Source organism: Xenopus laevis, chromosome 6S (genome assembly GCF_017654675.1).
Source record: "Xenopus laevis strain J_2021 chromosome 6S, Xenopus_laevis_v10.1, whole genome shotgun sequence".
Lineage (NCBI taxonomy): Eukaryota > Metazoa > Chordata > Amphibia > Anura > Pipidae > Xenopus > Xenopus laevis.
This window is the reverse complement of record NC_054382.1, coordinates 45,772,530-45,841,993: the sequence shown is the minus strand read 5'-3', so window position 1 is coordinate 45,841,993 and position 69,464 is coordinate 45,772,530. Positions and strand designations below refer to the sequence as shown.

General features: G+C 38.5%; 1 protein-coding gene across 1 annotated transcript; it reads left to right on the top strand.

Moving 5' to 3' along the window:
- Positions 1-15,563: 15,563 nt before the first annotated feature.
- On the top strand, positions 15,564-45,736 carry ttc30a.S (tetratricopeptide repeat domain 30a S homeolog; the record flags this gene model as incomplete). The annotated part of the gene is given in 19 exon segments (NM_001091689.1): positions 15,564-15,734; positions 16,869-16,934; positions 19,566-19,775; positions 21,520-21,576; positions 23,262-23,397; positions 24,065-24,169; positions 25,439-25,567; positions 26,130-26,179; positions 26,710-26,862; positions 27,292-27,357; positions 28,873-28,926; positions 29,118-29,183; positions 29,706-29,782; positions 32,192-32,402; positions 39,466-39,537; positions 41,382-41,485; positions 41,960-42,038; positions 42,786-42,915; positions 45,468-45,736. Coding segments are annotated over 19 exon segments (1,956 nt in total). The 3' UTR covers positions 45,605-45,736.
- Between the last annotated feature and the right edge of the window lie 23,728 nt (positions 45,737-69,464).

Here is a 69,464-nt window from a genome sequence, read left to right as displayed (position 1 = left end):
GTGACTCTATGCCCCATTTAATACAGCTCAAGACCTTATTTGCCCTTGATGCTGCTGACTGGCATTGCTTGCTACAGCCAAGTTTATCATCTACAAGGACTCCAAGGTCCTTTTCCATAATGGATTTGCCTAGTGCAGTCCCATTTAGGGTATAAGTGGCTTGGATATTCTTACATCCCAGGTGCATGACTTTACATTTATCAACATTGAATCTCATTTGCCACTTAGCTGCCCAGATTGCCAGTTTGTCAAGATCGTGTTGCAAGGATGCCACATCCTGGATGGAATTAATTGGGCTGGATAATTTTGTGTCATCTGCAAACAATGATACATTACTTACAACACCCTCCCCTAAGTAATTAATGAACAAGTTAAATAAAAGTGGACCCAATACCGAGCCCTGAGGGACCCCACTAAGAACCTTACTCCAAGTAGAGAATGTACCATTAACAACCACCCTCTGTGCCCGATCCTGTAGCCAGTTTCCTATCCATGTGCAAACGACTTCATTAAGTTCAACAGACCTTAGTTTAGAAAGCAGTCGTTTGTGGGGCACAGTATCAACCGCTTTGGCAAAATCCAAATAGATCACATCTACTGCCCCCCCCCACTGTCCAGCATCTTACTTACTTCATCATAAAAAGCAATCAAATTAGTCTGACATGACCTATCCTTCATAAAGCCATGCTGATTGCTGCTCATAATGCCATTGACTAGGACAAAATTTTTAATGTAATCCCTTAACAAGCCTTCAAATAATTTGCCCACCACAGATGTCAAATTTACTGGCCTATAATTGCCAGGCTGAGATCGTAATCCCTTTTTAAATATTGGAATAACATCAGCTTTTCTCCAATCCATAGGCACCCTTCCAGATGAAAGTGAATCTGAGAAAATCAGAAATAGGGGCTGGTCTAAAACTGAATTAAGCTCTCTTAGAACCCGGGGGTGTATGCCATCAGGCCCTGGAGCTTTGTTTACATTCATTTTTATTAAAGCTTTATGAATCATATCCTGAGTCCGCCACTGACTAGATTGAGCCGAGCCATTAGTGCAGCTATAAAGTGAGCCTGGGAACTCAGACTCCTCTATTGTATACACTGAAGAAAAGAACTGATTTAGCACATTTGCCTTTTTTGTATCTGTTACAACCATACTGGTACTGTTACTTAATGGAGCAACACTCTCAACCTGCATCTTTTTACTATTAATATATTTAAAAAACTTTTTAGGGTTACATAATTCGTGAAATGAAGTCCTCCTGTGTGCAATCTAAGTATCATATGATCTGTCGGTATAGACACACCTTTTCTGACATGGTACCACAGCAATGGTACCACAACAAACCTGCCAAGAGAGGGCCGCCAACCAAAACTCACACACCGGGTAAGGAGGGCATTAAACAAAGAGGCAGCACAGAGACCAAAGGTTACCCTGAAGGAGTTGCAGAGTTCCACAGCAGAGACTGGAGTATCTGTCCATAGGACCACAATAAGCCATACACTCCATAGAGCTGGGCTTTATGGAAGAGTGGGCAGAAAAAAAGCCATTACTTCAAGTTAAAAATAAGAAGGCACATTTTAAGTTTGCCAAAAGGCATGTGGGCAACTCCCCAAATGTATGGAGTAAGGTGCTCTGGACAGATGAGACTAAAATTTAACTTTTTGGCCACCAAGGAAAATGCTATGTCTGGCACCAACCCAACACATCCCATCACCCCAAGAACACCATCGTCACAGTGAAACATGGGGGTGGCAGCATCATGCTGTGGGGATGTTTTTCAGCAGCAGGAACTGGGAAACTGGTCCGAGCCGAGGGAAAGATGGATGGTGCTAAATATAGGGATATTCTTGAGCAAAACCTGTGTCGCTCTGCCTGTGATTTGAGACTGGGACGGAGGTTCACCTTCCAGCAGGACAATGACCCGAAGCATACTGCCAAAGCAACACTCGAGTGGTTTAAGTGGAAACATTTAAATGTTTTGGAATGGACTAGTCAAAGTTCAGACCTCAATCCAATTGAGACTCTGTGGTCAGACTTGAAAATTGCTGTTCACAAGCGAAAACCATCCAACGTCAAGGAGCTGGAGCAGTTTTGCCTTGAGGAATGGGCAAAAATCCCAGTGGCAAGCTCATAGAGACTTATCCAAAGCGACTTGAAGCTGTAATTGCCGCAAAAGGTGGCTCTACAAAGTACTGACTTTAGGGACAAATTCTCTCTGAGACAAATTTAAGAGGGGTTTTTTTTTTTTGTTGCCTTCCTTTGGATCAACTAGCAGATAGGCAGGTTAAAAGGTTGAACTTGTCTACTCCAAAATCTATCAGGATCCCTCCACTTTTACTGTGCCACATGCAGATAATTTGTTTTCGGCTGTAAACTTGCCCACCTTGACTCCTGACCAGCGCCTCTTAATGGACAATAATATTACTGTGGAAGAAACTTTACTGGCAATTAAATTACTCCCTAATTCTAAAACTCTGGGACCTGATGGCTTTTCAATTATGTATTATAAAAAATTTGCCCCAATATTGGCTCCGCATCTTACTAATTTATTTAATAAATTAATGCACGGAGGTAAACTGCACTCTGATTCAATATTGGCACAGATTGCTTTGATCCCCAAACCTAATAAAGATCCATTAGATTGTGGTAACTATCGTCCCATTTCCATATTAAACAACGATGTAAAAATTTTTGGGAAAATACTAGCTACTCGCCTGAACTCCTTCTTAGCTACCTTAGTCCATCCTGATCAAGTGGGATTTGTCCCTAATAGAGATGGTGGGGATAACATTCGACGTTTATTACAATTGCTATACACCCTTAACTCCTCCCACACTCCAGCAGTACTATTAGCTCTGGATATTCAAAAGGCCTTTGATTCCGTCTCCTGGGAATATTTATATTATATTTTGCGCAAATGGAACTTTGGGGATAAGTTTCTTTCATCAATTCAGGCACTATATAACACTCCACAAGCCTTTCTTAAATGGGGTCCTTTTGCCTCTGATAAGATTACCCTCCACAGAGGGACGAGACAGGGATGTCCCCTCTCCCCACTTTTATTTATTCTGGCAATTGAACCTCTAGCAATATTGATTAGGCAGGACTCAAAGATTACTGGTACGACAGTAGCCCACCACACTCACAAACAAATGCTTTTTGCTGATGACTTATTGTTGACCCTAACGAAACCGCTGACATCTCTCCTGCATTTGTTTAATATCCTCCATCACTTTGGGTGGGTATCTGGACTGGTGATTAATTCGACTAAGTCTGAAGCCCTTCCTTTGAATATTTCTCCATCCCAAGAAAAATTACTTAAGCTTAACTTTGATCTGCAGTGGAAAGTCAAACAGTTAAGTTACTTAGGGGTGCAAATTACTTCAACTCTCGAAGGTTTATATCAAGCTAATTATCCTCCACTTTGGATAGATATTACTAAGTCTCTTGTGGCCTGGTCTAAATTACATATCTCATGGTTCGGAAGGATAAATGCAATTAAGATGGTTCTTTTACCTAAACTACTATATTTTTTCCGCGTTCTGCCTATTGAAATTGCAAAATCACAATTATACAAAATACAACAAAAATTTGCGAATTTTATTTGGGCCGGAAAAAAATCACGTTTGGCCCGAAATACCTCTTTTTTACCCAGGAATAGGGGTGGCCTGAGTGTCCCTAACATTTTTTTCTATTACCAAGCGGCGCAAATTGCGCCGTTAATTCATTTTTATAGACCTACCCTCCCGTTATGGGCTCAAATAGAAGTAGCGCAACTCAAGCCGATTACTCCTGCAGTGTTACCTTGGATTTCCAAATGTAAGCGGCCCATCGCTTCCACCCCAATTTTAAAAATGGCGCTGACTGTATGGGACCAGGTAATATTAAGAACTCCATTAAAATCGCCTCATTGTCCGGCTATGCCTGTTCTTGGCAACCCTGTTTTTCGACCAGGTCTACAAGGTACTGATTTTCATTGGTGGTACTCTCACAACATGTTGTATGTCACTCAGTTTTTTGGCTTGCAAGGCCTCAGGAAATGGTCCACTATAGTCGACCAGTATAATCCTCCACGAGCGGAAAGCTTTCGCTACATTCAGATCCAACATTTTCTGACTGAAGTGACTAAAGGATGTGCTGATATCCTATCCTCTTCCGCTTGGGAACAAATGTGTGTTAAGTTCCCTTGTAATGGGGGTATAATATCTATGTTATATAAGGACATTTTAAATTCAGCAATTACTTCCCCTCCACAATATACTACTCAGTGGGAACGGGATCTGGGTAATATAATAGACGATGCTTCCTGGCAACAAACGTGGGTGAATACAGCCAAATCCTCCATAAATACATTGGCGCAGGAAACTCTATACAAGGTGATCTCTAGATGGTACTTGGTTACTACCAAATTACATAAATATTACCCCGCTGTCAGTCCCCTCTGTTTCCGAAATTGTGGAATGGACGGCACTATGTTACATGTTTGGTGGCAGTGCAGACAGGCGTTCAGATTTTGGTCCAGGATATTCACACTAATAGATTCAATAATGGGAGTTAGGCTACGAAAAGATCCTAAGATGGTCTTACTCAATACCAATATTCCACTTTCGGACAAATATCATCGCAAATTGATACAGTTTGTTTTTGTAGCAGCGAAACAGACTATTGCTGCCTCATGGAAAAAAACTTCTATTCCTATGGTTATGTTTCGCTTAAAAATTAATTGGATAATGGTAAATGAAAGATTATTGAGTATATCTACTGATACCTACTCCACCTTTACTAAGATCTGGACTCCCTGGATGCACTATGCCAGTATACACTAAACTTTGGCTAGTGCAGGTTTTTTCATCTTCCACTTTCTCTGTACCACTCTGTACCTGGCTTAGCAAGTGATTCATTCTAAATTGAAACCTATATGATGGAACTTAAGGCAGTTTCAAACCTGAACTAAGAGCTAACTGTTGACAATTTAATGAATACGGACACGGTTGCTTCGGTATATTGTTTAGTTCTCTTTTTATTTTGTTTTTCTATTCAACATATACTCTTTACTTATACTACATGCTGTTTCCTGATGTGTCGCTATGTGGAGTGTCCGGAGCCGTTGCTCTTCCTTCACTCTCAGGACATTTGTATGTTATGCCTATAATCCCCTCTGCGTAGGAGGATACACATTTTCTATATCTACGAATGCATAAAAAAGTTTTGTTATGAGAAAAGTATATGCTGTTTTCGCAACCAATAAAAAGATTTGAAAGAAGAAGAAGGTTGAACTTGATGGACGTGTGTCTTTTTTCAATCTAACTTACTATGTTACTATGTATGCTTAATTTCACACGTATTTTTGCTCAACCACTCATTTGTAAAAACACAACATAAAAATGCCTGTGTGACCTTGCTTTTAAGCTTCATTAGCAAAACTGTCAAATACATAAAACATTGCACTAAAATTCCCAGAAATGTGTTCAGACTTTCATAACCTTACAGACAATACCAGCCCAAGGCAACCACAGCCCTTTAGCAGGGAAGATCTGTGCCTCCAATGATGCCCCAGTAGCTCCCCATCTTCTTTTCTGCTGATTCGCTGCACAAGTTCTGTGCTGCTTTCACTGACCGAGCTTAGGGACCGACTTAAAATATACAGTAATTATACATGTAATTAATAGAGATAATTACTACATGGCAGCACAGAAACCAGTAAAATCAGCATCAGAATTTAATAATCAGCCCTGTAGCTTCAGCTTATGTTACAGGCCGAACTCATTTTCTGCTAGATAATTTGCGACGACCCCTAAACTTTGCTTCTCAACAGCTGCTCAAAGCCCACTGAGCATGTGAGTGTTGCAGACATTTTCCAAGATGGTGACCATATGATAAGATTGAATCTCTATATCATTGCTGCTATTAAGAAGCTGAAACTTTAGGCTGGTACAATAAGTTCATTATATAAAATATGGCATTTGTAGCCACATACATTTTTAGGGGTTTGTTCTCCTTTAAAGATCTCATTTGGCAGACATTAAGCTATAGTCATAATCTCTAGAACAGGGATCCCCAACCTTTTTAACCCGTGAGCAGCATTCAGAAGTAAAAGGAGTTGGGGAGCAACACATGCATGAAAAATGTTCTTGGGGTGCCAAATAAGTGCTGTGATTGGCCATTTGTTAGCCCCTATGTGGATTGTCAACCTACATTGAGGTTCTGTTTGGCAGTACATCTGGTTTTTATACAACCAAAACTTGCCTGCAAGCCAGGAATTCAAAAATAAGCTCCTGCTTTGAGGCCACTGAGAGCAACATTCAAGGGGTTGGAGAGCAACATGTTGCTCACGAGCTACTGGTTGGGGATCACTGCTCTAGAATAACAAATAATTCTTCTCCATAAATCTCCTCCTAACTGACCAGCACACTATACAAATAGGAGAGCAAATAGGCATTCTTTCTAAATCTCACCCTAACTACAGCAGGGAGGAACCAACACAAACTATGGGTAGGCAGGAGACCCTTTAACAGGAAACTGCCCAGTGACCCCCCCTATCGTTGCGGCCTAGGCAGTTCTCTCTTCTGCCGATTCCTAGTTCCGGTCCTGTACTGGTCTTGTGATTGGAATCATTGTCTCGGTGAAAGATTCACATTTTTTTTTGTAAGCAAACAGCATGATGCTGCCACTCATATTTGACTGTTTAGGTCAACCATATAAAGAATTCTGCACTGGCATAAAGCGAACAAAAATTATTCATTGTAGGGTTGCTTAAGGCTTTGAATGCTTTTAATAAATGAACATTTCCAGTCTAGATCATGATCATTACAAATGCCACCTATCTATCAATCATCTATCTGTCTATACTGTACCGTCCTCAGACTTGATTAAATACTATTGTATAAACCGTCAGTAAAGTTATAATTTTTTATCATACATCATATATGTATGATGTTACCTCCATCAGTGTAAAGGTGTCCATACACGGGCCGATAAAAGCTGCCGACAGGCCGTATCTGCAGCTTATTGGCCCCCGACGGGCTTCACCGATCGAGATCTGGCCGAAAGTCGGCCAGATCTCGATCGGATGGGACAAAAATCCCGTCGGATTGCGGCCGCATCTATTCGTTGATGCGGTTCCGCAATCTGACCACCAATTGCTATTCGTTAGGATCCGATCGTTGGGCCCTAGGGCCCACGATCGGATCAGCCTGATATTGCCCACCTCAAGGTGGGCATATCGGGGAGAGAGACGCTCGTTTGACGACATCGCCAAACGAGCGGATCTCTCACCTTAAGACGAGAATGGATGAGAAATTAAACACAAATAAAAGGCAACAAACTGTGCAGGAGGGATACAGTATATAAGGTTTAATATACCTATATGTTTGGGGTAATGTTCCATTATATGCCGATCCAATAATGTATAGCTCTGTTATATACATGGTGCTCAACTATTTGTATTCTGCAGGCAAAGTATGTATATGCTGGTAAATGTTTACTGTTATATTCTGGGCATCAATGTGACTTTGCTGAAATAAGTTTTAGGTCAGTATGAACAGGGCTGCTATCAGTGCAGTATGGGCAGGTTTGATTTCATGGGTTACTTTGAAGAGGTGTCCAGAGGACAGAGTTGTGACAGCTCAGGCAGAGTTTGAGTAGCGCTAGGTGAGCTTATGGGGCCCCATGATTTATTACAGTCACTGTGAGTATTAACATTACTGAGGTACTCCCACTGCATAATGTGTTTGAGGAGTCTCTACCCCACTGCCTTTTACTCTATCTATTTACATGGGGTGCCAGTTGTGTCAGCCCGGGTGAAGGCACTCAAATTTGTGTCAAGTTGCATACTCGTATTTCAGCACTGAAATCTGCTCTGTGTGTGTTTATACCCGCAGATGCAACTGAGCGCCGATTCAAGTATAAGGGCTGATTCTCACTTATCCACAGGCCAAAAATCAGCCCAGTGTGCCCAAACATTGTTTTGCGCCGTATTTTAAACTTTGAAGAAGCGGAAGTCTAATTCACTGGAGAATATGTTAGGACCAACACCCAACTGTTAAATATTTCCCCAGTCCACACACTTCTTCAGCAAACAATAAATTAATAAAAACACCAGCCCTAAATGCTAAAGTTAAAGGGGTTGTTCACATTCAAAAAACTTTTCTCAGTTTAGTTGTTTTCAGATTGTTCTCCATATACAAAGACTTTTTTCAGTGGCTTTTATTTGATACCATTTCCCGAAATGTAAGGTTAAAGCTTAATGTTCCTGTCTCTAGTGTTTCATTCTGGCAGCTCAGTGATCCAGGAGTATTCTGCACAATTTGCTACATTTAGTTGATACAATTAGTTGATACATTTCTCAACAGCATCTGTGGAATATTAGCAACTATTGTATCAATTCTAACAGCTGCCTGTTCAGGCTCAGGGATTCTGCTCAGCAGGGACAAACCTAACAAATGTACCAATTAATGTAAATGTATGAATTTTAAAACAGGTGACCCCCTCCCAGAGCTGCTTTAAAAGGTGAAAAATGTGAAAGAGGTGAAAAATGAAACTTTACACCTAAATATTAGAAAAACGGTGATAGAAAATACAAAATAACTGGAAAAAGCCTTTATTTCTGGTGAAACCAACTAAACTGAAAAACATGTTTGAAGGTGAACAACACTTAAATGTTTTTTTTCAGGACCGCCTGTCACCTGTTCTCATCTTAATATATGGAATGGATTGTGCCTGATGACGGTGTGAGTTTTACTTATATGTAATATGGTTAGCCGTGATTGGTAAAAAGGAGTGTATTTCCCATGACATCACTGGATGGCAGTGCCAGTCAAAATGCTATATCTGCCGTAAGTCTAACAAATATGCATTCTATGATATATCCAGTTGAACACATCTCAGTAGACTAGAAACAGGGTGGTTTTCACTGCAGAATGGATGGGGTTATTGGGTGTGAGAAGCAGATATGTTGTTTGAATTGTTTGATTTTCTATTTAGGAACAGGGCTCATTTATGAAATAAATAAACACATACTGCACAGTGCATTTTTATTTTTTAACATAAGGTGCCAGAGTTGGGCTGGAACTGGGTATTATCAGGGGGCCTAGCAGCTCCCAAGGGGAGTAGTCTGGACCAAGGAGGAAGCACAGGAGCAGAAGTCCAAGTCGTGGTAGCCAAAGGGTTAAACACGAGTCGTAGACAAGTCACAGGCAAGAGTTCACAAAGCAGGCAGCGAAGGGTCAAAAATCCAAAACAGGCAGGAGTCAGGAAACAGGAATATTCAGTAGAATTAACACCCAGGTTCATATAGCAGAATAAACCTATAATTGGGCGATGATGCAAGTCAGAGGTGCCCTTTATTCAAACTTTCGGCATCCACGTGGCAGTATGGGCACGGCCATTTTGGAATCCGCGCCACCGGGAAAAGACGTGCCGCTGTGCACTCCCGGCGGCAGCGGTACTGACAGGTATGAACAATAAGCAGGTGTAAAACTAACCTGGAGTGACCCCAGTAAACATTGAAAATCTAGCTTAAAGCAGAGTTGATAACTTAACCTAATTTTAATATTGTGAGACACAATATGTTGCTTTAATAAAATTTAAACAGACAGCTTCTATCAGTCTAATATAATTAAGTGCTGTTTGGGCATCTGATACTCAAGATATTATATTAGGAAAGAGCGCATTTGTCACCATTTGTAACAAGCAGTTTTCAACCCAAAAACTTTTGTACTTACATTTTCAAGTCAAAAATCGTACAGTGACAGGCTATTTCTATTCATGTGAAAGACAACTGTAAAAAGGGCCCTGCCAAAAAGAGCAGACATTTCATGTGCATAGGCCTAACAGGTTATTGGGTAACAGAAGAATAACATAGTGTGGAGGAACAGTTTTGCATGCCATGCTTGGCCCCCCTTAGTTTAGTGAACAGAAGTGCCCATGAGGCCCTTCTAGAAACTGTTTGAAGGTTATGTGTAACATCTGCTGAGTCGGTTCTTATCAGTATCCTGTATTGTTTTTGTATTCTTTTGCCTAGGAGTATTGTCCCTGAGCTCATCTACAGCTACTCTACTACTCTTCTATTTTCCCATACGAGTTAATTGGACACTGAAACGTTCTGCTCATAGCTCCCTTGTATTCCCTTACATCCCTTCCCATGATCAGAGGGTATATAATGTCTGGTCAATCCTTTGTTCTGTCTCTTTTGAGTACATGATCCACGTAGCTTGTGTATGTTTATTATATAAATAATAAACTTGGTTAAGTGATCTCTGGTCTTTGGATACCAAAATACCAGTCTAGGGGAGGTGGTTGAATTCATGAATGTAAAATCTGATTGACTTCTATGGTACATTCAGGAACCAATGGTCTTGGACACATTTCAAAACGTTCTTATATAACTACTGAAACCAATTTGCTTTACCGTGTCCCATTCTGCACATATGTAAGGACTTGCTCTCAGGATCCCCAGCAGCCCAATTTCATTTGCAAGTTTCAAGAATGACTCAATATGATGATCTCCATAACTCCTGGCTTTGTCTCATGAAAATTCCATGGTACATAACTGTATAAAAACAAATTAAAAAACAGTTAGAACTATTCATTAGTAAAATCGTTTTTAGTAAACACTATACCAACTGAAGATATAAAATCCATTTTTTTTTTTTTTTGCTGTGACATGATCTACATGCAACATATCAATATCTAGAAAGCACAGTAGCATGAGTTTGCACCTTTCAAACTACAATTCAGAAAGTTACTGATAGGTTAATTTTCTTCTGATGGATCTAACTTAGCCCTAGTGTGTTGTTAGTTTATGATAGGTGGGTCAAGCTGGTGGGGCGCCCTGGGCAACCCAGCAGGCCAACTCTCTGCCCTGCCTTCTGCTCTGTCGACTTTCTCGCCATGCATTCACACATGACTGAATGCACACACTCACCAGCAAGTGGTGGTAATAAGTTAGCCAAAAATGTAATGTATAAAGGCTGGAGTGACCGGATGTCTAACATAAAAGCCAGAACACTGCTTCCTGCTTTTCAACTGTCTTGGTTACCAGGCAGTAAACAATGAATGGCTTGAGGAGAGCCACATGGGTCATAACTGTTTGCTTTTGAATCTGAGACATATATCTCACCTGATAGTATTTAGAGGGCCCAGGGTCTCTTGTAGTGGAAACAGCAGTGATTTCAAAGCAAAGACATCACTGTACTGCCTGCATGAAAGAAGCACATAATTTTCAGTGAAAAGTGTCAGGATCTGCTGGGATTTGAACCAGGGACCTTTGGGTTTCTGGTTTGATGCCTTGACCACTGGGCCAGGTGAGCAGTCTGCAGGGGTGCTCACTATATATTACCTGGCCTTTGCAGTCCCAGCCCAGCAGCAGCCTGATTGGTTTGCAGTCAGCCAATCAGGGCTGACTCTGTCCTATTTAAGGCCAGTCCGCCAAACACTTCTTGCCTGGGCATTGTTTCCCAGACTAGCAGTGTGGCATTGCCCCTAGCTAAGGGTTTCAGCTCTAGCCTCCATGCCTTGGCTAGTCCTGTTCTGCCCTACCTTGAACCTTTCCTCCTTATCTTTCCTTGTTCTGTTCCTACCTTGTCTTTCCCTCCCAGTTCTGCTCCAGTCCTACCTTTTACCTTGCCTTAACCTATTTCTGCCTTGACCTTGATCTGACCTTGCATTGCCTGTTCCTACTTCCTGTTCTGACCTTGGCCTGCTTTCCTTGCTATTCTGTATCTTGATCTGCTTCTCACTCCAAACCTTTCCCTGCATTGACCTTGTTGTGCCTGTTCTTGATTCTTGCTTCCTGTCCCTGCCTAGTACCTTGTAACCCCTCATCTCGCTCTGCATCTTGCCCTGTCTTTTTCTACCTCTCCTGATGTCCAGTTTCCTTCCGCTCCAGTCTCCTTCTGTATCCTGTCCTTCCACTATCCTTTCCTCCCGCTATCCTGTCCTCCCGATCTACACCCACCCATCCTGTCTCAGCCGTTCAGTCTGCCCCCGATCTACGCCCTCATCATCATGTCCTATCCAGTCTGTTCCAGTCCTGACCTTCTCCCTCTTTGTCCTGTTCCCCCATCACCCGTTCCAGTCTGAATCATCGCCCTCTTCAGCCTGTTCCTGCCTTCCCTTTACGTGTTCCCTTTGGCACATACAGCCCCTGTCTAAAGGACTCATCCTTCCCTCATCAGCCTCCACAGCACCCCTACCTAATCCTTGACACAAATGAGCCATTTAACTGTTTATATTTAATCTAACTTTCTTAAACAATGTCCAGCTCAGAATTTTATTTCAAAAAGGGGAATTAAATACCTTGATTTTTAAGAACTAAAGTTTAAATTAATGGGGGGTGCCAAAGTGTCATGCACCCTCCATTGTAATTACAATTGCTTACCGCGGCACAACAGATGCGTCCCCAAGAATATAAGCAAGACCAGATAGCTTTATATATTTTATAAACAAAAACTCATGTGTTATTTAATGAAGACACATTAAAAATTTAGCAAACTTCATCTACACTCTAAAACTGCCAAACTTGTATCAATATCTTGTATGAAATATTTCTGTAACGAATCCTTACCCTGGTGGTCTAGTGGTGGTGCAGCGGGGACGCCCGCCGCACCGTCCTGCTCCTTCACTGCCGGCTTGTTTTTATAGGCACATGCACGCTGGCGTGATTACGTCATTGCGCAATTCAAATAGGATTTAAAGGGACATTTTCTTCATGTCATTGCCCGTGATAGGATTTGTTCCTGGTGCTGTTAGCTGTTGCTATTCTGTTTGAATCTGATTCTGATTATCTGTTTTGACCCCTGCCTGGCTGTTTGAATACTCTGATCTCTGGAACCTGACCCTTGCCTGAAACCGACCTTGATTCTGCTTAACCCTTCTGTTCGACGTTCTGGTTTGACCTCTGCCTGTTATTTGACTCCGATTCTGCCTCATCCCATCTGATTGATTACCCAGTTTTGACCCTTGCCTGCCTGACGATTCTAGCTATGGTGCCAAATTGCTCTAGCTTTTATTGCAACTTTGCTGGAACCAGAGAAAGCAAGTAGGCAACTGGAAGAACAGCTAAAGGGCTGCATCTCATATCACTTATTCACTTATTTACTGCCCACACAAGGGGTCCTCTTCAGAAATTTATGGCTATCTACTTTCCAGATTCTTTCGACTTCACCCCCCCCCCACCAGGAATGAGAAGACCAGTAAGAATCTCCAGCCTTAACTCTTTCCTTTCTCTTTCTGCCATTACCTCTGAAAATGTGATGTTTATTTTACTAAATGTGCTGAGGCTGTTTACATAAAAATAACTGTTCAGTGGGTTCAGTATTTCTGAATCTGCCTCTGTGCCAACCTGATATTTATTTTGGGGTATCTATAAATGAAATTGCCGCTGTGCCATCCATCTATGAATTATGGGGGTATCTGACATGTAATTGCCACTGTGCCATTCTGCTATGTATTCTGGGGGATATTACATATAAAAATAACTGTTCAATGGGTACAGTATTTCTGAATCTGCCTCTGTACCAACCTGCTATGAATTCTGTGGGGTATCTTACATGAAAGTGCCAGTGTGCTTCTGGGGCTATTATACATGGAATTGCCTCTGTGCCATACTACTATGAATTCTGGGGGCATCTGACTTGCCACTGTGCCATCCTGCTATGTATTCTGTAATTGCCTTTTGTCTTCTATTAATTCTTCCATTCTAAATCTTATCTATCCTGCTTTCTGCTTCTATTTGCTCTCTGCTTCTTCATTATCTTGTATTATTCCAATCCTTCACTTTATGCATCCTTTGTCTTATGCCCTCCCATTCTAGCCCTCTGCTCATTTTTCATTTCTCTCAATTTACATTATCTCCTTTTATTCTATTCCCTCGTATCCACTTACCCCCTACTCACCTGCTCTAATTGTTGCTTAGTTCTACCTTTTATTTTTTGCTCTTCCTTTATTCTAATACTCCATGAATACTTTGCCTCATTATTGCCTTTCCTGCTTTCAGCCTTCCACCACTTTAATTTTATATTATTAATTTTTTGCTGATTTCTTCTAGCCTTGCCGCTGTGCTATTGTCCTATTCCATTTCTTCTTCAGCTTTCCTATTATATGCTTGTCTATGTTTTTGTTCTTGTACCTTTTCTTGGTTTTAGCTGTTCTATTTTTCTCCTTTCCCTTCTGCCCCTCCCTTTTTTCTCTGGCAGCGATCCCCTTTAATTTTGTCAAATAGAACTGCACATGGATAGGATAAGTTGGGCCCTAGTTATCTAGATAGCAGGCCTAGTATTAACATGGGGTCCCAGCAAGCAACAGTCTAATTTCATAATGATCATTCTTCAGCCCTTGTTTAATTTGTTTTTCCTTTATCTAATTTACTTTTCCAGATATTCCATATATGTTATTCTTACTTCAAAAAGAAAAGATATATTTAATATCATATAAATGGAGGTGGCACCGAAAGTTCCTTGCCGGGGGGCCCTGAAAGTTCCTCTACAGTGGAGCCCTGAAAGTTCCTCTACAGGGGGGCCCCACAAACTCTAGTTACGCCGCTGCTGTGCGCCCCTTTACTGCCAACCTGTCCCAGAATATTAAAGGGATACTGTCATGGAAAAACATGTTTTTTCCAAAACTCATCAGTTAATAGTGCTGCTCCAGCAGAATTCTGCACTGAAATCCATTTCTCAAAAGAGCAAACAGATTTTTTTATATTCAATTTTGAAATCTGACATGGGGCTAGACATTTTGTCAGTTTCCCAGCTGCCCCAGTCATGTGACTTGTGCCTGCACTTTAGGATGGAATAACTTTCTGGCAGGCTATTTCTCCTACTGAAGGAGACTCAGTGGGACTTTGCTTTTACTATTTAGTGCTGTTCTTAGATCTTCCAGGGAGCGGTTATCTTGTTACCTTCCCATTACATTAAACTGCTGGGGGGGAAGGGAGGGGGTGATATCACTCCAACTCACAGTACAACAGTAAAGAGTGACTGAAGTTTATCAGAGCACAAGTCACATGACTGGAGGCAGCTGGGAAATTGACGATATGTCTAGCCCCATATAATCTGTTTGCTCTTTTGAAAAATGGATTTTAGTGCAGAATTCGGCTGGAGCAGCACTATTAACAGATGCGTTTTGAAAAAAACATGTTTTCCCATGACAGTATCCCTTTAACTTCCCCACAGCTGAGAGAGTAGCCTCCCCTTCCAGCCGCACATCCCACCAGTTATATGCAGCCAGGCAAGTACGGGAGGACCCGGTGAGGGGGAATGTAAAGATGTGAGAAAAAGAATGTTGATGTTGTTACAGATCCAAACCCCAATGCAACTCCTTTTTTATTCCTTACTGGGGCTACAGGTTAGACAGTAGGGGAGAACAGTAAATATCTTAATACGTTTTGCGTTTGCTTGTTTCTTATCTCTGTAGTTTTAGACTCGAAACTGCGATTATAATGTAACAAACACCCGTAACCATTGAATGTGCTCCATTCCACTCCACTCCCAGAATTAGTGTAATGAAAGTGGGTTGGGTCTCAAAGAAAAGGCGAGGCACGCACTGACAACTTCCGGTTTGTTGCCATGGGATAGCGGAGAGCGGCCTTGGCAACACAGAATTGCATTAGGTGAGACTGCGGGTTAGCTGGCACCAGGGGAGGAAGGAGCCAAGTGGATGAAGCTGTCACTGTTGGGGACATGGCTGTAAGGCAGATTAAAGATGGAGAATATACCGCGACTATCTACAGACTGGTAAGGAGGCGCTTCTTGTAGAGCTATACTGTTGCGTCTGTGGGTGCCTGTTCTTGTGCAGAGGGTCAGCCTTGTCTGGCGCAAAAACCATGCCAACTGGAAATAGTGGAGGGCAATGCCGGCCAGGTCAATCCCCGCGGCCGTGCGCAAACCAGGACGCGCGGGCGCAAACGAGCGCGTAGTCAGGGGCTGCGTTAACACGCTCTGTCGTCAGAGCGGCATCCGCTTAATCTCTCTCAATGGCGGACGTCTGGAAAGTTATTTGCTCCCGTGGGAAAATATTTTGAAACTTTCAAAACGTATTTAAAATGCTTATTAGTCATTGTGCCACTGGGCCCCCTATATGTCTTGCTTCCCCTAAGCAGTGTCAGATTCCACTTTTTCTCCTAGATATTTAGGGTACAGACAGTTTTCAATTGGAATGGAATCAGGTTTTCATGTAAAATACACATGGTTGCCATGCCAGCAGTGCTTCTTTACATTTATTATCATCACCACCACCACAGGTGGCAGCAGCCCTTAACATGGGCACTTAAGCACCCCCTATCCCAGATGCAAATGCTTGTTAAAGTAGCGCTAAAATGTGCAATTTTGCAACTCTAGCTTTTGGGTCTGAGGCTTTTTTAAATAAGCCCTTTTATGTATTTTTTATGATGCAGTAATGGCCTACACCTTTTAATCTAATAAATAAATACCTGCACAACATCATGGTCAATTATGGAAATCATTGGAAAAGCAGCAACATCATTTTAGCTTTAAAACTGACGTAAATCCAGTGGGCAGAATTTACTAAAAGTATTTCAATTTGAATATTCAGTAGTTTCAAGTGCTAATATTACAGTGACATACACCTTCCACAGCTTTTAGACTACAGTTTGCATAATGCTCCACAGTATTTTAAATGATTAAGACATGCAAAAGCTTTAGTCAAATAACACCATCTAGGCTTTTGTGGAAAAATAATGCAAACTCATCCTCCAGTTTGAATTATTCTTGCTCCATGTACAGCCAGTACACAAATCTCGGTTCTTTGGTCATTTGCTACTAATTACAATGTGAAATCAGCAACATGACTGAAATAGATCTGAAACGGATGATTCTGACTGGATAATATTTGATTCTCTTTGCTTTCAGATAAAGGAAGCCAGATATGGAGAAGCTATCCAGGTTCTTAGCAATGAACTTCAGAAGCAATATAGGGTAATGTAATTTTCTGCACGCATTTTTCTGCATTTGGTCCTCACAGCCCGTCTAATGTATATGTGCTGTTGTCTGACTGCCTTTATTATAATAAACCACAAAGTAACTCATATGGAAACTCATGAGCACATAACGGTCATGTGTGACGTAGTAATCTGGCACACCTAAACAGAACCACTTTACAAGAGCTTTTCATTTTGCAAACAAGTTATCGGAAATCTGTAAATCAGAGATCTATGCATAGTGACACAACACATGTCAGAAATTCAGCTCAGGATTCTTTTATGTAGTACAGTGATCCCCAACCCGTAGCTTGCGAGCAACATGTTCTCTTGGTGTTGCTCACGTAAGCTTTTCCAGCCCCATACCAGTACTGTTTTACCCAGTAGATCCCGACTCACTAGCCCTGTGTAATAGGAAGCATTTTAATAGATTGTGGGCCAGCAAGATCCCTTTTTCCTGACTGACCATAAGAAGCCTATATCACAGTTTCAGTTCAAGCACGATCCTTTCTATATAGCCAACCCTATGAAGTACGTGGAAAAGTTTCAGTGCGATACTTTCCAACCAGCCCTCATAGTCTCTTATAAATTGCCAGCCGATCAGTTCTGTGAGCCTCCTGTCAAATCGATCTGTGAATTATAACAGCGTGTTTGCAATTAGTCCTGTGAGCGAGCAGTGAGTAGAAAGTGCAGGAAGAGAATGGAGAGAAAAGATAACGCTATTATCACTTATGGTGAGTCAGGGAGAAGGGATCTCGCTGGCTCACAATCTATTAAAATGCTTACTGTTACACAGGGCTAGTAAGTCGGATCTACTGGGTAAAACAGTACTGGTATGGGGCTGGAAAGAAGGGAGCGTTCTGTCGCCTAACAACAATCTTATTGCTGTCAGAAATTATATGCTTGCAGATCCAGCATTGAGCACTAATAACAGCGCAATAGTTTCTGTCCCTCCCTTCCCAGCCTCAGCACAATATTTTTCTGCCGTGCCTTGATGTCATATGCCAGCCCACAGTGAGCCCTTCTCCCTAGTCCCTGCCATTACTGTGCCAATTCTGATAATTCCACATTCTCTGTAACTCCAGCTCCCTCACCTATTTTTTTGTTGTACCATTATTATTCCCAACTCCACATGATTACTTTGCACCAGAGTTTCAGTGCTGCCCAGTCTCCTTGTGCCACCTGCTCATCCACTTGTATCATTGCCAGGGCTGGGCCAAGGTATTTTGGCAGGGGTTTCAATTAGTGCCCCCCACCTGGTCCTGCATTACCATTGCCAGAACCATCATATGCCCCCATTTGTACCTGTGCCAATGGCAGTCAATTCCTCAGATTACCCCCAATCTGTACCTAGCCAGCATAAGACAAAACATCAATCATATTGTTACCCCCAAGCTGTATCTATGCCAGCGGCAGCCAAAAAAATCTATCATATTGCCCCGTATTTGTACCTGTGCCAGCAGGAGCCAAAATCCATCATATTGCCCCAAACATCTGTGTATCTGTGCCAGCAGCCACCATATTGCCCCATTCACCTGAGCCAGCAGCAGCTAATCCCACATATTGTCCCCAAAAATGTACCTGTGCCGGCAGCAGCCTAAAATCCAATGTATTGCTCCTAAATATCTGCTTGTTCCAGCAGGAGCCAAAAATCTACAATATTGTCCATAAATATGTACCTGTGCCAGCAGAAGCCAAAAATCCATCATATTGCACCAAACATCTGTGTACCTTTGCCGGCAGACACCATATAGCCCCATGTACCTGAACCAGCAGCAGCAAATCCCTCATATTGCCCATCCAGATCACATTTTGAGATCCAGATCACTGCAAAATGACTTCTGGACTTTAATAGAAATCTTCAAGTTTCCCATCCTAAAAGGAACCTCAGAAAGACTGAATTCCTGTTTTGGGCAAACCTACCTCTGTGAATCTGGATTTTTAGATATGAAAATTTTAAAATCTAAATATAGAACACATTGAAATGATGATCATCTTGAGAATACATGAGGCTGGCTGTCACAAACTACACCCCAGATATTCAAAAACTGGCAGAAAACATGCAGTGCCAGATTTCACATTGATACATATTATATATAATTTTAATTTAGAGTGTATGCTTAATATTAATAAAAATTATGCTTGCGGTACTCTTCACTTATTGTGTTGCTCATCAGTTTTTCATCTGAGTCTGGCTCACGGGGTGAAAAAGGTTGGGGACCCCTGATGTAGTAAGATGAGGACTTTGGCCCAGCAACCCATAGCAACCCATAGCAACCAATCAGTTATCATTTATTTTTCTATTACAGACCCCCTGTTCAATTTATGGGGAACTTAGGTGGTAAGGTCTATTGCTGCAAAGAATGATTTAAATATTTATCTTTGTACCATGTTATATTGACTCCATGGAGTGAATTTTTTGCAAACAATTTGTTGTGCCTTTTTATATGAATTATTATTTCATGCATCATGTTATTTAGCTCACTGTAACATAATAATAAAGTTTCTAAGCCCATTTGCTTTAAAATGTTAATTTACAGTGTTAAAATCAGACACAACATAAGCCACATTTATAATCAAGGGTGACTTGTCCTGAAGTATATTCTAATTGTATGGGCTTTTATTGTAGTCTAGAGCTGGCCTTTCCCTCCTGGGCTACTGCTATTATCAGATCCAAGATTTTGTGAATGCTGCAGACTGCTATGAACAGCTGATTCAGATCTCTCCTGAAGTGGAAGAATATAAATTGTACTATGCACAGTCCCTGTATAAGGCTTGCATGTATCCAGAAGCAATGAAGGCAACGTTTGCTTTAGACAACGCTGCCTATCAAAGCAAGGTAAGACTATTAATTTTAAATAAGCCTCATTGTTATTGCATACATCTCACTATCCAGGTAAAATGTGGAATAAAAAGCTAGCCACATCACATGCATTAGAAATCAGGCACTACTAAAATTTGCACTGCACCCTAGGCAAGATACAGTAAAAGAAAAATGAATGACTTAATAAGTCATATATATTTAGATCACCAAAAGAAAGACTAAAAAGGAAACTATTGTTAAATTATTAAATACCTTGGGATTAATAGTGCAAATCTGGTATTACCAATAAATTATAGACACAGTCAGTGTTCGATTTACACATTCAGTGTACAATACCTTCATGGTTAATTGATTAGATCTAAAACATTGCATAGTGTTTTCTCTCTTTATAAAAGTCAATAGACATTGGCTAGAGGTGACTGTTTATAAAGGTGACTTATACTTTAGCTTCTGGAGTCAGTGGCCCAGCACTCTTTGTGGATAAAAAAGGCAGATGTTGTATAGGTATATACAATGAATGTTTGTCTAGTGCAGTGGTATTGCTGAGTAGTTTCTCCTTTTTATATTACACATTTTGGATAAATTATCAAACATTAATAGTTAAACGGTTGACCTTGATAAACGTGTCTTTTTTCAACCTAACTGTTACTATGTTACTATGTTAAATGTTATGCAGAAAGCTTTGATTTTCGAAAAGACCATCTCCCACAGGCTCCCTTTTCAGCAATTTTTTTTAAATTTCCCTTTGTAAAAACACTGTGTAAAAATAACTTGTACTTGAGGGTAACTAAGTTTATCATGTTGGTGGCCAAACAATTTGCGTGTGTTATTTTATACCGATCACGCCACATAATGTCATCAATACTAATATTTCATACAAATATTTAAAGGCACATCATCCAGTTTCCCATTACCCAATGTAGGTATATTCTTGGTAGTTCCTGCGTGCGCTTGCCTGAATTACTGTTCCTTGACCCTTGCATGTTCTTGGCCACTGCTGTATCGCTGCCTGAACTGACCTTTGCCCAATTTCTGACTATGCTGCTGGATACTGACTCTGTACCCCACTGACTGATTATTTACCCTGGCCTGTTCCACGACTATGCTTACCATCACACGTTCCTGTTCCCTTGCCTGCCCAGAACCCTCACCTTGGTTCTTTCACTTTAAGACGTGGCAGCATCCAAGTAGCAAAGGGCTACCCCCAACATAAGGGGCATAGGCAGAAGCGTGACCTTTTACTGGAGCCATGGCATTCCTTCTGGGTTTTGGAATACCAAATGTGACTACTGGGTGTATTAAATGTTTACATGTTATTTTGTCAATTAAAGGAATGGTGATCTGTGATTACAGAATAAATGCTTATCCTGAAAACCCCCCCAAGACTTCTGAATAAAAGATTCCATACATGTATGTACTCTAGAGATTATTCAGCACATCAGTGTCCCCCGTAATGGTCCATTTATCTTTGAATTTAGGGAAAAAGGATATCTGTTTTGGAAGCAAGATGTATAGTAGAGTGCTAAATTCAGTATAACAGTATTTGTGTTCATTGTTGCAGCATATATCAAATTTGATATATGTGTGTGTGTGTATGTATGTATGTATGTATGTATGTATATGTGTGTGTATGTGTGTATATATATATATATATATATATATATATATATATATATATATATATATATATATATATATATATATATATATATACAAATATATATTTTTTATATATATATGGTTTTTTTTTTGTTATTAGATGTTGAAATTACAAGCTTCTGTCAAATATGGAGAAGAAGACATTTCAGGAGCTAAGGTAAATTGAATAGGTATAACTAAACATAATATTTTTTTCTAAATAAGTTGTAACAGATGTAACAGTTGTAACAATAAGTTGTTACAGATGCATCTACTGTACTTAGTCACTAGTACAATCAATATAGCCAATTCATTCATAATTATACTTCTGAAATATTTGTATTGGTATTAACCTTAGGGTACAAAGCACTTCATAAATAATACATTCAGCTAATGCAAAATAAGTAATAACTCTCTGGGTTATTATGTAAATGTAAGCCATATGGTAAACAAGCCACTTGTGCTTTGTGCGGATATTGACTGGACATTTAATGATGTAATGTCTATAGAAATTGAGATAATTATACTTTGCTATATTTTGAAAGTAATGCTGATATATGTGGGTTGAACAGTCTCTAAGGCATTTCAGTTATTGTTTCCATTACAGTCAGGGCCTCCATCAAGGGGGAGAGGGGAGACTATTGAAATCTGCATCTGAAGGGGGGCTGGCGATGTAGAAAACTTTATGAAAATTGCAAAAGTTACATATAATGTTATGTTAAACCATACACAATTTATGTAATGTCTGCAAAAACTGCTCTGACTTGCCTAGAAACGTAACTTACATCCAAGTTTGTGATCATTACATATCACGCAATGGCGATGCAACGAAGCATAAAGGGCACCTGTTGGCTAAATGTATTATCCCCAACAAAAGGTGCAGTCTAATAGAGCCCACAACTCCGGTTGGGGGTAACAGTAGTTTATTCTTAAAAAAAAAATGCTTCCCACCAGCGCTAGGCCACCTAGCAGAGCTCCCGGTTTGAGCATTTTGTGGCACACGCATGCGCATAATGAACGAATGCTGCAACAAGCTCATTATGTGGATGCACATCATGTCCGAAGCGTGTTATGCGCTAGCGGTTTGCGATGGCCATTTGCACTGGGAGATCCCTCCAAGTGTGAGTGTCCTAGCACTGGCAGAGAGAAATTTAAAGGTGTGCAGCCTGCACCTATGGTTGGGGATAATACATTTCCTAGGGCAGACGCATGGGCAGTAGAATGAAATGGCCGACTTTTATGTTCCGAAACCACAAGAAGAAAGAAGAAGTAGGATGAGGATTGCTCCGTGGTGCTCGATGGAATAACCCTGGGCCGGTTTAAATTTCTGCTGATAGGAGCACCTACCCGGGGTTTCAGGTAAGTAAATACATTCACTTGGGGTTGTCTAACATTTGGCACCCCCAAGTGGGATGTGACTTTCATTCTCCTTTAATTATATTTACTATTCATATGAACTACTACTGGCTACTTATTGAAGCCCACAGCAAGATCATTTGACCCCTAAACTTGTGACATTTACGTAAGTTATGTAAAAATTTACAATACTTTCAAAGAGACTTCTGTAACATGGTTATGACAAAGCACAACAGTGTAAAGGGCAGGTAGATGGGTAGGGCTTAAACTTAGAGTTTAAACTTGTGCTTATATTTATTGCTGCTAATATAAATAACTTGTACAAGGCCCCAAATGTCTGATGGTGGCCCTGAATACAGTAAATGGATAGAGTGATTATAGGTAATATTACTCCATTTTACACTTTGTTTATGCTATGATTTGTACGCTGATGTCAATTAATTCATTATTCATTTACTTTTTGTAAATAAGCTAGATTTCATCATAGTTTTTTTTTATGTTTTCCAGAGTTTAGTAGAGCAGATGCCATCAGAAGACCCTGAAAGTGAGATTAATATGGGGTGTTTACTGTATAAGGAAGGACATTATGAAGAAGCCTGCAAAAAGTTCATTACTGCAATGCAAGTCATGGGCTATAAACAAGGTAAAATTGTTCACCTAAAGTACAAACTACTTATATTAAAGGCTAATTACAAACTAGGATGTAAACTGTAAATTGTGACATCCATATATAGATTAAAGTGTTAGGAAAAGCTACAGGTATCTATACTATATAAAGAAGGCAAATTGGACTCACAAGTCAAGGAAAAAACAAGTTTCAAAGCATTCACATATAGCAGCAAATTACAAAGGGGGGTAAATGTTAAACTCTAAATGTTAAATCATTTCAAACTAGTCATTGTGACTATGCTTTCATTTGTCATTGGAAGGATGCAATTACAGGACTAGGGGCTCAGTGCATGTGCTGTGTTGTACTGTTGTCGAGCATCAACTACAATGCATCCAATGAAATAATATTCCATTCTAAGCATTCAGTTTTAGTTGCATTTACAAAGAACTTTAAAACCATTCAAATGTATAATTAATATGTATTGGTAAGTTGCTTGGAATGACACTTACTTTCATTATGATAAAATCAGTTTATTTGTGAAGCACCCCTTTAAACTCATATGCTAGTTGTCCATTCTTTAATGTAGAATGGAATTGCAGCAAATTATTTACAGAATTGGCTAAAAATCAGATAAGATTTTGCTTATTGATATGTTTGGAACTCTAATTTGTGTTTTATTTTTTTGTGGTATCTTCTACAGATTTATCTTTCAACATTGCATTGTGTTACTATAGCATGAAACAGTATGCTCCTGCCTTAAAGCACATAGCTGATATAATTGAACGAGGAATCCGAGAGCATCCTGGTAATTTTATATTATATGTTGTACTTTGCATCACTGTGCTTGGTAAAATATCTTTCTTTAATGAAAAAGAAATATATCTCCAATATACATTAATTAAAAAATGTGTACCATTTTTATAATAAACCTGACTGTGTGCAGTGAAATTCCCCCTTCGTTTTACTTGCTCTGAAAGCTGCAGAGAGGAAACTTCAGACGGTCCCTAACTGCTCTGCAGGGAAAAAAAATCATAATTTCAAACAGCAGGGGGAGCCCCCCCACCTTACTTCCCAGAACTCGATCAGCTTTGTTTGTTTTCCTGTAAAGCAGCCGGCGACTGTGTAGAGATTCGTATCCCTAGAATCTGCGTATCTGCATATTCTGATTATTAATCAGTCTTGCTGTATCGGCTTCTATGGCAGATATTTGACTTGTGCTGTTTTGATAATTATTGACAATCCCTAAGCTTAACCTCCCATGTGAAGCCTAGACCACACTGAGCATGTGCATGGTCTTGGTCTGGCAAAGATGTTCAACAAAGTTCAAGATGACAGCCCCCTGCTGCCAAATTTTAAAACATCAATTGTTTGTTTAATTAGGCTTCTGGTGCAGTAAGTTTATGTTTAGTATGCAAAAAAATGAATTTCTAGCATTATTAGTTCTAAATTCACAATTTGATAAATTTGCCTCATTATGTAAGTAAATGTTTATGGAGATGTTATATTATAGGACGGCAGATTGTAGTTAGGCCCTAAGAGAAACCGCTAATGCCAACTTAAGTTTCCCTAATGCAGGCCTGCGTATAGATTTTCACTAATATTCTCTCTACTAGGCATTGTTCACATAAGTCAAATGGTAGCCTCACGTAAGTCATTATGGGGCAGATTTATCAAAATGTAAGATTAGAACAAAAAAACTCACTTTCTATTTTCATTCATATGGGATTTTTAGAATTGTATTAATCAATGGAATTCCCATAAAAATTAATAGAAAGTGTGTGAGTTTTTTTATCGTGTGTTTTAATTTTATATTTTGATAAATCTGCCCCTAAATTTAACAAGATAATTGTAGCCTCACAGAGTAATACTTTTTTTTTTTCTGGGGTCAGCGACCCCTATTTTGAAAGCTGGAAAGAGGCAGAAGAGGACAGCAAAAAAATTATGAAAAATATAAAATGAAGACCAACTGAAAAGTTGCTACTATCAGCACATTCTAAAACATACTGAAATTTAACCTACATATGAGTAACTTATGTTATATTTATAATTTTATTTAATCTTTTGTTTATTTTAGAGCTTGGTGTTGGCATGACAACAGAAGGCATTGAAGTTCGAAGTGTGGGGAACACTCTTGTACTTCATGAAACTGCACTCATAGAAGCATTTAACCTTAAAGCTGCTATTGAATACCAGTTAAAGAATTGTATGTTCCGTTATTTTTTTATAAATGTTTTCTTTTTTATAAATAAATAAAAAAATTTTTTATTACTCTCATTAGATGAATTTGTAGGTTTAATAAACATTTCTTGTAATCTTGTGGGGGCCACAGAATGTCAAAGCCAAGGATATGTTTCAATAGAAAAGGCAACATTCTTAAATCAATCTGGTGGTAGGGCCCATCAATTTTGGACTGTATGACAGATGCTTGGAGGTGTAGATCTCTAACAGATGAAATTCTGAAGGCTGTTATTCCAAAATATTTATAATTATTTCTACAAAGCAGACTTTGTTTTTTTTTTTTTTACTTATGAACATGTTCATTTTATATCATTTTGCTTGTATGTATAAAGTCAAGGACTGGAATAGATGTATTCTGTTTATTTATAATTATTTAATGGTTCTGGAATTCTTGCCAAGTGTAAGTAATCAAGTGTAAGTAGTAGCTGTTCTAAAAAGAGATTGATTTGCAGGTGCTAGGCAATTATAAATCAATGTTGTGTGAAGCCTTATATATTATGCTTATGTTGTTAATGTTGATTTTTAAGATGAAGCAGCTCAAGAAGCCCTCACAGACATGCCCCCAAGATCTGAAGAGGTAGGATTTCTAACATACTGCAATATTAATATATGTCTAGGGCCTATACAGCTCTACAAGTGTTCTATAAAACTGTCAAAAAGTGAATTTATTTTGTACTTTACATACACAGCTAATAAGTGGGAACTGTTTAGTTCTAACCAATGTTTATCAAAATACAGCTACAGCCCACAGGAACTTCTCTGTATAGAATGAATTGCTTTCCTGTGCTTTTATGCCCTGGTCCTAGCTGTAGACATTAGCCTTTAGACATTACATGTAATAATTACATGTAGCCTGTAGACATTACATGTAATACTGGATGAGCACTCACATACTGTATGCTCATGTTCAACCATACAAGTTTAGTCTGAGCATGAAGCTTCACAGAAGCTTGAAAAATAAATAAAAAAGGAAATTAATATATATTTTGCTCTTAATATTTGCATTAGACAAATGCATAATGAAAATAATAAAATAGACACTTTTATATACATTCTATTTTTGATGTCATAAAGTAGTTAATTATTTAATTTCTATATATGATACAGGAACTTGATCCAGTTACTCTTCATAATCAAGCCTTGATGAATATGGATACTAAACCCACTGAAGGGTTTGAGAAACTGCAGTTCTTACTACAGCAGAATCCTTTCCCCCCAGAAACCTTTGGCAATCTCTTACTTTTATACAGCAAATATGAGGTATAACTGTCTTTAAGAAATTCTAGATACCTAGAAACAAAAAGACCAATACACAGTTTGAAACAATGGTTGTCCTCTTTCTTGTTTGAAAAATATTATATTGAATTGCAGATCGAAGATGAAATCAAGTAGAATACAATATGATCTGTTAGCTTAATAACACTGTCTACATAATGACACAGTAAGACATTTTGCAGTTGACCTTGTTAATTATTTGTGGTTTTCAAAAAAATGTAAGATGTTTTGTCTTGTAGCTCTCAGGCTTGAAATCTGTTTGCTAGGTCTTAATATCCTTAGCAACCAAAACTGAAGATTACCAGATGGATGCCTGAAGAACTATCACTTTGATTGTAGAATTTTTGCAAGACAGACATACTGTCCAATGTTAGCTTTGTTTGAAGGTTTAATATGCATTTGTTTTCTTCCTAGTATTTTGATCTTGCAGCAGATGTTCTGGCTGAAAATGCTCATCTCACCTATAAATTTCTCACACCAGTAAGTTCGACTGTATCTAAACGGGAACTATCGCGAAAATTAAAATTTAATATGAGCTTCATCATACCGAATTAAGAAACTTTCTAAATACAATCAATTAAATATTCTGCATTGTTTCTGAAAGTTAATCTTCACTATACCTCTCAGCATCTGTTTCTCTTCATTCTGTCTTCATGCAGCAGTTCGGTGTCAGATATTCATTGACAGATAGATCCAATATATCTTATAGGGGGTATCCCTTTTCTAGCTGATGTATTAGAGCTCACTCAAATAACAAAATCTAACAAAATAACTGCATATTGCACAAATTCTGCATGTAGAGAGACATGATGTCTGGTGATTTTAATAGAGTGAGCTCTAATACATCTGCTAGGAAAGGAAGCCCCCCCCATAACATATATTGGATCTAACTGTCAATGAATATCTGACACCCGACTGCTGCATGAAGACAGAATGAAGAGAAACAGATGCTGAGAGAGGGAAAGTGAAGATAAACGTGATTATTTCAGAAACGGTACAGAATTTTTAATTGATTATATTTAGAAAACGTCTTATTTCAGTATGCCTAAACTTATATTACATTTTCATTTTCACGATAGTTCCCCTTTAACTGTTATCGTAAAGTGAAGGTGGAGTTGCTGTCATAATATGAAACAAAATAGGGGATTAAATGCAGCGGGCTATTACAGAAGGTAAATACAAATCTGGGATTCTGGTGGATACATGAAAGGGTTGAATGCGAGAGACAGTTAATTGTGTAAATATAATGCCAACAGTTTCGGTAATTTGTTGACTGTTTCATGTAAAAGCCATTTTCTCTTATTTATCAGATGTTTTGAGCTTATTCATGCATACAAATAAGCAATTCAGACCATTGTTAGCATAAGATTATGAGAACTGAGTGCAGAGCTAGGGTTATGACATCTCATGTATTTTACTTTAGTGTAATGAACAATTTTGACTCAACATTTATTAAGTCAAAACTTCATTAAGGACCTTTGCTAGGACAAAAAACCCTTTATTCAGCAGCAAGTTTGGCCTCATGCTAGGCTAGACCTGGTGTCGAATAAAGGGTTTTTGCTCATGTTCTGAATGCACTCATCAACAGTGCTTATCTTCAGCTATTACTACCTTCAACAGTTCAATCTCTGCCCACTCCAGATCAAAGTTTGCTAGACTATTAATGGTGTGGGTGTGCTGGAGTAATGTATTAGCTGTAAACAGAAGGTTGCTAGTACCAACGATTTGTAATTTACTCATATTTTGTGTTTATATCTGTACTATCTTTGCTAATGACCCAGTGTTTATAATGTAAATTGTAACTATAAAGATCATAGAATAAAGAGCTTTATTAATTCACTAATGTGGTGCAGCCTTTTGACCCTGTCAAAGTGGGGATACATACATACAGGTTCTATTTCAGTTCACATATTTTTATACAGAAATTATGACATTATTTGCCATCAGGGTGTGTCTCTGACTTTTAACAACTTTTATCCATTTCATATGTTTCAGTATTTGTACGATTTTCTGGATGCCATGATAACCTGCCAGACTGCACCTGAAGAGGTATTTCTGCTTATGAACCTGTACAACAAAAAAAGACAAAATGAAAACTCTAAATGTGTTTTTCTGACTCCTACTGTATATAATGTACGATGATGCTGTTTTGCTTCACTTAAAATGATTGCTCTTCATGATCTAGTGGCTTGATAAAGTCCTAATGTTCCAGGATTTTTAATTTGCTGTATTTTGCTTAGGCTTTTCTCAAGCTTGATGAACTAGCTGGAATGCTTACGGAACAAATGAGAAAGTTAACAAAACAGGTGTGGATTATTACTTTTATTATATTTTTGTGGAAGGAAGCTTAACATATATAGGACTGTTATTGAGTACTAATAATAAAAATGAATGTCTGGAAGCTTATATGTAGAGAGCACAGTACAACATTTGTTTTTTCTGATGGTAGATGTTAGGAACTTTCTTTTTGCAAATGCAGTAGAATTTACAGGTGACTGTACTTGGTTCCCATGTATGGGTCCAAAGCTTACAAAGTGAAGCTTAAAGGAAAGTAAAAATGTGATTAACTTTGTAACCCACCATTTTACTAATGTCAGCTGTCATTTCTACCGATTAAGAATTGTTGGGGTTGGTACTAGTAAATGATACAGTGCGTGTTTACCTTTAAACACTTTTTTTTCAGCTCATTTGGTTTCAGATAGCATACCAGAAATAAAGACTTTTCGAACATTAATGATGTTTTGTTGTTGTTAGTTAACTTTGCAATTAGTTAAAATGTGACATAATTGAAATATTTATCTTTGCTTTATTATGATTTCTTTTGATAGGTTCAAGAGGCACGGCATAACAGGGACGATGAGGCTGTTAAGAAAGCTGTAAATGAATATGATGAAACCTTGGAAAAGTGAGTGCAAAATGTATTATTATTTTGATCTTTCTAAAAATATTTGTTTGAGTTTTTGCAAAATGTTAAATCAGAGCAGTCTAGTACAAGGAACCATTGAGAAATTTAAAAACCTGTTAACAGTTGTTCACCTTCCAAAACTTTTTTTCAGTTCAGTTGTTTTAAGCTTGTTTTCCCAGAAATAGACTTTTTTCAATTACTTTCCATTATTTATTTTTTTAAAGTTTTCATTTTTTTTTTTTAACATTTCATTGATACATTTCTCAGCAGCATCTCTGGAAGATTAGCAACTATTATATCAATTCTAACAGCTGTCTGTAATGAAACTCAGAGATTCTGCTCAGCAGGGACAAAGATAAGAAAAATATCCATTAAATGTATCAATTTAGAACAGTTTACAGGGTTGGCGACCCCCCACCCAGAGCTGCTTTAGAACGTCTTCAATATTAGAAAAACAGTGACACATAGAAAATAGGAAGTAATTAGAAAAAGTTATTTCTGGTGATCTATCAGAAAACAACTAGTTGTTTGAAGCTGAACAACCCCTTTAAATAATTCAGTTTATGAGTGACTGAATTGGCTAATGAAGGGAAAATTCCATGGCATACAAAAAAACTCACTAGGTCTTGGCAAGGTATAAGAGTGTAACTAGTATTTTCATCCATAACTTTTGATGTGAGAAGTGCCCATTAAAGTGGTAAATGGATTCAGTTTTCTTTGGTCGTGTATAAATAGAATTCATTTTATTTTGAACATTTATACATTTAGGGGCAAAATTATCAAAGGTCGAATTTGAAGTTATGTGAATTTTTTGTAACTCTAATAAATGGAAGATTATTTATGAAAAAACGCGAACATCTAATATTCGGTCTAATACGAACGACCCGAAAATTCAAATCAAATTTGAATTGAGAACTCCATTTTTTTGACGCACAATTTTGTTTTCTCCTATGTCTATGGGGCTTCATTTTCGTAGTGAAACTTGGCAAACATTTGACTCATCAGTTCTATTAAAATTTTCAAGAGACCTCTGCCATTGAATTCTACATGAACGCTGTTAGTTTTAGGTGGTGAATTCAAACTCGAGTTGGTGCCTTTAATTTTGAATTTCTGAGATTTGACCAAAAAGAAAATTTAAATTCACCATTCGAGCCTTAATAAATCTGCCCCTTAATCTAAATTCATCTTTCTGTTTATTAATGCCTTACATTTATGGTAAGTTCAGGTATTAGGAAGTTTTGTTGAAGTTACATTTACACAATGTTATTGACACTTCAGTGTTTTATCATTAAATCACTGTTTTAAATTTTAACCCTATTATAAAATGTACTATATTGTTCTCGACTGTCATTTATAAAATTCAGTATTTTCTTCCCTTTTCCTTAATGGGGAACTAAAGATAAAATCATAGTATTGTGGGCTTAGTTATCAAAAAATTTGAATGTTTATTTATTAAAACATCTGACTGTAAAAACCTCAATTGAATATAATCGTGAAAAAAACTAGAATTCAAATTTGTACGTTAACAAGCTCAAAACAATCCCAAAAATCTTGAATTAAAAAATAGCTTTAATTTTGCCTAGGAGAACTCCCAAGAACTTGCAAGATTTAAGAGTTTTACATTCCAATTTTTCAAGTTTTTTTGTGCTTAATACCAAACATTTGAGTTTTTGAAAATATAATGTGAATTTGTGAGTTTTTGTGCATACAAATTTGAATCATGGCCAAAATTCTAATTTGAACGTTGATAAATCACACACTTTTTTGGGTACTTCGACCATCGAATAGGCTACTACGACCTTCTACTTTGATTCGAACTAGAAATCGTTCGACTATTGGACCATTCAATAGTCGAAGTACTGTCTCTTTAAAAAAAACTTAGACTACATACTTCGGTAGTTTAAACCTACCGAGGTACAATGTTAGCCTATGGGGACCTTCCCCATCACTTTTCTAAGCTTTTTTTGATTGAAGAAAAATCCTTTGATCGATCGCTTAAAATCGTTTGAATCGTTCGATTCGAAGAATTTTATCGTTCGATCGAACGATTTTTACATCGATTGATCGTAGGATTTGCGCTAAATCCTTAGAATTCGATATTCGAAGGATTTAAATTCGAGGGTCGAATTTGAGGGTTTATTAACCCTCGATATTCGACCCTTAGTAAATGTGCCCCTAAGTGTCATTCCTTACAGTAATTCTTAAAAAAAAAAAATGCTGGCACGTGCAGTTGACATTGTCTGTGCTGCTGTTATCAGGCACCATATGCATCATATGTAGTTATTAGTTTTAACCTTGGCATATGCTTATACATATGATATATTTTTTCAAACTGTATTTCCAGTTTAGACTAATATGCGGATATCTCCATTATTTACATGATTTTACATTTTTAAATACCTTTCTCAGGTACATTCCAGTATTGATGGCACAGGCTAAAATTTATTGGAACATGGAGAACTACCAGATGGTGGAAAAAATTTTCCGTAAATCAGTGGAGTTTTGCAATGAGCATGATATCTGGAAGCTGAATGTGGCTCATGTTCTCTTCATGCAAGATAACAAATACAAGGAGGCTATTGGCTTTTATGAGCCCATTGTCAAAAAACACTATGATAATGTAAGTAACATTCACAGAAATACATTAAATGATTCTGGTTCATGAAACTGGATACATTTGTGTTATATTAAGTACATTTGACTAGCCTTAAATTTAGCTTTCTTGAAGCAGACTATTTAGGTGTTATTTACATTAAAGAACACAGTGTTTAAAATTTAAAAAAGACAGTAATCTGCCATTTAATTTTTATTTTTTTGCACACTGTGTTCTGCTTTCTGCATATTGCCACAGGTTTCTGTTCTTCAGTGTGTTCAGTAGGCTTCAATGGGGCTCTGTTCTTACCACCTGCTTTATGGCAAGCATATCCGATAACTTCCACAACATGGAAACTATTCAACAGTGTTGCAATACAGAAAGTAAGGAGATTACCGGGAGTTAGGAGTTACCCGAAATTTAGCAATTAAAAAGGTTAACAGCTAAAATTGATAGAGACTGTAAACATTTAAAAAAATAAAAATACAGATACAATAATTTGAACATGACTGCTTTGGGTCCTGGGCTAATTATAAATACAGAATACAGGTATGGGATCCCTTATCTGGAAATCTGTTACCCAGAAAACTCTGAATTATGGAAAGGCTGCCTCCCATAGACTCCATTTTATCCAACTAATACAAAAATAATTTCCGTTTTCTCTGTAATAATAAAGCAGTAGCTTGTACTTGATCCAAACTAAGATATAATTAAACCGAATTGGAGGCAAAACCAGCCTATTGGCTTTATTAAATGTTTACATGGTTTTCTAGTAGACTTAAGGTAGGAAGATCCAAATTACGGAAAGATCCATTATCCAGAAAACCCAAGGTCCTGAGCATTCTGGATAATAGGTCCCATACCGGTAATTTGGGAAGCATTGTTCTGGATGAAATCTTGGCACCCTACATTAACCATCTTTTGCAAATACTATGCTTATTGCCAGCTCAGAACTTTTAACTTTTGAAATTGGTAAAGTCTTCCACAGTATGTGCACTGCCTTTTTAGTAGTAGAGATATAAGAATTCAGGTATAAGATCCGTTATCCAGAAAGTTCTGAATTATGGAAAGGCTGTCTCCCATAGACTCCATTTTATCCAAATAATTCAAATTTTAAAAATAATTTCCTTTTTCTCTGTAGGAATAAAACTGTACCTTGTACTTATCGGAAACAAAACCAGCCTGTTGGGGTTATTTAAATCATTTTCTAGTAGACTAAAGGTATGAAGATCTAAATTACAGAAGCTCCCTTTTCCAGAAAACCCCAGATCCCAAGCATTCTGGGTAACCTATATACGAATAAAAAAAAATTCCAAGAGCAAATTAATTGACTCCTATGAGAATTATTGCTGTAAATATGAACATACAATGATGGTAAATTCTATGCCTGTGTTTGGAAGATTGAATTAGCCAGTCTTTTAGGCAACATAGTTAATTTTTGCCAGTTTTTTTTACAAGATTAACCGTTTATGGCTCAGTGATCTGATTTGTCCACTTGCTGCATGGGATAAATAGACAAATGTCATACATTACCTGTCAGTGTTAGATTTTGTGAAATGCTTAGTAAGAGAATATTTTAATAGGTTAAAAAACCTTTTAGTCTACAAAATGCTCCATTTTGATCTGTTCACAAAATAGTAAGTATTGCTTCTCAACATGATCTGTCTTATATGCATTGTAGCTTGGACAATGTGTCATTCAAGAATGTCCTTGCAAGAGAAAAGTTTCGGTAACAGAGTTTTTTTTGTTTTGCATTTGTTTTAAAATTAGATGTTATGGCTTTTATTTTGGGTGGGGCTGTGTGTAGTTGGATGTGTTTGTTACACAGATATCCTCTCACACTGCTTGCTTGCTTGTTTGTACAGTGACTTGCTGCTTTACTCTCAGACCAGCAATCTTCACTGCTATATTTAAATTCAGGTATAGGACCTTTTATCCAGATTGCTCGGGACCTGGGGTTTTCCGGAAAACATATCTTTCCGTAATTTGGATCTTCATACCTTCAGTCTACTAGAAAATCATGTAAACAATAAATAAACCCAAAAAGCAGGTTTTGCTTCCATTAAGGGTTAATTATATCTTAGTTTCCATCATGTACCAGGAACTGATTTATTATTACAAAGAAAAAGGAAATCATTTTTAAAAATGTGGATTATTTCATTATAATGTAGTCTATGGAAGGCGTCCTTTCCGTAAATCTGAGCTTTCTGGATAATGGGTTTCCGGGTTAACAGATCCCATACCTGTACCTATACTGTGAGTGAGCACACAACTTTCCTTGAGTACATGGCTTCATGTACAGTATCTGTAATGACTCAAGACCTTTGCAATTACAGCAACACTGGACTATATTTAGCTATGCAGAATTTAAAGACTTTTTGAGCATTTCTGCTTTAATAATAGATATAACTAAAACTGGCCACATTTATGTTTGCTAATGGATTATTCGACCAAGTTGGCATTTTATTTATCACAATGAAGATTTTAGTCTGTGAATGTTGCTCTTTGACTGCGTTTTTTTATTTTTCTGTTGGAAAACTCATTTTCATTTTATAAATGTTTTTTTTTATATAGAATTACATTGATATAAGCAACAAACAAATCTAAAACTGGCCTCAGTCAGTATTCCACTTTCTGCTCAAATCTTATGTAGACATTTAGGCAGTGCTTAATTAAGGTGGCCATACACAGGCAAAATCTGCTGATATAGCCTTTAGACTGATTCCACAGCTTATCTGTGATCCCCAACCAGTAGCTCACAAGCAACATGTTGCTCACCAACCCCTTGGATGTTGCTCCCATTGACCTCAAAGCAGGTGCTTATTTTTGAATTCCAAGCTTGGAAGCAAGTTTTGGTTGTATAAAAACCAGATGTACTGCCAAACAGAGCCTTAATGTAGGTTGACATTCCACATAGGGCCTACTAAATGGCCCATCACAGAACTTATTTGGCACCCAGGAATATTTTTCATGCTAGTGTTGCTCCCCAACTCCTTTTACTTCTTAATGTTGCTCACGGGTTGTAAAGGTTGTGGATCCCTGTGCTAGTGTATGGGGGGCTTCCGACGGGTTTCCCCGATCGATATCTGGCCAAGATTTCGATTGGGGAGGTTTCATTTTTCTGCCAGTTGATGCGGTCCTCATCCCATCGGGGCCCAGTCTCTTATTTGTAATTCGTTTGTTCATCCTAGGGCGGATCTTAAACATGTATGGCCACCTTTAATTCATCCCTTATTACATCCTGGCAGACCATACAAAGTAATAAAAAACTAACATCAGAAAGCCTTTTTTGCCATGTAAATATGGTTTAGTGATTTGTGCAGAGCATCCTTGTTTATACACGTCTTATGCACAGGCATTTATATTCAAAACTTATCTTTACCTGAGTAAGGTAGGAGGGAGTTCTCTGAAATGTTGTGCATGCTGCACTCTGTTTGTACAGTATAGCTTACAATAAAAAAAATTCTAATGGAAGGAATATCATTCCTTATTGAAATATTGTTGTGCTTGCCTCTATTCTATTCAAAAGGCTTATACATCCCATGTAAGTGTAAAGACATGTTAGGAGCATTTATAAACTATTTTCCATGTAAAATGTGTTTACAGTGACTAGGACTATTGTCTTGCAAAGCTTTTATAATAATTTGTCAAGGGCCCCTTGGTATAACAAAGTTCAGATAGTAGTTAGCAAAAATAGATGAGTTTCATCATTTTTACGTTTGCCACATACACAGTGAGCTGTATATTACCATTATTATGTTGAAGGCCCCAGAACAAATAGTATAAATGCAGTGCTGATTTCTTGTATATTGTCAGCATAAATTCAGCCTCTTCCCATTTAATACCCCCAGAATACTTTATTCATTATGAATGAAGTGCCAGTGTCATCCTGTTTAAGGTCCTACAAATTAGTATAAATGCAGTGCCAACTTTATTAAGTTAATGCCCCCAGAACACGCAGCATTATAAATGCATTGGCAACTTTATGTTAAATGCAGCCACAGCACAGCAATATACATTCAGTGCCTAATGCATGTTTAATACTTTCAAAACACTGCACTATAAATAAAAGTGCCAGCGATATATTTAATTGCTCCAGCACACAGTATGATGAATGCAGTCCCAAATCCCTGCCTCCCTTTCTGTTCTGCACACCCATTTCATTTTTTCTCTCCTTCCTTTTTCCCGTTCCCCGTTCAATTTATATTCATACAGTACTTTACAACTCCTCTCTTGCACTTACTCCTAGTTTCCTCTTTTCCTTATCCTCTGGACTTCCCCCCTCATCTTTTACACACGCGCAGATCATTATGTCACTCGCCTTAGTGTCTCAGTTATTTTATAACCATCTGCAGTGTGACCTTAAAGGGGTGGTCACATAGATCTCCAGAAATAATGACTTTTTCCAATGACTTTCTATGTGTCACAGTTTTTCACATTTTTTCACCTTCTGAAGTAGCCCTGGGATGGGCAGTCACCGACCCTGTAAACTGTTCTAAATGGATACATTTAGTTGATACATTTCTTATCTTTGTTCTTACAGAGCAGAATCCCTGAGTTTCAATACAGGCAGCTGTTAGAATTGATACAATAGTTGCAGGCAGCTGTTAGAATTGATACAATAGTTGCTAATACTGCAGAGATGCTGCTGAGAAATGTATCAACTCAATGCAAAATTGTAACAGTTTAGAGTCTGCGCCTGAATTACTGAGCTGCCAGACTGAAACACTAGAGCAGGGGTGCCCAGACTTTGTCACCTGATACATTAGATAGCTTTAAGAAGGGGTTGGATGGCTTTTTAGCAAGTGAGGGAATACAGCATTATGGAAGATATGCTCATAGTACAAGTTGATCCAGGGACTAGTCCGATTGCCATTTTGGAGTCAGGAAGGAATTTTTTCCCCCTCTGAGGCAAATTGGAGATGCTTTAGATGGGTTTTTTGCCTTCCTCTGGATCAACTGGCAGTTAGGCAGATATAAAAAAAATAAATAAAAGGTTGAACTTGATGAACGTGTGTCTTTTTTTCAACCTTACTATGTTACCTCACAATCTACTCTTGCCACCTGACGCCATCATGAGATCTACTTAAGAACTCATAGCAGGATGGTGACTTTTTTTTTTTACACTCGACTACAATGCATTGAATTATATGGGCGTGCAACTATTTCTTCTTTTACGTGCGACCATTTATTTTTATGCGCGACTATTTATTCCGTGGTCTACCAGAAACGTTAACACGATTGACTGGTAGACCGCAATCGACATCTCGGACACCCCCTGTCTGGTATGACAATTATTTACACAGCGTCATGGCCTCTTGCAGCGTTTTACAGAGTAAGGGGGATACAAGCAGCAGTCCAACATACAGACAATGGCATCTTACTGAAGCCCACACACAGGGTCAGTGTTACATCACGAAGAGTTGGGCCCAGTACAAAAGAGCTTACAGTCCACAAAATGCCACAGAGAACAGATTTTCGGATGGGTTTTAGCGCAGAAAGAGAACTAAACACAGCCAAGATACAAGGGAAACTAACAAAGCAAAGCAGTCACTTCGCAGCCAAGGTACTCCATGCTAGGACTGGTTGCTTCACTCCTTCCTTCTTAGGTCTTTCTTCAGGTGTAGACTCGTTGCCCAAAATACTACTCACTTATTGGGAACAGTAAGAACCAGGACAATCTTTGCCTTTCTTTGTTATTTTAGCCTTTTCTTAGCACTGTTGGAATGTATTCCTGCCTTGCACCATACCTTATAAACTACATCCCCACTGAGGCTACTACTTCCAGCTTGCTCTAAATAGAAATACTGCTGCAACTCACCCACTGTGCTTACTTCTGCCTGAAGCTCCATCATTTTTTGTGAGTGTTGCTTGTGCTTAAATTCGTCCGACTCTTGCTTAAACACTGACTTCATCTCCTAACTTACCCTGCATGGTGGCAAAGCGACATTGCTGCAGCAAGGATTTCATTGCGTCGAAAGTCTCAGCTTGCGAGACTTTTGACGTCACGGCCAGAAAGCGCCGTTTAAACTCCAGTACTGCATTTGGTACCATTTGTCAAAAAGGAAAGTTAAAGTAGTACAGACCGAAAATTGCAAATTATGTGAAAAAAGAATGTCATTTGTTGTATTTTTATCATTCAACTTTTGAAAATTTATAAAAATATATTTTCGTCTCAATAGAATTAATTAAAAATTAAGTTAGTTTGCAGAGAGCTATCATTATGAGGCCCATTTATCAAAGTCCAAATTTATCTAAATTTTTTCTGGAAAAAAATTCCAACCAAATTCGCATGGGTTTTTTTGCCTTATTAATTAATACACTTTTTCGAAAATTTTGTTTGCTGGAAAAAACCCGTAAGAAACGTGAAAAATATGAATCACACAAATTTTTAAGGTTTTCCTCAGATTTTTGCTCAAAAACCTCAATCTTTTTATTGCAAAATCCAGAGTTGATTAAAAAATCTTTGGAACTTCCCTCGGCAGGTCTGAGATGCCGGATTTTCGGATTCTGACTTTTTCCATTCTCTGGGTATAATAAATACCAAAAACATTTTTTTATCACTAAAAATTCAGGTTTTCTGCTAAAAAAAACCCACAAATTTTTCGGGTTTTTGGCATTTGGAGTTTAGTAAATAACCCCCTTAATGTGTCACTATGCATTGCTCCATGCACAGACTGAGATACAGTAAGCTGTAGAAAAAGCAGCCTCAGTTTTAGGTGCGTGAAATCAGAGATTAAGTGCCCAAAAAGCAGAAGAAACTTAAGCACATCGGACAGCAAAACTAACAATAGCCTTTTTTAATACAAAAAGATGTGAAGATTAAATGGAATGACATCCATCACCTGGGCCAGGAATGACATCCATCACAGTAAATCACTGCTTTCTTGCTATGTGTAGCTGAACAGAGAAAAAAATGTGTGTTAATCCAAATGTTGTGAAACTCTCCTCATCCTGAAACTTCCCCAAAACATATACACACACATCAGCTTTTAGGATACATATTTTTGTAAAATAGAATGTCTGACATTTATTTAAAATAAAAATATTATATAAGCTCCATATAACATTTTGCATTTTTTTGTTCCAGATATTAAATGTCAGTGCAGCTGTTCTGGCTAATCTGTGTGTTTCCTACATCATGACGAGTCAAAATGAAGAGGTATGTATGAAACCTGTACAAGCAATTTTATCATTTAAAATGTCCAACTAAACAATAAAAAGATTTTTAAATTAGCCTTTATTTGTCTTTGTTTAGTCAGGGGCACTGCTACCATGAAGCAAGGTGAGAATCTTGCCTCTGTGACAGCATTCCTAGTAACTTTAAGAACGGAAAATCCAATCATTTAACTGCAGATGTAGCTTTTCTAGTGCAGAGAGTGCAATTGTGCTTTCTGCCTTAGCGATGCAGCCCTCCTTGACCTACTCCAACACTCTATTTATGAGCACAGGGGGACACATTTCACGCTTTGTAAAGCTGAACATCCCTTTTACGATTATGGACATCCTTTTAGCTACTGTACAGCTAAAGAGCAAAAGAATTGTTACATTAAAGGAATTGTTCAGTATAAAAATAAAAACTGGGTAAATAGGCTGTGCAAAATAAAAAATGTAATGTAAAGGCTGAAGTGACTGGATGTCTAACATAATAGCCAGAACACTACTTCCTGCTTTGCAGCTCTTTTGGTTCCCACTGATTGGTTACCAGGCAGTAACCAATCAGTGACTTGAGGGGAGGGGCACATGGGTCAATCAAATAAAATCCAGATGTATGTGGGAAAACAGGCTCAGAAACCGCAGATATTGTGCAGCAAGGCTCATTTTAACACAACGGGGCAGATTTATCACCAGTCTAGGTGAATTTTCTAATTGAAAATATTCGAATTTCGAGCTATTTTTGTGTACCTTGACTAGGGAATAGTCCAAATTTGATTCGAATTTGAAAAAAATTTGAATATCTAAATTTATGTACTGTCTCTTTAAAAATTCGACTTCAACTATCTGCCGAATTGCTGTTTTAGCCTATGGGGGACCTCCTAGAACCTATCTGGAGTCGATTGGTGGACTTTGAAAAATCACAGTTTTTTTTTTTTGGTAAAAACTTTGAGTCCGATCGAATGTGCTATTACTTCCATTCGTACGATTCAAATTTGATCAAATACAGAACTATTTGATCGAAAACTGACCTATTCGGCCAAAAAAAACCTTCGACTTAATTTTGGTTGGTCTTTTTGAATTCGAATTTCTAAGTTTTTCAAATTCGACCCTTGATAAATCTTCCCCAACATGTTGCAAGCTAGTGTGGCTCTTTATCAAGTGTTATCATATTACATCAGGGACTTAAATCCTTATAACCCCACCCCCATGTGCAGGTAAATTGGGAAATTAAGGTCAGTGCAAACGGGAAATTAAGCCTGACCTCTCAACATAGGAATGTTGAAAAAACAAGCCTATATTGGTCCAAATGTCCAAAGTGATTTCCAGTCCATTTTTTTTATATATAATTAAAAAGTCCATCAGAATACACTTGTCTCCTTATACTGCTTGGAAGCTTACAAAAAGAGTCAAATTGGCTGCGAAAAAACATTTTTGTATTTTCAAACATCTCAGATACAAAAACATTGTACATTCAGCAACATAGACAATATTTGCTTATACTTATACTGCCCAAATATAACCTACCAGTAAGGTGTTCACCATGTGGCCCCCCTTCAAATCGCTGACTAGCTCAGAGTTATAGAGCTGAAAAGCAGGAAGTTGGATCATATAGGTTCAGAGTAAGTGCAGCAGAGCGCATGGGTGCCATCTTCCGGCTCTTCTGTATTCTTCGGGAAGTAAACGCCTTATTGGCGCATGCGCAGTTGGTGTCGGTGCCACACATTTTAGGTTCCCTGGTTAATGATATGTTAAATAGCAAAAATAAAAATAAAATCAACATAAGTATTTAGACGTTTGTGGTATTTGTGCTGTATCCAAATAAGGTGATGTAACAATTGTTTTGTTTAGGCTGAAGAACTCATGCGCAAGATTGAAAAGGAGGAGGAACAGATTGCTTATGAAAACCCTGATAAAAAGATCTACCATCTTTGTATTGTCAATCTAGTCATTGGGTAAGACATATGAAACACCTACTTTTTTTAGAGCTTTTTACATTTTAAGCACAGAACTTTCTAATTTTATTCAACAGTTTGAAATACTGTTTTAATATTTCAGTATGGCAAATTTGTAGAGACCAGTTTAATAAAGATTATTCATATTATGTAGGTGACATTTGCTAGCCCAAATATATCTATTTGTGATAGCAAATGAAGCAAGGAAACACAGGTTGCCCAGTCATATTATAGAACTGTATTCTGATTGTTCCTTTTTTATTGTGCTTACTATAGAGGAGTACATATTCCATGTACATCAATTGTCTGTATGGTATACACAAAGTTTTAGAGGATTATTCCTGCTGCAGCTTTGCTTGCGTTTATACTTGTTAAGCCAAGTATGCTGCAAGATTATGAGTAAGCCCTGTACCATACCAATATCAAGCTTTGATTTTTCTGACCTAATATATTTATTTAATTTGTCTTCAACAGAACACTTTACTGTGCAAAGGGGAATTATGAGTTTGGCATTTCTCGAGTTATCAAAAGTTTGGAGCCATACAACAAAAAGGCAAGTTAAAGATCTTAAAAGCAGACAGTTACACGCTGTATTGCTGCAAATGGATTATTCAATGCATTATTAATTATTCATTTGGCACATGCAGCTGTTTTCTTTGGACAATTAATTTGGAAATTATTCCTATGTTGGCTTAAAAAGCAGGGTTACTGAAGCAGAAATGTTTTCCTGGACTACTGTTGAATGGACAGAGATTGCAGTATTTGTACCACTAACCCTGACTTCCAGATTTCATTAACTCTAATTAATTAACTGGTGACTAACATTTTACCTACACATCCATTTCCCCTCCTAACCTTTCTCTGTTTTTCTACTAATCCATATATTTATACAAAATCACACATTAACAAGCAATATGTTTATAAAAAAGTGGTATATTAGAGAATATTGCTCCTTGATCATGTCTGAACCTACAGTATTTCCAGGATGTACAGTCTCTGTTATATTTTATTTATTTAATTTTTACAGTGACTATCAAGGGCCAGTAACCGCTCTTTGGACAGGATATGTTTATGGATGATCAGTAAATGAGATATAATAGCTTTTGCACCTGTGAGCAAATTATTGAAACCTAAACTGCTAGTGCTCTTGATGGCTGGTACTAGCTACCATTTCTATTGGCAGTACAATTATTAGAAACACCTACTCAACTGCTTGTATTTGTAATCCACCCATCTACATTTATGTGTGTGTGTGTATTTATATACTATGTTAAGTATGCTATTTTCATCTGTGTTCCAGCTGGGAACAGACACATGGTATCACGCAAAGAGATGCTTCCTTTCGTTGCTGGAAAATATGTCAAAGCACATGATCATGCTGCGTGATGACGTTATAGTGGAATGCATACAGTTCTTGGAGCATTGTGAAAGTAAGTTATCATGACATTAAGGGGTCAATTTATCAAAGGTCGACTTTCGAATTTTACTCTAATAAATTTGAATGTACTCACAACTTATGTTTATAAAAACATTTGAACGTCTAAAATTTGATCAAATGGGAATGACACGATCATTTTTCCTCGGAAAAAAAATCGAAATGTCAGGAAGGCTATTAACATCTTCAAATGGGTCAACGGACCTCTGTAAATGAATTCGGCAGGTTTTAGGTGGCGAATATTCAAATTAGAACTGTTGTCTATGCTCAAGGTGTGATAAATCTCACATTTGAATTTACATTTGAGTGGGTGCTTTTAAATTCGAATTTGTGAATTTTGACCCAAAAAAATTAACATTCAAACCTTAAGAAATCTGCCCCTAATAGATGGCTTCATGTACATTTACTCAACAGTTATTCAGTTGCTGTTGGGTTGCACCAGGGATCCCCAACCTTTAGAACTGTGAGCAACATACAGAAGTAAAAGGAGTTGGGGAGCAACACTAGCATGAAAAATGTTCATAAGGTGCCAAATAAGGTCTGTGATTGCCCATTTAGAAGCCCCTATGTGGTTGTCAAACCTACATTGAGGCTCTGTTTGGCAGTTCATCTGGGTTTCCTGCAGCCTAAACATGTCTCAAAGCCAGGAATTCAAAAATAATCACCTGCTTTGAGGCCCCTGGGAGCAACATCCAAGGGGTTGGAGAGCAATGTTGCTCACGAGCTACTGGTTGGGGATCACTGGGTTGCACTGTTGCTTTATTTCAGTGCTTTAGACTATATTACGTAATATATCCTAGCAATGACCACTTTTCTGTGATGTTCCTTTATAGGAAACCTCCACCCAAAGGAGAATGTAATTCAAGCAAGCAATTAGTGATGGGTGAATCTTACCCATTTCGCAGATATTAGCTAAACAGCGTCATATTAACCGAATGCATTGAAGTCTATGGACATCAAAAAAAATTTTGACGCACTTTTCAATTCATTTCATCCATTGGAGTTTTAAGCATCTTTTTCATTGTGAAAAATTTTGCTTATCACTGCCTTTAATGAAATATAGCTTATCACTGCCTTTAATGAATCTCAGGGATTTAGCCAAGCAATGCCAAAGATAACAAATGTTTCAACTAAATGTATCAATTTAGAACAGTTACAGAGTTAGCTGTTCAGAAAGACATAAAAAGGTGAAAAATGTAAATGTAATATTAGAAAATACTGAAAGTAACTAACTGAACTGGAAAAAATATAGGAAGTTGAACAACCCCTTTTAATCAACTGGCTTCTGCTGCATTGTTTCAGAGAATGTAAACGGCCAGACAGATATTCCTTTTAATAGTAATTACATTTACAAATTATTTAAAAACCATTAACAATGTTTTAGTAATGTGTAATTGAAAGTTGATTAGGTACGTTTTTTTTTATTAGGCAAAAATGGTTTTTGGGGGGTATTAAAGCATTGCTCTGTTGTACAAATCATCAACCATTCATCATTTTGTACCAACCAATCATAACAGTGGATGCTGAATGGGTGTGGCATGCCACCTCCAATTTTATGCTGCCCTAGGCCAGGGCCTTTGGGGCCTTCCCACAAATCTGGACCTGGCAAGTTGGGAGGCAGGATAGAGGATGCCTATGTGCTGCCCGTAGTCTGGTCATCATAAGTAAAGCACTTCTGAGTGTAGGTCTTGTATTCATCGCAGAGGTACAGGTCTTAGTGCTTCATTCTGGAACCGGGCAGGGTGCTAAAAAGTTTGTGACTGTTTTTTGCACTTTGAACTCTAATGTATTTATAGTATCTGTCTGGTGGTGCATTTCCATAGGGAGAAACACCCGAAATTGCCTGTGCTACCTCTCTTTAAATGTAATAGGAACCAACTATCATTGCTGATACACATGAACCTTGGCTTGCAAAGAATCAAAGTATGAATAAATGCCATTTTCTTTACTGAAATCCAGTCTTTCTGTCTTCATTTGAAATCCTGGCAGGGAAGGCGGGACTAAACACTAATGTTACAAATTGTAACAACTACTCCATAGTTTACAGACAGCATGCAGGGACTACATAACCCACAATGCATTGCTCTGTAATGTTCCATTCCTTATTCACATTCACATGTGCAATGAATTGTGGGGTTTGGAGTATGAAGGCTAAGAACAGATGGCTGCTGATACAAAGTAACAGTAGTCAGCCAGCTAAGCAAAGTAGTCAGACTGATCAGCAGGAGAGCAGGGGGCTAGGCTTAGGGAACTGTCAGAAACCATTAAAAATCATGAAAAGTCTGCAGATTTTTTTAATTGATGTATATTGCAAAGTTGGTGTATATTGCAGAGCCATTCTGGATCTGTGTCTATAAAGAATGTTACAGACAATGCACAGCAATTATTTAATGTAACTGGCTTTAATGTAATGGCTTAGGTGCTTGCCTGCTTTGTTTTAAGTCTTTTAATTTTAGTACGTTTCTCTAAAAGTAAGACCTTATTGGTGGGTTTCTAACAAATCAAGCCGTTTTCCATCATTTCATGTTTATTTTCTTTTCTGTCTAGTTTATGGCAGAAACATTCTTGCTGTAATTGAGCAACCACTAGAAGAAGAGAGAATGCACATCGGAAAGAATACAGTCACCTATGAATCCAGGCAGCTTAAAGCTTTACTCTATGAGATAACCTCATGGAATTTGTAATAGTGTCTCCCATATTTCCTTTCTGATGATAAAACTTTTCCCTAACCATTGTGTTTCTTTTTGTCTTCAAATGAAATTTTATTAATATTGTATTCATTTTCTAGTGTTCTAATAAAGTTTTTTTATTGAAAACCAGGCCTTGCTTTTTATAGCATAAATTTACAAAATATCATGCAAAAAATGCTGTTTTTGATACAGTAGAACACATTTTTCAGGGGACCAGAGAAAATGGTGTAAAATCCAGGAAAATGTAAAATCATGGAAAAGTATTATGCATAATATATAGGTGGGACGACAAAATAACAATGTAAAATGAGGGAAAACTTAAAATCAGGGGATGTAAAATTGAGGTTTCACTGTATTCCACTCTGAAGAAAATGTACAGTACTAATTAGGGAAATCTTTTGTTTATATTGAATGCTCTTTCTCAAGTTTGTAATTTGCTGTAATTTGTACGTTTTCAAAAAAAATGTTTTAACATTAAATAAACCAAATAGGATTGTTTAGCCACCAATATGGATTCCTACAGCTTAGTTACCAAGTATAAGGTACTGTTTTTTTTTTTTTTTTTTTATTACAGAGAAAACCCAATCATTAGTTGAGTCGATGATTCTGTTTATGTCTTTAAAAAGTGGCTTGGATGATTTCTTGGACCAGCATAATTTCATAGGCTATTGTGATAAACTATCTAAAGGCCTACTTTGGAGAGCCAGGGGACTGGAAATTGCCTGTCAGAAGAGTTTTACATTAACCTTTTAAATGCCACAGATCGTAGAATCTACGTTCTGTGGCAAAGGTACTTGAAATGCCACAGAACGTAGATTCTACGTTCTGCAGCATTTCCTGGTTCAGGAGCGGAGGAGCGGCTGTTAGAGCCGTTCGCTCCGTTCCTGCTCGATCCCCTGCCCCTAGGCAACGAGCAGAGCAGGGGATCGAGTGGCCCCTGGGGCGCGATCGCCCAGGGGCCCAAAAACAGCAGCAGGCACGTGTTACTTACGTGTCCTGCTGCTGCAGCCTGCACCGGATCGACGATCTCCGCCCCCACAGCACACAGACAGGAACCACGAGGCAGATGTCTTCCAGAGGCTCTTCCTGATCGCCTGCAACAGTCTCCAGCGACTTTTTCAGGTTAGTGCAACAATTACACACACAAACACACCAACACACACTTATTACAGTAATACACACTTAGATTCACACTTACACACACTTACACATACATTTTTGGGGATTGGGGGGGTCACTTACACTCACTGCACTTACACACATGTGCACACGCACACACGCGCACATAACATGTAATTTACCATTTGTACACACGCACACGCACATACATGGCATTGTGGCTTTTTTTTTTTTTTCTTATCGCATCGTTTCTTTTTTTGGCTGAAAAAAATGTTTTATTGCCATTACGCATAGCGTATTCGCTAACCGTACTGTGCAATACCTTTTGTATGTTATTTCGGTGATTATATTGCAATTTTGGGTATTTTGGTGCATTTTTAGCCATTTTATTGAATTTTTAGCCATTTTATTGCATTTTCAGCTCTGCATATGTTGTGTTCACTTGTTTCTAGCCGTAGAACCTGTTTGGCCCATCTAAAATATTCAAACTGTGATTCTGACGGCCGATAACACTAGTCTGGAAAAAAAACATTGATTTTTGTGGTTTTATTGGATTTTTTTGCATTTCACCCTTTACTGCCTTATTTTGTTTTGCCTTGTAAATTTTATCTACTATATATCCATTTGGGGGTTTCTGTGCGCCACATAGTTTGGTATATCTATGCATATTGGGCATCAAAGTGTTCAGTAGACCTCTGGCGTTCATATTTAGGATGTTTTATGCTGATACGTTACGAAATGTGGGGCATATAATGGGGTAAAATTCAAGCTTTCTGACAATTTTCAGAAATTTGATAAAAACCGTTATGTTCAGCATTGCTTTGCAGTTTGGCAGTTTGCAGTAGAAACACTTATTTACCCATATTGGATTCGTCAGAATGTGTACTTTCTGAAAATATATGGTTTTCTGGGGTCTCTGTACTGTTAGGGGGGTCTAATGTCGCATAATACACACACCAGGTGCTTATATTGCAGCAGCCAGCGCGTCAGCTGTGAAATGTATATACACTATTGTCATTTGGGGGTCTCTGTGCGCCGTATAGTTTGGTATATCTATGCATATTGGGCATCAAAGTGTTCAGTAGACCCCTGGCGTTCATATTTAGGATGTTTTATGCTGAAACGTTACGAAATGTGGGGCATATAATGGGGTAAAATTCAATCTTTCTGACGATTTTCAAAAATTTGATAAAAACCGTTATGTTCAGCATTGCTTTGCAGTTTGGCAGTTTGCAGTAGAAACACACATTTACCCATATTGGATTCGTCAGAATGTGTACTTTCTGAAAATATATGGTTTTCTGGGGTCTCTGTTCTTTTAGGGGGGTCTAATGTCGCATAATACACACACCAGGTGCTTATATTGCAGCAGCCAGCGCGTCAGCCGTGAAAATGTATATACACTATTGTCATTTGGGGGTCTCTGTGCGCCACATAGTTTAGTATATCTATGCATATTGGGCATCAAAGTGTTCAGTAGACCCCTGGCGTTCATATTTAGGATGTTTTATGCTGATACGTTACGAAATGTGTGGCATATAATGGAGTAAAATTCAAGCTTTCTGACAATTTTCAGAAATTTGATAAAAACCGTTATGTTCAGCATTGCTTTGCAGTTTGGCAGTTTGCAGTAGAAACACTTATTTACCCATATTGGATTCGTCAGAATGTGTACTTTCTGAAAATATATGGTTTTCTGGGGTCTCTGTACTGTTAGGGGGGTCTAATGTCGCATAATACACACACCAGGTGCTTATATTGCAGCAGCCAGCGCGTCAGCTGTGAAATGTATATACACTATTGTCATTTGGGGGTCTCTGTGCGCCGCATAGTTTGGTATATCTATGCATATTGGGCATCAAAGTGTTCAGTAGACCCCTGGCGTTCATATTTAGGATGTTTTATGCTGAAACGTTACGAAATGTGGGGCATATAATGGGGTAAAATTCAATCTTTCTGACGATTTTCAAAAATTTGATAAAAACCGTTATGTTCAGCATTGCTTTGCAGTTTGGCAGTTTGCAGTAGAAACACACATTTACCCATATTGGATTCGTCAGAATGTGTACTTTCTGAAAATATATGGTTTTCTGGGGTCTCTGTACTGTTAGGGGGGTCTAATGTTGCATAATACACACACCAGGTGCTTATATTGCAGCTGCCAGTGCGTCAGCCGTGAAAATGTATATACACTATTGTCATTTGGGGGTCTCTGTGCGCCACATAGTTTGGTATATCTATGCATACTGGGCATCAAAGTGTTCAGTAGACCCCTGGCGTTCATATTTAGGATGTTTTATGCTGATAAGTTACGAAATGTGGGGCATATAATGGGGTAAAATTCAAGCTTTCTGACAATTTTCAGAAATTTGATAAAAACCGTTATGTTCAGCATTGCTTTGCAGTTTGGCAGTTTGCAGTAGAAACACTTATTTACCCATATTGGATTCGTCAGAATGTGTACTTTCTGAAAATATATGGTTTTCTGGGGTCTCTGTACTGTTAGGGGGGTCTAATGTCGCATAATACACACACCAGGTGCTTATATTGCAGCAGCCAGCGCGTCAGCTGTGAAAATGTATATACACTATTGTCATTTGGGGGTCTCTGTGCGCCGCATAGTTTGGTATATCTATGCATATTGGGCATCAAAGTGTTCAGTAGACCCCTGGCGTTCATATTTAGGATGTTTTATGCTGAAACGTTACGAAATGTGGGGCATATAATGTGGTAAAATTCAATCTTTCTGACGATTTTCAAAAATTTGATAAAAACCGTTATGTTCAGCATTGCTTTGCAGTTTGGCAGTTTGCAGTAGAAACACACATTTACCCATATTGGATTCGTCAGAATGTGTACTTTCTGAAAATATATGGTTTTCTGGGGTCTCTGTACTTTTAGGGGGGTCTAATGTCGCATAATACACACACCAGGTGCTTATATTGCAGGAGCCAGCGCGTCAGCCGTGAAAATGTATATACACTATTGTCATTTGGGGGTCTCTGTGCGCCACATAGTTTAGTATATCTATGCATATTGGGCATCAAAGTGTTCAGTAGACCCCTGGCGTTCATATTTAGGATGTTTTATGCTGATACGTTACGAAATGTGTGGCATATAATGGAGTAAAATTCAAGCTTTCTGACAATTTTCAGAAATTTGATAAAAACCGTTATGTTCAGCATTGCTTTGCAGTTTGGCAGTTTGCAGTAGAAACACTTATTTACCCATATTGGATTCGTCAGAATGTGTACTTTCTGAAAATATATGGTTTTCTGGGGTCTCTGTACTGTTAGGGGGGTCTAATGTTGCATAATACACACACCAGGTGCTTATATTGCAGCTGCCAGTGCGTCAGCCGTGAAAATGTATATACACTATTGTCATTTGGGGGTCTCTGTGCGCCACATAGTTTGGTATATCTATGCATACTGGGCATCAAAGTGTTCAGTAGACCCCTGGCGTTCATATTTAGGATGTTTTATGCTGATAAGTTACGAAATGTGGGGCATATAATGGGGTAAAATTCAAGCTTTGTGACGATTTTCAGAAATTTGATAAAAACCGTTACGTTCAGCATTGCTTTGCAGTTTGGCAGTTTGCAGTAGGAACACATATTTACCCATATTGGATTCGTCAGAATGTGTACTTTCTGAAAATATATGGTTTTCTGGGGTCTCTGTACTGTTAGGGGGGTCTAATGTCGCATATTACACACACCAGGTGCTCATATTGCAGCATCCAGCGCGCGTCAGCCGTGAAAATGTATATACACTATTGTCATTTGGGGGTCTCTGTGCACCACATAGTTTGGTATATCTATGCATATTGGGCATCAAAGTGTTTAGTAGACCCCTGGCGTTCATATTTAGGATGTTTTATGCTGATAAGTTACGAAATGTGGGGCATATAATGGGGTAAAATTCAAGCTTTGTGACGATTTTCAGAAATTTGATAAAAACCGTTACGTTCAGCATTGCTTTGCAGTTTGGCAGTTTGCAGTAGGAACACATATTTACCCATATTGGATTCGTCAGAATGTGTACTTTCTGAAAATATATGGTTTTCTGGGGTCTCTGTACTGTTAGGGGGGTCTAATGTCGCATATTACACACACCAGGTGCTCATATTGCAGCAGCCAGCGCGCGTCGGCCGTGAAAATGTATATACACTATTGTCATTTGGGGGTCTCTGTGCGCCACATAGTTTGGTTTATCTATGCATATTGGGCATCAAAGTGTTTAGTAGACCCCTGGCGTTCATATTTAGGATGTTTTATGCTGATAAGTTACGAAATGTGGGGCATATAATGGGGTAAAATTCAAGCTTTGTGACAATTTTCAGAAATTTGATAAAAACCGTTATGTTCAGCATTGCTTTGCAGTTTGGCAGTTTGCAGTAGAAACACTTATTTACCCATATTGGATTCGTCAGAATGTGTACTTTCTGAAAATATATGGTTTTCTGGGGTCTCTGTACTGTTAGGTGGTCTAATGTCGCATAATACACACACCGAGTGGTTATATTGCAGCAGCCAGCGCGTCAGCCGTGAAAATGTCTATACATATTGTCATTTGGGGGTCTCTGTGCGCCACATAGTTTGGTATATCTATGCATATTGGGCATCAAACTGTTTAGTAGACCCCTATGTTTATATTTAGGATGCTTTATGCTGGTAATGATACATGGACAATACGATGCTGGAAAGTTGAAGCTTTGAGGCAATTTCCAGATATTTCACCAAAACCGCCAAATTTGGCAAAGCCTTGCGACTCAGTAGTTTGGAGCAGAAAGGCATGGGTACCCATTTTAGATTCCGTAGAATGTGTACTTTCCAAAAATATATGGGTTTGGGGGGTAAACATATATTTCTGTGTTTTTACCCCGCAAAAATGCAGTCAATGTGTTGATTTTTCATTAGCTGAAGTTACCCACGGGACTGTTTGTATGTGCTAACTTCATTTTGGGGCCTCTAAATGCCAGATACTTTGGTAAATTTATGAACAATGGCCACCAAAATGTTCAGAGGAACCCTGGCAATCATATTTAGGGTGCTTTTTCTTAGTACGTAATGACACATGGGTGATATGGTGCTGGGAAGTTGAAGCTTTGAGGCAATTTTCAGATATTTCACCAAAACCGGCAACTTTGGGAAAGCCTTGCGACTCGGTAGTTTGGAGCAATAAGGCATGGGTACCCATTTTATATTCTGTAGAATGTGTACTTTCCAAAATGTATGGGTTTGGGGGGTAAACATATATTTCTGTGTTTTTACCCCACAAAAATGCAGTCAATGTGTTGATCTTTCATTAGCTGAAGTTACCCACAGGACTATTTGTATGCGCTAACTTCATTTTGGGGCCTCTAAATGCCAGATGCTTTGGTAAACCTATGAACAATGGCCACCAAACTGTTCGGAGGAACCCTGGCAATCATATTTAGGGTGCTTTTTCTTGGTGCATAACGATACATGGGTGATATGGTGCTGAGAAGTTGAAGCTTTGAGGCAATTTTCAGATATTTCACCAAAACCGACAATTGTGGGAAAGCCTTGCGACTCAGTAGTTTGGAGCAGAAAGGCATGGGTACCCATTTTAGATTCTGTAGAATGTGTACTTTCCAAAAATATATGGGTTTTGGGGGGTAAACATATATTTCTGTGTTTTTACCCCACAAAAATGCAGTCAATGTGTTGATTTTCATTAGCTGAAGTTACCCACGGGACTGTTTGTATGCGCTAACTTCATTTTGGGGCCTCTAAATGCCAGATACTTTGGTAAACTTATGAACAATGGCCACCAAAATGTTCAGAGGAACCCTGGCAATCATATTTAGGGTGCTTTTTCTTAGTACGTAATGACACATGGGTGATATGGTACTGGGAAGTTGAAGCTTTGAGGCAATTTTCAGATATTTCACCAAAACCGACAACTTTGGGAAAGCCTGGCGACTCAGTAGTTTGGAGCAATAAGGCATGGGTACCCATTTTAGATTCTGTAGAATGTGTACTTTCCAAAAATGTATGGGTTTGGGGGTAAACATATATTTCTGTGTTTTTACCCCACAAAAATGCAGTCAATGTGTTTATCTTTCATTAGCTGAAGTTACCCACAGGACTATTTGTATGCACTAACTTCATTTTGGGGCCTCTAAATGCCAGATACTTTGGTAAACCTATGCATAATGGGTATCAAACTGTTCAGTGGACCCCTGGCAATCATATTTCAGGTGCTTTTTCTTGGTACCTAATATAGTTTGGGATATGCGGAGCAGCAAAATAAAACCTTTGAAATGATTTTTCAGAAATTTGAATTTTTTTTTGAAAAACCGCTATTTTCAGACAAGCTTTTATGTTTGGTAGTTGGGAGTAGAGAGACATAGTTACCCATTTTGTAATCGGCAGAATGTGTACTTTTCAAAAATGTATGGTTTTCTGGGGTAAACCTACGGTTTCAGGATTTTTTGCCTTGGAATCTAAAGCATGCTGTTTTCTGCCTCAGTGCTTTCAAAATTCGGTAATATACTGCCGGGAGTTTTTGCTGTACAGAAATCCTAAATCTCCCTAAAACTATACATATCTGGTATTGGCACGTTCGAGAGACATAAGGCTTTCCAAATCAGTTGGATTTTCATCCCTAAAATGAAATATTTTTCTGGTATAAATTGATATACGATGAAAAATGGTAATTTTTCATTTTTTTTTGGTATTTAGCACTATAAATTTTTTTGCACAGGTGGAAATACATGAAAACTCAGGCAGATTTAGAAAGCTCAGTTTCTACCGAAAAAAACAATGTATAGTTTTCCTAGGTAAACTATAGGTTTTCCCTCAGAAAATGCCCCTAAAGTGAGAGAGCACAAAATGTTTCAAAAACGGCTGGCATTTCGCGTAACCAAAATGTGAAATTCTGCTGGCACTTAAAGGGTTAATTTTTTCAAGGCTTACATACATTTTACTGTCATTATGTTATAACACTTCATATCCTCAATCTAACAATAATGTATAGCCTAGAAAAGATCTCTTTGGTAAATAGTATAACAGAAGACCAAAGAAGTTACTTTTAAGTTAACTTTTAGTATGTTATAAAATGGCCAATTCTAAGCAACTTTTCAATTGGTCTTCATTATTTATTTTTTATAGTTTTTGAATTTGCCTTTTTATCAAAAAGGTGAACAACCCCTTTAAGCCTTTGCCACAAATTAACCACTAGATGGTGATATTGTACAAACAATATATTGATAATGTTTTTAGCTCAGACTATTTTAAATGCCACATCTACAGTACAACATAAAAAAAATTTGATTAAATCATAACGTTGGATTGCTTCAACAAACATAGTTCAATAGCTGTCAAACACAATATGGCAAACATGATCATTTTTCTTATAGTGAATTAATACCATCTTAATACCATCTTCAAATGTTAAAAGGTCAGTCTTACATGAAATGTTGTCTGAATTGAAGCTAGCGGTGGACTTCATGAAAGATACCTCTCTAGATCTGGTACATCTGGCTTCCAGAACAATGGCACTTTCGGTGTCTTCAAGAAGGGCCTGGTGGTTAAAACCATGGTTGGCAGACGCAGCCACTAAGGTGAATCTATGTCAAGCTTTCTGACAATTTTCAGAAATTTGATAAAAACCGTTATGTTCAGCATTGCTTTGCAGTTTGGCAGTTTGCAGTAGAAACACTTATTTACCCATATTGGATTCGTCAGAATGTGTACTTTCTGAAAATATATGGTTTTCTGGGGTCTCTGTACTGTTAGGGGGGTCTAATGTTGCATAATACACACACCAGGTGCTTATATTGCAGCTGCCAGTGCGTCAGCCGTGAAAATGTATATACACTATTGTCATTTGGGGGTCTCTGTGCGCCACATAGTTTGGTATATCTATGCATACTGGGCATCAAAGTGTTCAGTAGACCCCTGGCGTTCATATTTAGGATGTTTTATGCTGATAAGTTACGAAATGTGGGGCATATAATGGGGTAAAATTCAAGCTTTGTGACGATTTTCAGAAATTTGATAAAAACCGTTACGTTCAGCATTGCTTTGCAGTTTGGCAGTTTGCAGTAGGAACACATATTTACCCATATTGGATTCATCAGAATGTGTACTTTCTGAAAATATATGGTTTTCTGGGGTCTCTGTACTGTTAGGGGGGTCTAATGTCGCATATTACACACACCAGTTGCTCATATTGCAGCAGCCAGCGCGCGTCAGCCGTGAAAATGTATATACACTATTGTCATTTGGGGGTCTCTGTGCGCCACATAGTTTGGTATATCTATGCATATTGGGCATCAAAGTGTTTAGTAGACCCCTGGCGTTCATATTTAGGATGTTTTATGCTGATAAGTTACGAAATGTGGGGCATATAATGGGGTAAAATTCAAGCTTTGTGACGATTTTCAGAAATTTGATAAAAACCGTTACGTTCAGCATTGCTTTGCAGTTTGGCAGTTTGCAGTAGGAACACATATTTACCCATATTGGATTCGTCAGAATGTGTACTTTCTGAAAATATATGGTTTTCTGGGGTCTCTGTACTGTTAGGGGGGTCTAATGTCGCATATTACACACACCAGGTGCTCATATTGCAGCAGCCAGCGCGCGTCGGCCGTGAAAATGTATATACACTATTGTCATTTGGGGGTCTCTGTGCGCCACATAGTTTGGTTTATCTATGCATATTGGGCATCAAAGTGTTTAGTAGACCCCTGGCGTTCATATTTAGGATGTTTTATGCTGATAAGTTACGAAATGTGGGGCATATAATGGGGTAAAATTCAAGCTTTGTGACAATTTTCAGAAATTTGATAAAAACCGTTATGTTCAGCATTGCTTTGCAGTTTGGCAGTTTGCAGTAGAAACACTTATTTACCCATATTGGATTCGTCAGAATGTGTACTTTCTGAAAATATATGGTTTTCTGGGGTCTCTGTACTGTTAGGTGGTCTAATGTCGCATAATACACACACCGAGTGGTTATATTGCAGCAGCCAGCGCGTCAGCCGTGAAAATGTCTATACATATTGTCATTTGGGGGTCTCTGTGCGCCACATAGTTTGGTATATCTATGCATATTGGGCATCAAACTGTTTAGTAGACCCCTATGTTTATATTTAGGATGCTTTATGCTGGTAATGATACATGGACAATACGATGCTGGAAAGTTGAAGCTTTGAGGCAATTTCCAGATATTTCACCAAAACCGCCAAATTTGGCAAAGCCTTGCGACTCAGTAGTTTGGAGCAGAAAGGCATGGGTACCCATTTTAGATTCCGTAGAATGTGTACTTTCCAAAAATATATGGGTTTGGGGGGTAAACATATATTTCTGTGTTTTTACCCCGCAAAAATGCAGTCAATGTGTTGATTTTTCATTAGCTGAAGTTACCCACGGGACTGTTTGTATGTGCTAACTTCATTTTGGGGCCTCTAAATGCCAGATACTTTGGTAAATTTATGAACAATGGCCACCAAAATGTTCAGAGGAACCCTGGCAATCATATTTAGGGTGCTTTTTCTTAGTACGTAATGACACATGGGTGATATGGTGCTGGGAAGTTGAAGCTTTGAGGCAATTTTCAGATATTTCACCAAAACCGGCAACTTTGGGAAAGCCTTGCGACTCGGTAGTTTGGAGCAATAAGGCATGGGTACCCATTTTATATTCTGTAGAATGTGTACTTTCCAAAAATGTATGGGTTTGGGGGGTAAACATATATTTCTGTGTTTTTACCCCACAAAAATGCAGTCAATGTGTTGATCTTTCATTAGCTGAAGTTACCCACAGGACTATTTGTATGCGCTAACTTCATTTTGGGGCCTCTAAATGCCAGATGCTTTGGTAAACCTATGAACAATGGCCACCAAACTGTTCGGAGGAACCCTGGCAATCATATTTAGGGTGCTTTTTCTTGGTGCATAACGATACATGGGTGATATGGTGCTGAGAAGTTGAAACTTCGAGGCAATTTTCAGATATTTCACCAAAACCGACAATTGTGGGAAAGCCTTGCGACTCAGTAGTTTGGAGCAGAAAGGCATGGGTACCCATTTTAGATTCTGTAGAATGTTTACTTTCCAAAAATATATGGGTTTTGGGGGGTAAACATATATTTCTGTGTTTTTACCCCACAAAAATGCAGTCAATGTGTTGATTTTTCATTAGCTGAAGTTACCCACGGGACTGTTTGTATGCGCTAACTTCATTTTGGGGCCTCTAAATGCCAGATACTTTGGTAAACTTATGAACAATGGCCACCAAAATGTTCAGAGGAACCCTGGCAATCATATTTAGGGTGCTTTTTCTTAGTACGTAATGACACATGGGTGATATGGTACTGGGAAGTTGAAGCTTTGAGGCAATTTTCAGATATTTCACCAAAACCGACAACTTTGGGAAAGCCTGGCGACTCAGTAGTTTGGAGCAATAAGGCATGGGTACCCATTTTAGATTCTGTAGAATGTGTACTTTCCAAAAATGTATGGGTTTGGGGGGTAAACATATATTTCTGTGTTTTTACCCCACAAAAATGCAGTCAATGTGTTTATCTTTCATTAGCTGAAGTTACCCACAGGACTATTTGTATGCACTAACTTCATTTTGGGGCCTCTAAATGCCAGATACTTTGGTAAACCTATGCATAATGGGTATCAAACTGTTCAGTGGACCCCTGGCAATCATATTTCAGGTGCTTTTTCTTGGTACCTAATATAGTTTGGGATATGCGGAGCAGCAAAATAAAACCTTTGAAATGATTTTTCAGAAATTTGAATTTTTTTTTGAAAAACCGCTATTTTCAGACAAGCTTTTATGTTTGGTAGTTGGGAGTAGAGAGACATAGTTACCCATTTTGTAATCGGCAGAATGTGTACTTTTCAAAAATGTATGGTTTTCTGGGGTAAACCTACGGTTTCAGGATTTTTTGCCTTGGAATCTAAAGCATGCTGTTTTCTGCCTTAGTGCTTTCAAAATTCGGTAATATACTGCCGGGAGTTTTTGCTGTACAGAAATCCTAAATCTCCCTAAAACTATACATATCTGGTATTGGCACGTTCGAGAGACATAAGGCTTTCCAAATCAGTTGGATTTTCATCCCTAAAATGAAATATTTTTCTGGTATAAATTGATATACGATGAAAAATGGTAATTTTTCATTTTTTTTTGGTATTTAGCACTATAAATTTTTTTGCACAGGTGGAAATACATGAAAACTCAGGCAGATTTAGAAAGCTCAGTTTCTACCGAAAAAAACAATGTATAGTTTTCCTAGGTAAACTATAGGTTTCCCCTCAGAAAATGCCCCTAAAGTGAGAGAGCACAAAATGTTTCAAAAACGGCTGGCATTTCGCGTAACCAAAATGTGAAATTCTGCTGGCACTTAAAAGGTTAATTTTTTCAAGGCTTACATACATTTTACTGTCATTATGTTATAACACTTCATATCCTCAATCTAACAATAATGTATAGCCTAGAAAAGATCTCTTTGGTAAATAGTATAACAGAAGACCAAAGAAGTTACTTTTAAGTTAACTTTTAGTATGTTATAAAATGGCCAATTCTAAGCAACTTTTCAATTGGTCTTCATTATTTATTTTTTATAGTTTTTGAATTTGCCTTTTTATCAAAAAGGTGAACAACCCCTTTAAGCCTTTGCCACAAATTAACCACTAGATGGTGATATTGTACAAACAATATATTGATAATGTTTTTAGCTCAGACTATTTTAAATGCCACATCTACAGTACAACATAAAAAAAATTTGATTAAATCATAACGTTGGATTGCTTCAACAAACATAGTTCAATAGCTGTCAAACACAATATGGCAAACATGATCATTTTTCTTATAGTGAATTAATACCATCTTAATACCATCTTCAAATGTTAAAAGGTCAGTCTTACATGAAATGTTGTCTGAATTGAAGCTAGCGGTGGACTTCATGAAAGATACCTCTCTAGATCTGGTACATCTGGCTTCCAGAACAATGGCACTTTCGGTGTCTTCAAGAAGGGCCTGGTGGTTAAAACCATGGTTGGCAGACGCAGCCACTAAGGTGAATCTATGTCAGTTTCCGTTCGAAGGGGATATGCTCTTTGGCGAGAAGCTCGATTCCATCATTAAGAAGGCTTCTGGAGGCAAGAGCGTATTTTTGCCGCAAGAGAAGAGGTTCAGGCATCAAGGGGGTAGGCCTAGTTCCGCCACAAATAGGTCCTTTTTGAGGTTCAAGACAGCCTAGATATGGAAGGACTGCTGTAAGGCAGTCAAACTGGAAGTCCACAAGGGGTGAAAGTCGTCCACCCAATAGAAGAAGTTCTACTTTCGGCTCAGCCCATGCAGAGAAAAAGCAATGAGATCAGCCCAGCTCAGACCAGCAGAGTGGGGGCACGTCTAACATCCTTTTACGCGGTCTGGGCCTTGAATATCAGAGATCAATGGGTCTTTCAGGAGGGATATCGTTTGGAATTTCACAGAACGCCATCTCGCAATGTGTTCAAAATGTCTTCAGCTCCTCAGATTCCTGGTTCAGATCAGGTGTTTCAGGAGTATGTGGATCAACTCCTGAGCTCAGGGGCAGTAGAGTGGGTTCCAAAGTCCCAACAGGGCTTAGGATTCTACTCAAAGCTCTTTCTAATTCGGAAGGCCTCGGGGGCATTCAGACCAGTGCTGGATTTACGTCCTCTGAACCAGTTTGTCAACTGCAGGCGTTTCAAGATGGAATCATTGACATCCATTCTATAAGCAATTCCATCACATTCATGGCTTACAAATCTGGATCTGAAGGATGCATACTTCCATGTACCAGTTCACAAAGCACACAGGAAGTATCTTCGATTTGCCTTCAAAGGTCAACATGTCCAGTTTACATGTCTCCCCTCAGGTTCTCGTCACAGTCCTAGCCTTTCTAAGAGTGGAAGGTATTCCTATATTTCATTACCTGGACGACATTCTGTTGATGGCTGTGTCAAGAGAAGAGGCTCTGGAATTCAAGGACAGAGCAATTTTGGTACTCCAACAGTTCGGTTGAGTGATAAATTGGGAGAAGAGCAACCTACTTCCATCACAAAGGATGGTCTTCTTGGCGCACATTTGGATACTCAAGAAGGAATAGTGTCACTTCCACAGGAGAAAGTATGCCATATGTTGAGACAAATAAGACAGTTCAAGGAACAGCGAAGAGTCTCAGTAAGGTCACGCATGTCGATTCTAGGTCTCATGGCATCCACAATCCAGATGGTAAAGTGGGCCAGGTGGCACATGAGACCTCTCCAGCAAGAGAGAGAAAATGCTTTAAGGCAGTTGAAGCTAAATACTTGGCTAGAAGTTTCAGAGGATGCCAAAAACAGTTTACACTGGTGGCTGGATATAGAAAATCTGACTCGGGAGATGGTCCTTGTAAACCCTCCATATGTGATGATCACAACAGACGCTTCAGAGAGAGGCTGTGGTGCAGTATCAGAAGGCCGTGGTGTTCAAAGTCATTGGAATCTGCAAGGCATCTCGTCAAACGTCCTGGAATTACGGGCCATAAAAGAGGCTTTTCTGGATTTTTCGAGAGAAATATTACACGGCTGGGTAAAGATTCAATCCGACAATGTCACAGCAGTGACTTATGTACAGAAGCAAGGCGAAACCAGAAGCGCTTGACTTCTGAGAGAACTGGCTCCAATAATGTCTTGGGCAGAAGAAAACCTGGAGGGTTTGACGGCCTTACACATTCCAGGCAGTCAGAACACAGAAGCAGACTTCCTCAGTCGCAACATCTTGCAGCTGGGAGAATGGAGCCTATGTTTCAAGACGTAGTGCGAAGGTTTGGAAGGCCAGAAGTCGATCTTATGGCCACAAACAAAAATCACAATTGCAGCAGGTTTTTCTCCAGAATGCCATGTCCTCTAGCGGAAGCAGTGGACGCACTCCTCCAGGATTGGAGCAGGATGTTTAGATATGTCTTTCCTCCCTTTCCATTGATTTGGAGGGTGTTGAAAAAGGTGGACACCGAAGGAGCCCTAGACATAGCCATAATTCCTTATTGGCTGAGAAGCCTGTGGTTTCCGCTCCTTCAGCGTCTGGCGATAGGGCCACCTCTAAGATTGCCTCTTCAGCCGGATCTGTTGTCCCAGGGTCTCGTGTTCTACGAGGGAGTAAATTCCCTGTCCCTGACGGCGTCGAAATTGAGAGACAGAGGTTGTCAGAATACGGTTTCCAAGTCGACCTTGTATACTTCCTATTAAAGGAAAACTATACCCCCCAAACAATGTAGGTCTCTATAAAAAGATATTGCATAAAACAGCTCATATGTAAAATCCTGCTTCATGTAAATAAACCATTTTCATAATAATATACTTTTCTAGTAGTATGTGCCATTGGGTAATCATAAATAGAAAATTGCCATTTTAAAAAATAAGGGCCGCCCCCTGGGATCGTAGGATTCACTGTACTGTATGTTAGGTCACATGAGCCAATTAACAGACAGAGTTGTGTCTTTTGCTTCCACACTTCTTCCTGTTACAGTTAAAGTTGAAGTATTTCTGGTCAGGTGATCTCTGAGGCAGCAGACAGTCCATCACGAAATGGTGGCTCAAGGCAAGAGATGTAAAAGGGCAATATTTACTTAAATATATATTCCAGTTTGGTAAGATTCTTTAATATGCCACTTAATATGATATGAACTATCTGTTGCTTAAGTGTTCATTTTGGGGGTATAGTTTTCCTTTAAAGTCTTGGAAGGCTTCCACCTCTGCTCAATATTACAGGGTCTGAAAGTGTATTGTGGAATTTGCAGAACACCAGTTTATCCAAAAGTTCCCACAGTCCAACGGGTAGTTCAGTTCCTGTTTGTGGGTTTCCATAAGAGACAGCATAAGTACACTTCAAGGTCAAGTCTAAGCATTGTCTGCATTATGTGACCATTCCTGGGTGGAGGAACCTCTTGTTAGCCGATTTTTCAATGCAATGAAAAGTGTGTCCGTTCACAAAATCCAGGATTCCACCTTGGGATCTTACAATTGTTTTACAGGTTTTGATGTCTTCTCCTTTTGAGCCTTTAGAAAAAGCCTTGGATTGGCATGCAACATTAAAAGTTCTGTTCCTGGTCGCAGTTACTTCAGCTTGCAGGGTTGGTGAGATGTCTGCACTTTCAGCAAGAGAACCGGATACAGTTATCTACCCATATAAAGTAGTTATGAGACCATCTTTTGATTTCCTTCCAAAAGTAATTTCTCAATGTCATGCCGATTTGGAAGTAACACTTCCTTCCTTCCTTCTGTCCTTCTCCTAAGACAGGGAGCGAGATTGGCATACGTTGGACCTAGTAAGGGCCATTTTGCATTATTTGACTCGAACAGAAGGTTGGTGTAAATCGGATAAGTTATTCCTGATCCCCAGAGGCCCTAGGAAGGATATGGCTCCAGCTAAGTCCACGATTGGTTGGTGGATTATCTCCTGCAGTGCCCTAGTTTATCAGTTGACAGGCAATGAAATTCCTAAGGACCTGAGGGCTCATTCTACAAGAGCCATGGCTACTTCCTGGGCGGCGGAAGCCAGGGCCCCGCCAGACGTGATCTGCAAGGCTGCTAGATGGGCATCTCCCTGTACCTTCGTCCATCATTATAAATGTGATTTTGTCTCAAGATGCAAGATTTGGAAGAAAGATTTTGCAATCTGTTGTTTATTCAAAATAAAAAGTTTGGTTGATAGGCAATGGTCCCTCCCTTCTTAAGCTTGGGGAAATCCCATGTTGGTGAATTGTCTGCCATGGGTGACTTGGGAAATATAGAAATTTTTTCATACTCCCCGTAATTTCTATTTCCAAGTCACTTCCATTGCAGCATTCACCAACTTTCAACCCTTCTCCTGGAGCTAGTTACTAGACGAGGATTGCTGGGAGGAGCAGAGTATTTAAACCTATCGTTAACACTTTCCTGTCCAGTGACCTGATAGGTGGGATTAACCCATGTTGGTAAATGCTGCCATGGAAGTGACTTGGAAAACGAAATTACGGTGAGTATGAAAAAATTTCTATATTTTTCAACTCCCCTTTCCACTGGAAATAGTTTTTGGCTAAAATGGTCAAGAACATGAAACCCATTTAGGAAGAAGTGGGCTCCCTAGTTAAGAACAGATTTATTTTTTTCCCCAGAACCCAAAAGTGTCCAGTGGAGCTGAAGCATTAATAACTTGACTGCCCATTATCTAGTCACCATACTATGTTGTTTTAGTGGCTTGGGATCACTGTGTAATGCATATATTTTTTTAAACTCTTCATTGTTGTGAAATAGTTTTTGGAGAAAAAAATCATGAAGGAAGGAATCTGGGTTCTATGTCATTTGGATTGAGGCTTCTAATTGGCTACAAAGGTGGATTCATTGGTGCTTTTGGCATCTCAAAAGCTCTCCATACAAATAGCAAGCTGAAGGCACATTCAGAAAGCCTTATCAAAAAGTTATCAAAGTTTCACGAAAGTGTAATATAAGAATGGGGTAAAAATACTCCTGAAGTACTATAGAAGAGTGATTTTCAGTAAACTATTTCAGCCCTCCCAAAGCAAATATGATGGCACCCTCAAGACCTAATAGTGGCTATCAACTGTTTGGCTAAAACTGCCATATTTTAAAAAGTGAACTTATTGCACCAGCCTAAAGTTTCAGCTTCTTGATAGCAGCAATGATCCAGGACTTGTAACAGGAAAGTGTCTGTGACACTCACATGCTCAGTGGGCTCTGAGCAGCTGTTGAGACGCTAAGCTTAGGGGTCGTCACTAATTATCCAGCAGAAAATGAAGTTGGCCTGTAATATAAGCTGATGCTACAGGGCTGATTATTAAATTCTGATGCTAATTGCCCTTGTTTCTGTGCTGCCATGTAGTAATTAACTGTATTAATTACTAATCAGCCTTATATGTGTGACATTTCTATTCTATGTGTGCTGTATATTGTGAGTGGGTCCCTAAGCTCAATAAGTGACAGCAGCACAGACCATGTGAAGTGAATCAGCAAAAAAGAAGATAAGGAGCTACTGGGGCATCTTTGGAGACTCAGATCTTTACTGTTAGAGGGCTGTGGTTGCCTTGGGCTGGTACAGAAGCCCAGAACATAATGCACAACATTTCTAGCTACTTCTTTAGTTTAGCTTTCCTTGTCCTTTAAATGCAAGAGCATATATCTCAGTTCAGCTATTTTTATCCGTACAGCTGTGCTGTGGCAATATTATAAGGCAGAAATTAAATGCTTTTCACATGCATATAAGGAACTGTGGCTATTTGGAGAGAGTCACCGTTGCCATCTCTAGAGGGTTAATTAAATCAGGCTAAACAGTGCATGAAAGGGAAAATGTGTCGAATTCAATAGAATTTTATTCCAAAAGCCTTAAGCAGCTGTTTTCTGATATCCCACATTTACCTTGAAATATATGATACTTTTAATTAGCTGGTTTTGCAAGGAGCTACACGGTGCATCATAAAAGCTTTATCTGGTAGAACCTACAGAAATTGTCTCTTTGTGTATTTTGTTTTTGTTTCCGAGAGCAGATGACAAACCAGCTGGCAAAAGAAAATAATACACAGAAAGTGGAACATTTTTTGAGTCACAGTTTGAATTTATTTGAAGACTCAATTAAATAATGTCTTGTGTTCTCTGCCAATCCTGTGAATGAATGCAAAGCTTTCGCACACCATATGGTGGCTTGTGGAGTTCTGAATTCTGAAGCTTAATAGGCTTTTGACTCATTAATGATATGTCTAGCCTACGTCCAGACACTGCTTCCCAGACTGCTGAGTGTGCGGTTTGACAACCAACAGATTAGAGGTTTCTACGGCAACTGCATCCTCCTGTAACGGATACATTTAATAAAGGGTCAGCAGTAATAAACATACATTTTGCCTGTTTGTAAGTCTTTCACAAGTGCTGCATTTCCCCTGTGTGTCAAGCGACTATAATGAAATACTATTTATGAATATAATAACTATCTTGGCGAGATTGCACAGAATATTTGCTCCTTTATAATCCAGCTGTGCTTCTCTACCAAACATCAATTCTCTTTCTTCATGGAAACATGTTCTCTGCAATAATTGAATTAAATGTTTGTTTACTGAGATGTGAGGAAATATTACTGATTGCGTCCTTTTGCCCATTATTGCTAATTCTCATCTCCTGCAATATGATTATTTCCATTTTATGTTAATAAAATTTCCATTTTATGTTATGGTGATTTCAGTGGAAGCGACGCTACTTTTTGTACTGTTCAACATTTCTATAAGATTTATCATTATTATAACACTGCTAATTGCACAGAGTTTTTTAAAGCAGAACAATACCTTGCTCCAGAGCAGAACTAGATTATGCACAAGACTTTCTAGTGATATGTGGGTTGAGAAAAACTCAATCTGAACCTGTTACTTTTTATTATTTATATCTCTATTAATTATTCCAATATTCATATCCTTGTATCTCTTTCTAACCGCTGCCTGATTGCTTACCTGATTACAAAGAAAAGTCTGGAACTTTATTTGGAATAACAAATTACATAGGATTAACAAAAATGTGTTATATAGATTTTACAGTCAAGGAGGTTTAAAGGTTCCCCACTTGATGCATTTTTTTTTAGGCCGCTAGGCTTGCACAGTTGACACAATGGCACTTACCATTAGGTCACTCCAAGTGGGTTGACTCTGAAAATGCTAGTATTCATCCATCTTTTATGGGCCAATTCAGATACAATTCAGAAGCACAAGATCACAAACCCCATAATTAAGTTTCACCTACAGTGATGGAAAACCCTGAAGCAAACATTTACCCCACATACCTTTCATAGTCATGCAACCATTAGTGGGCAACCCAGACTTTCCCCAGGGCTAATTCATTCAGCCTTCCAAAGATGGACGTCCAACGGACTTCACACTCTATACGATTTATTGTCCATACAAGGATTCTTCCCCCAACTGTGATATGTATGCTTTCCCAGCTACAGAACAATTCCATTATTTAACCAACTCTCCCACTTTTATGACTCCCAAGCCCCCATCAAGCTAAGCTGGAGAGCTCACTGTACGAGTTCTGTTGTTGTAACCCACTTGGAACCAGAAACTTAATTTTGTTACTTTATTCTCAACTAATAGCGGCTGCATCTTCTGTCTCACATAAATACATGACAGCGTGGGAGACAGATTTAGGAGCCTCTATCCCATTTGAGACTTGGACCAAAATATGGAGTTCCATTAGAAAACGTTCTCCTAATGTAGGGGTTAAGGAAACCGCATACAAAGTGTTGTTTCGTTGGTACCTTACACCCAACCGTAAACATGCCATTAACCCAAACTTCCCATCCACTTGCTGTAGAGGATGTATGACTGGGGGAGATTATCTTCATGCCTGGTGGCATTGCCCCATTGTATCAGCGTTAAGGACTGAAGTGTACAAAATGGCTTCTCAGATAATAGAGGTGACTATTGAACCATCCATGGAGTCAGCTCTACTGTCCCAATCCTACCCTAAACTAGCTCTTTATGATTTTATTCATTTGTTGATATATACTTATAACTTTCACAAATAAACTTAGGTAAATGTCCATCAAAGCCTTAGTTGTTGGCTAATATGATATCTAGCAATCCCATCCGCTTGAATATGGTTCATATGGCCTACAATTAGTACAATGCAGTAGTGATCCTGTGTTAAGTCCCATAGTGTAAAGCTTTCCCCTTTCAGGTTTTCACTTACAAATTTAAAAGGGAGGTTCAATTTAAAGTTTTAGTATGATGCACACAAAGGCAATCTATGACATTTGGTTTGCAAATGATCGGTATTATTGTAGGTGCTGGTTTATTTAAACTTTTTAATGACTACCCCCACAATTTATAGTTACATTGTCTAATTGTTTGTTTCCCCCTTATTCTAGCGGTAATGATATGCAGAGGAATAGATTACTAGTAAGAGATTTGAATTGAAACGGGACATTTAAAAAGCAGTGTTTTTTATGCTGATTTTTGGCTTATTGCTATTTAAACAGCCGAGTACAATTTCAAGTCAGAGAGAATTAAAAAAAAAAAGTCAATTGCCAAAGGGCTTATTTATAATGCCCACAAGTAGAAGTACAATAGCACCAAGGGGTGCAAGAACTTACCCCTTAGTGCTCATGAACAGAACACTTCTGGCTGTGCAGTACACCTTGAGTGGGTAGGTCAGATGGTAACTACATTGCCCAGTTGTGACCTATGTCTGCCACTGCTCCCTAACTTGTGCATATGACTGATGCTCACGATGGGGGATGATTAAGGGATGAGAGGTTGGCAGCTATATACCTTACCACTTCTGCCCATAGGTGCAGACATGGGCATTTGTGCTTTGAAATGGAGTATAGAGACCTGTGAAAATTCATTGAAGCTGAAAGGCAGGGTGCAAAGTGTGTAAAAATGGCAGATTTGCACCGTCTAGTTTGTAAATGATTCCTGGAATGCACTTCATTTATCCCTTTCAAGTATAGCAATAGCAATGCTTTCTTCAGGCTTGATTAGAAAGAAAGCTTGGGCCATGAACTAGTTTAGTAACTGACCTCTGTTCAAGGCTAAGATTCCTTGTACTGGTGATTCTCAGTCCAAAACTGGCTGAATCTGTTTTTAGGAGAAGAACTGCTTGTAAAGAGAGGTTGTCACATGATTGCCACTGAAGCCAACAGGAGGCAACAGACACAGTTTCAGTTTTTGTCCTTTGCTACTGTGTGTTGTGTGTATGTATGTATGTTCAAGAACCGGAGACCCGGTGGGCCCCGACCCTTAATGGGCCCCCGCCGTGCCAGACCCCTCTCCCGACCTTTTGTTAAAAAAAAAAAGTTTTCTTTAGGCGCCGTGCAGCGCCATCTGCGCATGCATGCAGCGCCATTTATGCAGGAGTGCCGAGTGGACAGTTGTCCCAGTGGGCCCCAGGCCCCCCAGGCCCCCCAGTCCGACCATGGCTCCGTGGATTTCCAAACAAAGAAATCACAGAGTTTCTTATAAACGTGGGAACCTATGACATAAGAACTTATGTGAATAAAAGGCCATATATGCAGATTTTTATTCATTCTAAGCTAGAAAAAGTTGGACAGAGGATTAGTTGGGCTTGGAATACGAGCAAGTAAAACAAACTAAGAGGTGAGTCTAAATGCAAACATGTTGCTATTAATGATATTGGTTATTAAGTGGATTGTAGCAGTACAGTTATGGGACCTGTTATCTAGAATGTTCTGGATAAGGGGTCTTTCAGTAATTTGGATCTTCATACTCTTAATAGACTAAAAAATTTTTTAAACATAAATCCAACTGGATTATTCTGCTTCCAAAAAAGAGGAATCGTTTCTTAGTTAAGATCAAGTGCAAGGTACAGTTTTACTATTACAAGGAAACAATATTGAAAAACAAATTGAATTATTTGATTAAAATGGAGTCTATTGGATATGGCTTTCCTGTAATCTGTAACTTTCAGGATAATAGGTTTCTGGAAAATGGACCTCTAATAGTTTTTAGTTCCATGGGCAAGGCATTAAATCCTTAGCTATGCATAAAACGTGTTACACACCATGACGCATCATTATTATTTCAGATTTAATGGTGGGCAGGCTGTTTTATTATAGTGTTTGCATGTCTCTTTTCCATATGTGGGACAATGAATGCAGGGAGAAGTCTGTGGATGTTATTTCTATAAATTATACCTGAAAATAAGGTTTAGTGTCAGTCACACTGTTTGCAGTGATCTCAACAGTATCTTTGCAAATAAAACATGAACACGTCAAGTAATGTAGATGTAAGATGCATGAAGTACAGGTATGGTATCTGTTATTGGGAAACTCATTATCAAGAAATCTCCAAAATATGTGAACGTCATCTTTTAAAATTTTAAAAATGATTTCCATTTTCTCTGTAAATAAAAGTTGTATTTGCCATCTAAGCTGCATCAATTCATCAGTGGCAAATCAGGTCAGTTTTTTTTTTTTTCATTTTTAAAAGAATCTTGACTATAGAAAGATCCCTTATATGGAAAAACCCAGGCCCTAATCATTCCAGATGATATATCCCATACTGTGCTAGACCAATTATATGATCAATACAAATATCTAACATAGTGTTATATTACAATAAGCAATATAACAAAACTCGAGTTGAAAAGTCGTTATTCACATTATACTTACCCGTTGAAATTCTATTGTCCAACTGTGTTCTCTGACTATTTCTATTGACAGTTCCATTTTTTGTGAGTACTCTTGACTTTCAAAAGGTCTTCGCGACTAGTCCCTACAGCTCTATCATAAGCCCTCTTGATATCCCAGAAGGTAACCCCTCTCTGTAAACCGATCCCATAGTAACATGGCTTGAGAGTTAAAGGAGTCCCAAACGGTGCAGATCCTGCAAAGATGCAGGAACTGGCCCACCGGGACCCCACGTAAAACAGTGGATGAATGACTGCTGTCCGCATTTAATAAAGTGTTACGGGTGATGGATTTACGGTACAAATCAGTAGTGACCACATTTTGTTCAACTGAAAAGGTAATGTCCAAAAATTAAATACGTTGGAAATCATATTCACTTGTAAATGAAATGCCACAATCAGACTTATTGCAATATTGTAAAAAAGCATCAACAGAAGAAACATCCCCATCCCATATTAGGATCAAATCGTTGAAAATATTTAACAATGTGCTTGCGGAAGGGGTTGTTATCGCCATATACAAATATACTCTCCCACCATCCCATGAAGAGAT